Below are 68,907 nucleotides of genomic sequence, written 5' to 3' on the forward strand. Positions count from 1 at the left end.
CCAACTAGTTACTGAGAAATGGCTGTAAATGAGGGTTTTCAAAAATTCAAGGGCAATAACTCCAAGTACAATTGACCAATCCAAAAAAAAAATGAACAGGCATCATCCCAGTATAGTAATTCATATTTATTTTAAGGTTCATGAAATTCTGCCAGCTAGTGACTGAGAAATGGCTGTGAATGTGCATTTTTCAAAAAATCAAGGGCAATAACTCCAAGGACAATTGACCATTCAATTTTTTTTGGACGGGCATCATTCCAGTATAGTTGTTCATATTTATTTTCAGTGTCATGATATTCTACCGGCTAGTTACTGAGAAAACGCAGGTGACGGACGGACGGACGGACGGACAACGCCATTTCAATATCCCCTCCCTATTTCATAGGCGGGGGATAATAAATACAACATTGTTTATTTCAGGGGGAATGATTTTCGTAAAGATTTCAGAAGGATTGGGTCAGATCTCCTGGCAAGGTTTACAGACATTCCTGTCATGGTATTCACAGCTACAGCTTCCCCTGATGCACAGACAAAAATCTGCAAGAGTCTTCAACTAAAGAATCCAAAAATAGTGTCTATGAACCCTGACAGAACAAACATAAAGTACATAAATATAGAAAGACCTCCGTCCTCAAACACTCAGGATCATTTAGACCAGATCCTTGAACCTATGGTAAACCAGCTTCTAGAAGAAAAACATAAGTATACACTAACTATAAGTTTCATGAAATTATACCGGCTAGTTACTGAGAAAACGCAGGTGACGGACGGACGGACGGAAGGAAGGACGGACGGAAGGAAAGACGGACGGACGGACGGACAACGCCATTTCAATATCCCCCTTCCTATTTCATAGGCGGGGGATAAAAAATCAAAAGTTAATTGTACATATTGTCTTTCTGAACTTGATGGTACTACAACACATAAAACTTACAACACATTGCTTGCTGTTAATTGGAATTTTGTTGAAAAAGAACAATGTGACTCGGGATTATTGTTGAGTGGAAGTACGATGAAATGAAAGTGAATAGAATGGCAACTGACAGAGAAAAATTAAAAGATTCTTCACAGACAACAAACTTAAGAGCAGTTCCCGCAAAGGAAAAAGAAGTGCAAAAAAGTGGAGATTTTCCTGGGAAAGCTTTGGATAGCAATATTTTCCAGGAGTTGTCCGAGGCAGTTGTAAAGCATAAAGCACCATCTATGATGTGAACACCTTTATCAAAAAATTGAAAACATACAAAAAATACTGAGATGTTGAACACTTTAAATATAACTATTTTGTTTAACGGGTGCACACTACATACATGTACACCTTGGTTTAAACAGTTCTGTTTTTTTGTGTTGAAACTTTCCTGTTCATCTTTCCTGTTAATTTGCTTACAATCTATCAATAGTTTTACTTTGGTATTCCACTGAATTTTTAACTACAGAACATACATACATGTGTATTGCATAACATTCATAAGTTCCAATTATTGAGTCTTGTTATGATTGTAATAGTACACTTAAATTATGCTTTTAACGAATCTATATCAAAAGTAACTTACATTTAGTAGTTCATCATTTCAGCTTTACATATTTGTCGACATGTCCTTTAGTATTAGTTTCGCGTTTGTTTATGTTATTATAATGCCCCTTACATGTTCTTTAAAAAAAGATACATGCAAAAGATATATTTATTGTTAAAAACTTATGAATTATTTTATATTCATTAAGGTTTAGCCATGTAATACAAATCGGGAAACATTGGGTAACATCGACATATATCGCCACTCGCCGTAACAGATCGTGACGAACATCGGCCATATTCGGCCTGTACTGGATGTTACTATTTTTAGAAACTCGGTGATGTTTTTCTCTTGAATATACGTTTAAAATAAGTACACACTAAAAGTGCACGCTGATACATCTAACGATTTAAGTCATTACTGTAAAACATGGATTATAAGTGCATTATACGCGTAAGAGAAGATTTTCTGTCGAAAAAACGAACTGTCAACAATCAGCATGGAACTGGGATATTCTGATTTATGATGAGATATTCATATCAAAGGGCTATGAATGTAAGTATCCTTGAGCAGTTTTATACATTGATGTGTTCAAAAACGTTTGTTTTTTAATTTATCGTTGGAATTCTTAAATCATTTTTAGTAGCTAAATGTTAAGAAAGCATGTTCATGTTTTTACATGTACTTATATATGTACATGTTACATATTTTACATGTACATTGTACATTATTTATGTATATGATATGAGTATGTAATCTTTAATTTGATTGTTTTATCTTATAAAAATATTAGACTTAAAATTATGTTTATAAATGATGACTGTTTTGGTACGTGCACAATCTTAACATACCATACTACATGTAGATACCCATTTATTGTTTGCAAAATGCATATGTTTCAAAATTAACCTGTAAGAAAAAGTTGTTCGTGGTTTGAGGCTTGAAGCCATCACTGCTTGGACACTAGCGAAACTCATTTGCTTGGTGTAGGTCACGTTAAAACCCCAGACTGTCGTGAATCATTATCAACCATACGCACAACAACTACACATTTATGCCTACCACCCCTTACTCTTGGCTAAATCCGATATAAGTGCAGAATGTATAATTACTAGTAACTTGTGCATTTGTATTTTACAGTGGTAGTTTCTGCTGGATAATAAGTCTAATTACTTTCAGGCAGGAAAATGACTGAATATTACTTAGTCAACAACACTGGGTTATGAAGAATTACAGCCTGCATTAAATACTATGTTGGATCCTTGAGAGCGGATTTGACAGCCATGTCTATCCACAAGGCAGTCGCATCTGATAGAGATGATGTGAGTATTTCATACAAAACATATTTGACTTGGTATTTGTTTTCATAAACACACAGTATTCAATAATCAAGTGGTGGTGGTGATGGTGATGGTGGTGATCAAGTGCTGGTGGTGGTTGTGATGATGATGATGATGATGATGATGATGATGATGAATTTTCTTTATATATGCATGTATCTATCAGCTTGTTGTTGTTTTTTTAAATAATATTGAGAAATATTAAACTGCTTATATTTTATTTTGTATATGTATGGCAGTATAATTATCTATACTAATTAGTTAGAAAGGCTTTAAAGTACAACTTTTTTCCTTTACAATACTAAACATTCTAGATGGGTGAAGTACCTGAAGGGGCATGAAAACCAAATCAGCATTGACTCAGCATTGAGTACTTATCATCTGTGCACACACTTCAAGTACAAATGCATGGAAACAGACCAAACTTCAAATGTTGAAGAGTGAAGAATTCTTGTGAAAAAATCTAAATGTTAGAATACCAATGACAAAATAAAACAGATGGACATTAAATTACCCACAGAGAGTGTTTAAATGTTATAATATTAAAATAACAGTTGATCTCCTGCATAACTCATGGAGTGGTTCCCACAGAGATGACGTAGCTCATCAATTATGTAGAATCAGAACGAGGCTTATCAGTTATTGTAGACAACAGTCGGTAGAGCATAATTTTTCGATTTTTTCACAATTTTAAGAAGACAAAAATTTAAAAACTTATTACGAAACGATTCGGGACAGTGTGTAATAGATGTCGATATAGAGAAAATATTTTTCACTCGGGTAAGAGGCGATATTTTTCAGGTTTTTTGTCAGTTCCTTTGTTCTGCGCAAGACCCATGTCTCCTTCTCTTGGATGCGATTTCGGAAGTCTAAATGACCTATTCCGGTGATATAATTCATGACGAATTATTGTCTGAATGACAAAAATATACGTCCGAAGGACATAACTGTCTGAATGACATGCGATATTTTATCGGCTTAATATTGTTTTACTTGATAAAAATGCCGGGTTGAATGCCATATCGGATCTATTTTTAGAAAATGTACTATACGACGCATGATTGCATTTTAAAGTCGTAATTTCTTGCATTATGGGATTGTAATCTCATTATTGTCTGAAGGGCAACAATGTGATGAATTTCTCTCAATTTTGCTTGAAGAGCACCGTAACGGACTTTGTACGTTACTGAGAATTTCATTATATTACTTCGATCATTTCATTTCTATTACAGGTTTCCTTACAAATAAGGATGGATACAGGGTCACGTGACAATGTTTCAAATGATGACGTGAACGATCATGTGACCGCGCAGACTCCTGCGCAGAATGATGCGCAAACGTCCACCGGTTTTTCCCACCTTGAGGCAAAACAAATCCAGAAATTTAGCAGGTTTTTCCAGAAAGGGGAAGATATTCTGGATATTTTCTCGGCGTCGATAAGGGCATTCGAGAGTCAGACACAGCAATTCGAAGAATTGCAACAATCAGTTGAAAGTTTAAAACGAAATTCAACTGAAAGCACAAGTTCACCAGAACCAAAACGCTCTCGACAGCAAAATATTTCGGACGAGAAATATTCCGACAGTGAATATGAAGTGGACGCGTTGGGAAAACCGTCGTAGTCGAAGATTCGGTACCTGCTAAAACAAAAGCATCATTCAAATAGTATGAATTTTTTTTTAGTTTTAAGGTTTTGTTTCAAAAATATTATACGGTTACAAATTGTTTAAAACGTTTATTGTTTCGTGTTGTTTAATTGTGTCATTATATATCTTTAGTAAAAAATGGCAATTAAAGCCAAAAGCGGCAGATTTTTCCGACAAATGGAAATACTGCGTGTCCAGTGCCTGGCTGAAACGAGAAGAGAGTATACACTACGCTACCAAAATGAATTCACAAGACAATGAAATAGAATAAATTAGCTGTTTTATTTTGATGCTTTTGTTAAAGATGCACTCTTATTCCCGAAAAAGAAGTACCAAAAATAATGCAATTGTTAGAAATTATCGAAAAGGGTGAAAAAATATCAAAAACAATGGTTCTTATGAGGGTTACTGTGTTTAATTTAAAAAAAGCTATGAAATTACCGGTTTTCTACCTTAGAAATAATGTACTTTCGAATCGCCCGCCACTTTCCGTTCATGTTTCGGAAAATGCTAATTTGCATAATTTATGCCAACCGGAAGGCACAAAGCAAAACGACAACTCTCACGAAAGTAAAATGCAAAAAGACAGAAAATGGACAGATCGTCAGGATTGTCAGTAATTATTTGTTTTTGCATGTTTGTATTTTATTTTTGTAGTTTATATAAAGAATAATTAGTTTGAGTTTTCTTTTTTAACTATAAACGTTGACTTTCGTGAATATTCGGGAGCGTCTAAGTGGGTGGTATTCGGATGTGTCCGACATCACCAGTTTTTACTTCCCTATCTTGCGGTTTGTCAATAAACCTGCATGTTTACCGTAGTATTTGCTAAACTTTAAATCATTTCTTCTCGCAAATTATTACTATTTTTTTTATTTGTTCTGATTTTATTTTGTAAAGGCTTCAAAACAGAATGTGTTAGATTTGGGACCAATAACAAGGGTATTTAATACTCCCAATACCATGTAATGTTTAACTTGCAATTAAACATTGTAAGCAGAATCATTATTAAGTTTGTTGTTGAATATTTTAGAGAAAAAATATCCGATACCCTTATTTAACTGGACCAGCACCCATTTGAAAAAAAGAATGATAATTTGATAATGTATCAGGCAATGTATTTAGCTATGGGTGACTTCTTTACTCAAACACATTACAAAAATGATTGATTATCTCACATATTTTGCAGTCCCCAGTTCCTTCAAGTGAATAATCTACACAAAGCCCTTCACGAAAGTGGCATATTGAAGAGCCCAGCATGGGACCATCTAAGAAAAGGAAAAGTATGACCCATAAATATCAGTTAAATTCCTCAAATGGTATATTTACAAAAACTGTGCATGGTTTCAGTATAATTTATAAGAAAATTTTAACAATGACTGCCAGAGATGGTTGCGATAACTATGGAAGTGAACATGAGACCGGGAACTGCATACTACTTTCAAAGAGAAAAAGAAACCCTTATTAAAAGGAAACTGCTGGCCAAATTGAATAAGTGATGATAATAAGACTGATATGCAGCCTTCTTTTTATTTCTATTTCAGAGCCCCAAGCCCCAGTGTCAAAAGGTAAAGTTGCCAGCGAACGGAATGGGAAAGGAAAGGGGAAAGCCCCTGCTGCCTCGGCCAGGCGAAGAAAGAACACTGATGATGAAGAGTTTGAGGAAGAGCAGGTTCTTTTGGAAAAACAACAGGAAAATGTGAGAGTATGTCATAAATATTCTTGACTATTGGTGTTAAAACTGTTTGAGATAACAACAGTAAGTTAAAACTGGTCAATATATTTCAAAATGAGAAAATTCAAAATCAATATAAAGGAAAAGTGAAAAAGGGTGTCCCCTTTAATTGTATACATGACCTTATTACAGGCTGAGGTTGGTCGACTGACCAAGCCGCAAATGGCAGCTATTCTCTGCCAAGCCATCGATTTGGACCCCCGCCTCATGTTGCATGTGATGCAGCCAGCCCCACGCCAGCCAGGAGGCTACCACCCTCAACCAGGTGATGCTGTTCCAAATTGGTGCATTTGCCGGAGGTGTCGAGAAATGCCCACACAATTTGAAAGGCGGTGCTGTGGAAAGGCCAAACTTGTGCCTTTCTCTTTACCCAGTAAGTGTTTCCTGTCATTGGTTGCAATAGTATTTTTCTCACGATCAAGTCTACTTCATAATAAAATAACAAATCCAGTAAAAGAATATGGTCTTTTAATGCCTTATTAGTCATTTTATTGTTTTTGTATTTCATGTTTAGTATGTGTATAAATAAAAAAGAAATCTCTTTTCTATAGGACTTTGACCTTCTTATCCTAAATGAGAGAGTGGTTGCCCTGGCCCGCATCTTCCGGAGGGACCTGCTTGTGTTTGAAGACGACGTTGACCTTATGAGGGCAAACCAACACCAGGCTTACCGCCAATTCATACTTTGGAGTTATGGAAGGCTTGGGGCTGGGGACAGGAGGGTGATTCCTTCGTGCTGTGTCTGGCGAATCAGGGACAAGTTTCCTGATCCGTTTGGCCAGTACAAGGGATATATTCGCAGTCGCCTCGGCTAGAGTTATGGAAACAGCTTCCTTATTTATGTGAAAAGCCATTTATAATTCCATAAATCTAAAATTGAACCTGTACTCTTTCTACAACATATTATGGTTACAATATTAATTTCTAAACTTTTGAATAATTTTCTGTTGAAAATAAATCTTATCTTTGCCTGAGACCATGCTGGAAATCATAAAGTTGTTTTGTATTAAAAGGACCATCAAATATCAGCAAAGTCTTGATAATTATTTTAAAACATCACAAGTCAGGTTAAAGGTTTATTGCTCAAACATTTTATTTTTTTTTGAAACTTTCCTGGTCATCTAGTGTAAGATGTATTATGCAATTTTGTCTTTTAACTGAAGTTAAGTGAACCATGCCTTTCCTTACAATCCAAAACTGTTCGAAGTACTTTGATTGGAATATTTCTGCATTTTAATTTGCTTACAATCAATCAATAGTTTTACGTTGGTATTCCACTGAATTTTCAATGTTTATTGCATAATTAACATTCATAAGTTCCAATTATTGAGTCTTGTTATGATTGTTATAATACACTTAAATTATGCTTTTAATCTATATCAAAAGTAACTTGCATTTAGTAGTCCTATCATCATTTCATGTGGCTCCTAGCTTTACATATTTGTAGACATGTCCTTTAGTATTAGTTTCATGTTTGTTCATGTTATTATAATGCCCCTTACATGTTCTTTATAAGATGATACATGCAAAAGATATATTTATTGTTAAAAACTTCTGAATTATTTTATATTCATTATAATTATACTGTTTTGATAATGTTCACCTCATACAAATGCAATCTGGGAGTTGAGCCAGTGAATGCATGGGTCCAGAATCCTTGTTAACACCTTCTCTCTCCATAACAGACCAAAGAGGTTAAATACCTCAAATTGGTTCATTTGACTAAGATTGCATATGATAAGACCGGTTGCAGAGAGAAATAAATTGTGAAGGGTTATTATTTTTGTTGTCCTTTTTCCATAAGACGAAAAACACATACAACATTATTCAACATATATTGAATTGAGAATTAATACACACTGTTTATGGTAACTGGTCTTACTAGTACTGATATTCAACCAAGCATATTGATCTAGTTGAGTGACCATGGCATCTAGGTACAATTTTGATAGGTATGAACATTTCAAGGATAGTATTAAAGTGGGCAGTACACATAAGAAAGAGGTGAGGTTTGAAACAGACTTTTTAAATTTGCCAAACAAGAGCGAAGGTGTCCATTTTGATAATGGTCGACATTATGGTGATAATTTGTCGGGAGAAAATTTGCCTAATAGGTATTTTGAAAATCAGTATGAGTTGCCTCCAAGGACTTTAGAGAATAACACTATAATACAGTTAGAAAGAAACATTTATTATCTTTCTCATAGTATGATAGGTACTGGCAGACTTCTAGTCTAAAGAAATTGAGCGTGATCAATTTGATGGGAAAGGTACAGAATGGCCAGATTACATTGTACGTTTTGAAATGGTTGCTAACTGGAATAAATGGGAAAATCATTAAAAAGCTTGCATGCTTAACTTGAGGGGTGAAGCACAGAAACTGTTGAGTACCATCAGGGGTGATGGATTAAGTGATTACTAGTATATTAAAACTTGAGCAGAGATTTTGTCCAAATGAAAGGAGTTTGGCATATAGGTGCCGAGTTCAGGACTAGAAAAAGAAATAAGAACGAATCAGTTTCAGATTTTGGGTTTTAGGTAAGAAGATTGGTACAAAGGACTTTTCCAATATATGGCCATAGATTATTTAGTGGTTCAATCCATTAATGGATAAGAACATTTTGAATTACAGAACTCTTGCATATATATTTGTGTAAACATATGTAAAGTATGTACATTATTACTCTATTAGAATATGTTTTTGTATATACATTGGGGTAAAAAGGTATACTAAAATAAAAGCATCATTAATATAGTATGCATATTTTGTTTAGATTAAGGTTTTGTTTTAAAAATATATCATGGTTATTGAATTTGTTAAAACGTCTACTATTTCATGTTGTTTAAATATGTCATTATATATCTTTAGTAAAAATAGGTGATAAACCAAAAGCTGCAGGTTTTTCCAACAATTGGAAAAAATGCGTGTCCAGTGCCTGGCTGCATTGAGAAGAAAGTATACGCTATTCTACCAAAATGAATACACGAGACATTGGTATAGAATACATTGGCCATTTATTACATACTAATGTACTGGTTCACCTACTAGCGTCCTGTGTACCTCATGAGAAACCTCATAGCAGGAATGGACCACAACATTCGGAAAGGGAAATTCAGCATAATTAACAAAGATAGCTCTAGCTGTCAGGTAAGAACATGAAATTTGATAAAAATTGTTAAGAATAAATAAAAATTATGCATAACTGAAACATGGGACCTCTACCAAAAACTTCAAAGAGTAGGCGTATTAAATCGATTGTATATATTTGTATAACCTTTTTCAGATTTTGTTTTTAAGACTTCATGAAATGTTTTGATGTGATCAAATCTGATTTTGAAAAAATCAACATTTTTGTTTCTTTGCAGATAAAACCATGTACGGAACACAAAAATGTAGAAGATGGGCAGTATACCGAGTGAAAGAAAGAAGACCTCTCCATACTAAGAGTAACTGAAGAAGCAGATATTAATGTGTCACACGAGTGACAATGTCAGTATAACAGTATGGTTTAAATTTAACTTATTGAGGAGCAAGACCCTCGACGAATATCCAGACCTTGGACTGTTGTCTCCTAAACCAAGCAGGAATTTAAACATCTAGCAAGAATCTAGGTTTAAGAAGTGACATTTCTAGAGGCTTTCTATGTACTCCGATATTCATAAAACTTAATGACAATGGTTACATTGATGGAATTGTTTTCAGAAGTTCTCTCTTCAGATATATGTAATATTTGTACCATTCAAAAGTTGAAACGGGGATTGTACTACTTATTCAAATTATTTCTCTGAAAAATTGGATTATACATACATGTAAAATTAAAAATAAACATGAAACGCATAAAATGGTTAACCACAACCTAAAACTGTTTCCAAGAAAAAACACCAACAGCCACAGTGAATCGTGCCATTTTCCCAGCTACTTAAAATACAAGTAAAAGGCTTTTACATTGTTTAATTTTTTTGTTTTAAACTGCAATATATATATATATATATATATATAGCAATCAGTATCATTGTTGAATGTCGACGAGAGGTAAATGGATGCCAGGCTTTCATGCAGAGAGATTTCAGACACATTGTTGAGATGCGAGGGCACACCAGGGGTGACCATGACATTACGCAGCGAAATTTTGGGGGAGATCCAGAGGCTTAAAGTAGTTTGGAACACAGAGGGCATGTGTATCAATGTGATTGAAATGCATTCCCTCATCTATGTGGAAGGGGGAATTGACATGCGGGCATATACTGACATCTCACAGAATGAGTCAACAGTGAACAGTGTGAGGTATGTATATTGAGAAATGTTCAAAAGAGTACCTTGTCGTATATATCATTAATATTAATATTAATTCAAATTTGCATTCTATTACTTTCAAAGAGAAAAAGAAACACTCATTTAAAAAAAATCTGCTGATCAGAATAAGTGATGATAAAAAACTGCGGCAAATTTCTCTTTATTTTCATTTCAGAGCCCTAGCCCCAGTGTCAAAAGGCAAAGGTGCCAGTCGAGGGAATGGGAAAGGGAAGGGGAACGCCCCTGCTGCCTCTGCCAAGCAAAGTAAGAACATCCATGATGTGGAGTTGGAGGAGGAGCAAGTTCTTTTGAAAAGATAACAAGAAAACATGAGGGTATGGCATGAGGAAGTGTGGCGCCTGAAGAGGAAACTTGTACCAGCTGCCAAGTCAGCCCCTATGTCTCTGAATCCTCATTGCTACCACTACCAATATCACCTGTGTTAAAACACCCAATGTCCAAGATGTAACCAACCCCAATGTCCCTACATTGCTACAACTACCGATGTCATCAATGTCACCACCGTCAACAACAGCTGCGAACCACCGTCAATTGCAGAACCACCGTCAATTGCAGCAACGACAACTCCACCAACTGCAGCAACGACCTCACCCACAGCAACGACAACTCCATCAACTGCAACAACAACATCACCCACAGCAACGACAACTCCTCCAACTGCAGCAACAACAACTTCTCCAACAACAGAAACAACTTCATCCGCAGCAACGAACACTAAATCAACTGCAGCAACAACTTCACCCGCAGCAAAGACAACTCCGCCAACAATAGCATCAACAACTGCAGAAACATTGATAGGTACAAATAAAATTTTAATTGCTTTTCTTAGTTTGTCTTTAACATTTAATATATCTATATTAGTGTGTTGTTTGTTTAAAATATTTAAAAGAAAAAGATTCATGATTAATCAAAACAATTGGCGTGTTACAGGGAATATCATTTAAAGGAAACCAAAAAAAACGTATCCCCCATCAGTCCTAGAACTTCAACCAATGCAGGAACCAATGCACGAACCAACTTATCTAAATCCTAAACCTTCTAATGCACGTCGCTATAAACATTATAGTTTTGATAGAGCAAATAGTACTTATGAAGATATATATAAACCAACCACTACCTCCATATTGAATTTATAACACTAAAAATAAAGTTGTCTTACCAGATTCATATTATAGTAGTCTTAAGTGCACTCACCCAGTATGTATAATGACCCTTTATGAAATGAAGGGATTTTCATACTGTGTATTTAACAGGAAGAAACCGTTTGTAGTAGAGTGGATGATAGAACTGACTGTACTTAGGGTAAAAGACAACTTTATGTTTACATTTGCATTAATTACATTCCCATATGTGAAATTATATTCCCATATATGAAATTATATGTTTTTTTCCTTTCTTCCATTTTCAGTAACATCCCTTGCTGCCACTATTGGATTTCTTATTTTAATATTTGTTATAGTACTTATTCTGCATGTCAAAAAGGTGATTAAACTAAGAAGAGTACAATATTTACAATTTGTCTTTAACATTTGCAACTGATTCCTCAAGAGTTCCGTTTGTCATTAACAAAGCAGATTCATTTCCAAGGATGACTAGTACCCCTATCAGTACAAACTGGTTCTCCTACTCCCACCAGTGTACCATATGAGAAACCTCATAGCAGCAATTGAAAACAACAATCATTCGGAAAGGGAAATTCAACACAACAAAGATGGCTCTGTCAGGTAAGAACATTAGAGAACATACATGAGCACCATGCTCTAAGCACCAAAATGTCAGGCATTTGATAAAAATTGTTAAGAATATGCATAAATGAAATTGTTTTTAAGACTTCATGAGGTGTTATGATGTGATCAAATCTGATTTTATAAAAATCAACATTTTTTGTTTGTTTGCATGCAGACTAAAAAAAAACATGTACGGAACACAAAAATGTAGAAGATGGGCAGTATACCGAGTGAAAGAGAAGAAGACCTATGTATACATAGAGTTGCTGAAGAAGCAGATATATATAAATGTGCCACTCGACTGACAATGTCAGTATGACAGTATGTTATGGAGGAGCACGACCCTCGACGAATATCTAGGCCTGAGACCGTTATCTCCTGTTTTAAACACCAAACTAGCAATTAATCTAGTAAAATTATGTCCTAATATTCCTTATGCAATTGTCCTTATATTCCTTTGCTATAAAAACATAAGGTTCACTCACAGGTCAGTTCACCTTCTAGAACACTTTTCCTCAGGAAAGGACTTTTGTCAATCAATTTGTGTATTATTTACATTGTTGTCGCCTTAATATATATGTACTCATTTAAAAAGAAAAAAAATCCAAATGAACACTAAACTATCAGTTCTACATACTTCTTATCGACTGAACCAAAAATAGCAATTTTGGAAACAGTGATCATTCAGAAATGTGACCATAAGACCTTACATTGGTTGTCCGGTTAGTGCACTCGCTTCTCACCTAGGCGACCCGGGTTCGATTCCCGGCCTGGGTGCATGTGAGTTTGGTTTGTGGTCACCAAGCCGGACAAGTAGGTTTCCTCCAGGTTCTCCGGTTTCCCCCACATCACAAGACCACACTCTCGCGTAAAATCGTGCCAACGAGAGTGATTAATATAATGTTGTAATAATTTGTTTCACAATCGTTGTAAAATAAATATGTTTAAACTAATTTAAAACCTTAAAGCAAGATCATGACCTTTCGTCTGATTGAATTAACAATTTAACTACATGTATTCAAATTCCAGGATTCCATCAAAATAAAGTAGATCTACTTATTTCTCACATGAAATTGAAACATTGGAAGTTATTTTACTATAAATCGTGTATGAAATCAGTGTTTTTTTTGGCGCAATTTACTGCCTTCTAAAGCCTGTTTCCCTTCGCGAAAAAATGTCCATTTTTTCCCAAAGAATTAGAATTTTTTCCCAATTTGATAAATGCACATTATGTTAGTGAATAAAAAAGCAATGAATTTCTTGATAAATAAACAAAACCTTGACAAAATTAACTCTTTCACAGAATAAAGTATGCATAAAAAGGTGAAAACATGTGTATTTGCCATTATATTTGCTATTTTGATCTGATTTTGTATTTTTTTCCAATCTGGATTTTTTTCCCAATTTGCAAGGCACAGGCGGTAAAAATATTTCCAAAAAAAATCACTGGAAATAGAAAGGCTTTAAGACTTAAAATCACATAAAAAAAGGTGTTTTGCTCTAAATTCTAATCAAGTCATGCAAGATTTAAAACACATGTGTAACACATATAGTAAACCTATTTCTAACTAGATGTTTTGAATAAGTACATTGTAAGCAGTGTTTTTAACCTTTTCTAATGGGTCCACGGGCCATATAACAGAAGCATCTAAGGTTAAATTGCACCTTTTCCTTAAATTCAACAATTTCCTGAAATGATTTACTTCACAGTTAGAAAGTGTTATGCTTAGTGTATATTCTGCAATTAATATTTGGACATTTAAGCTTTTAAAAATGATAAATTTATTTTGCAGAATACTTTTTTGAAGAAATATCAGAATTCCAAATTTTACACTTAAAAGTTAAAATATGTTAAAAACATCTTTACTTAAGATGCTTCTGTAATACGGATCCTGGGCCATAAGAATTGCTAAAAAGCAAAAAGCAAAAGAATGCCAAAAATTATGAATTAATCATAGCACATTTCAAACAAAGAAACAAACCAAAGACTGCTTTGAGAACCTGAGTCTGAAGATCTATTATGAGAATAAAACTGCATTAAAACATATCGGTAACTCAATAATGACTTGTTAATTTAATTTTTTTAATTGCGCATTTTGGGTCCAAATTTTTGTGAAATAGTATTACATTAAAATACCTGAGCAAACCTGCATTAATAGTTGATTATTAAAAATAATTATAAATATCAATACAGATTGAAAGAGAACATTCAAAAAAGCAAAAAATATATAAATATATCACAGATATATACCAAATTAAATAGTGGACCTTATTATGGCTATTACAAATATGGCAACTGATCTAGCTAGATGTATAAATTTAATCAGAATCACTCTCTGAGAGATTCACACAGCCAAAATTGGGACCTTTAACTCTGGCCTTGCGGTCATTTTTTGTAACAATTTCCTTGGGTAGTTTTGTACACTTATTCTTACTTGAACCCTTCCCTGTTGGACCTCTACGTTTACTCCTGCCTGTATCTTTCCAAGGGACGCCCTTCACGATGGGCTGCAGAGGGTTTTCTGTGTAGATTGAGACTTCTTTCCGTGATGATCGTTTTCTCTGAGATTGTCGCCTCTGTGGTTCAGAGTTTGTGGATGTGTTTGATTCAACAGTTTTAACATCATCTGGTTCCTTCTTAATATCATTTTTAATATCAGATGTTGATTTTTCAGGAACACACAGAGCAGTATTATTGTCTAGAGATTTTGTTCCATTTTTATACTCAACTACAGCATCATGGTCAATAATTTTTGTGTCACATTGTTTTTCTTGTGTGCAGAAAACTTCTGATTGTTCTCCCTGATGAACAGTATCATGTATTTTGTAATCAGCCTCTTCTTTAACAAATCCTCCCTCCATTGAATAATCAACTTTAGTGTTGCCTTCTTCAGGCATTTCCTCTGTGGTATGCATAGCACTTCTTATTTCTTCAGGCATATCCTCTGCGGTATGCATATCACTTCTTATATCTTTACCATTTTCTTCTACTGCAGATTCTTCCTTATCTAATATTTCAATGTCACTCTCTTTGAATGATCCTTTTTCCAAACCAAGCAGTTCAGCTACTTGACATCTCTTTTCAAACACCCGAATTTGTAGATTAGAACTTCCATGATCTTTCATAACTACATCACCAGTATCATCTCCCATCTTCAGTTTAAGAATCTCATCAACAGAGACACCACTATTTACAACACCCAGTTCAGGATCAGAGAAGTCTGAATCAAACTCAGAATCAGAATCACTGTCAGAATCTGATGTCTCTGAAAAGGATGGAGTCTTAACATTCTTTACTTCATCTTGAGCTTTATCAAAACCTTTCTGTTGTCTAGCATTCAGTTCTAATTTCCCAGCACCTTCAAGTTGACCCTTTTGTTTTTCCCCACTTCTGGAACTTCTTGTTTCCCTTTGATTATTTGTAGGCTGTTTATCAGTGTCTATTATATGAGATACACTACCCTTAGTTTTAGTATTTTGTCTTAGTGATCCATGTTTTATACTTATTACTTTGGTCATAGGGTCGTCATTCACTATGTTTCCATTATCCTTCTCAGCATCAACATTATTCTCTATTTTCTTCTTCCTAGTTCTTCTTGCTGGTGGTTTTTTCTCCTTAGCACTTGATTTGTCTGCTTTGTCTACATCATTAACATCATCTTCATCTACAATTAAGTCCATCTCGGCATCAATTTTATTCTCTGTTTTCTTGTTTCTAGTTCCTCTTGTTGATGGCTTTTTCTCCTTAGCACTTGATTTGTCTGTTTTGTCTGCACCATTAGCATCATCATCCACAATTGAGTCCTTGACTGGTGCTGGATTTTTTATCTTCTCCACTACACTCAGCACTCTCTTACTCTTTGTCTTGGCCGGCTGTATGTAAACCTCAGGTTGGAAGAACGAACTTATACTTCTTTGACCCTGAAAACAATTGAAAATCCGCCTAATTAAAAGTTTATTGTACAAAAACCTCCGACCCATACACAAATATTAAGCTTAAAGATAGGAACCAATTTTTACTGAGGATAAATGAATGGTAGTCGTGATGAAATGAATTAAATCTGGCATTGTATTAATCTAAACACCTTCATAAAACTGTAGCAATAACCAGTAAAATGGTTTTGGCATCATGGACCACAATGTCTAGTATAATAATTTACTATATAATTCAGGGTCAAAGTGTATTTGACCCCCATATTTTTTATCCCAAAAGGTATGTTATGCCCTAAAAACATCAGTTTTGCACAGTTTACCAATAAAAACAATTATCCAAACCAAAAAAGTCTTGTTGGCGCCCCCTGGAGGGAGCAACCGTTATTTCAGATTTATTTTCAGGTTGGACACGAGAGGTAGAGCAATTAATTGAATTTGTAAAAAAATTGTTTAATTAATCGTACATTGTTTTTGTCAAAATTTAATGATGACATTTTTTGAAACACAACAAGAACATTGTAATGATTGTGGTCAAGTGTGTAGAATTTGGCCAAATTTGTCCTGGGATTTTTGTTTTATTATAATGATTCATCATACATTTTCTGCAGCATAGTTATCTTGATGAAATTTTTTAAAATATGTTTGACTGCCTTTAAGTACTGTCCACGGATTACTTAAAATTTGCTTAAGCTAACTTCATTAACAAACTTAAAAAAAAATGAAAATTAAAGATAATAATTGTTTACCTGTTTTTCGGCCAGTCGTTTCAAAACTGGCAGCAGATTTTCGTCCGTCTTGCTTCTATCCCAGCCTAGCTTACTTGCTGTGTATGTGAACTGTGGTTAAGGTCCAGAAAAAAACATCATGTAGAAACCTGGTAATATTTAATATTATTCTTATCCTAAGATATGCCTCAGAGATTCCATTTGGTCTATTGGCCAGTTATATTTAGAGTCCAGTCAAAACACTCAGATTTTACTTTAAAACTTAAGTTAGCTTGAAGTTGGTTATAGAATAGGGCCCTTGAATCATTACTGTTCGTTGGCAAGTTATAAAACAGAGTACCTTTATTATATACAGAACCAATGTCATCGTCGTATATGGATAATTAACATTGCAAAAGATTTCATCTCTTTTGAGTGCGGTTATGCAAATATATATTGAAACAGCTTGTCAACACGCTGACCTCGAGACACTCATTATTGGACTTCAAAACTTCATCAGATTCAACACAAAAGTCAGAATAACTGTCTAGCTTGCTTTTTTTCAACCAAACACGCGGCAGAATGCAATAATTATAAAAGCAGGTTGCGTTTTCAGTATTTAAAAAATAATGACTGATATCCTTGACAATACGAAGTTTGGAATTATTGATAAATACTCATGCAAGTTAAATATACTCAAGCAATCTTTTAAACCATTTATTTTTTTAGCTTTTATAACTTCAACAACAATGAACTACATAATAAATTATGTCAACTTTTGAGTGCGGTTATGCAAATATATAATGAAACAGTTTGTCAACCTTCTTACTCACTCAGACCAACACATAAATTATTCCACTTCAAAACTTCATCTGATTCCATACAAAAGGCAGAATAACTTTCTGGCTTGCTGCTTTTTCCAAAAATCGGCAGAATGTAAATATTATTAAAGCAGATAATCTTTTGGTATTTAGGGAAAATGACATATTCTGTGCATTGTGAATTTTCACAAAATTTGGAAGCCCTGATATATACTTATGTAAGTTAAATTTTTCCTTAAATATTATTCAAAGCTGCACTCCCACAGATATACCATTTGTACAACTTTTGTATTTTTTGTCTTGGAAAGAGCAAATTTTTGCGAAAATATCTGCAAACCAGTGATATAAGAATGCTGACAAAAGATCAGATCGCAGATCTTCATATTTCCGTTCGAAAAATAATGGTTAATGGCTTAAACCGCTACTAACGGTTTAAAAATGCATAAAACATCAATTTATGCACTTAAATATTAAGATCTGAGATCTGTTTTTTTTTGTTAGCAGTCTTGTATAACTGGTTTCCATGGATTTTCGATTGGCTTGTTTCATGACAAAAAATAAAAAAGTTGTCCAAACGTTCAATCTGTGAGAGTGCAGCTTTAAAATAATTTATTTGTGGACTTTTTTAACTTCATCAAAAATGAACTACGTCTTAAAACTTTGTGTGTGCTCATGCAAATATATGTTGAAACAGCTTGTCAACATGCTGACTACGAGACACACATTATTCGACCCCAATTTAACTTTATCTGATTCCAAACAGAAGGCAGAATAATTGTCTAGCATTCTGGTTGTTTTTTTCCATCGAACAATTGGCAGAATGCAAAAATAATTAAAGCATGTTGCGTTTTCAGTATTTAGGGAAAATGAATGACATCCTTGGCATTGCAAATTTTTACAAAACTCCTTAAAACCATGTATTTGCAGGCTAATAAAAACAAAACTTTTTTCAACTTTTGAGTTTGGTTTTGCAAATATACATTGAAACAGCTTGTTTAATATTGTGCTGATTGGAAAACACATACTATTCGACTCCAAAACTTCATCACATTCCATACAAAAGGCAGAATAACCCTCACAAAGTTTGGAATCCTTGATAAATACTTATTCAAGTTAAATATACTCAAATATTTTTCAACTTTTGAGTGTTTATTAAATGACTCCTTAACTTCATCTGATTCAATACAAAAAGGCAGAATTATGACTGTCTAGCTTGCTGTTTTTCCAGTTTAACAATGAGAAGAATGTAAATTTATTTAAAGCAGGTTATCTTTTAGTATTTAGGGAAAATGACTGATACCCTGTGCAATGCGAATTTTCACAAAATTTGGAATCCTTGATAAATTATACTTAAATAAGTTAAATATTCTCAAATATTATTTTAAACCATTTATTTGCAGGCTTTTATAACTTCATCAAAAATGAACTACATGTACATCTTTAAACTTTTGAATGAGGTTATGCAAATATGTATTGAAACAGCTAGACATTCTTCTGACAGAAAAACACATATTATTCGACTTCAAAACTTCATCTGATTCCATACAAAAGGCAGAATAAATATCTGGCTTGCTGCTTTTTCAAACAATCAGCAGAATGTAAAAAAATATTTAAGCAGATAATCTTTTGGTATTTAGGGAAAATGACATATCCTGTGCATTGCAAATTTTCACAAAATTTGGAATCCTTGATAAAAACTTATGTAAGTTTAAAATACTCAAATATTATCTTAAACCATTTAATTGCGGACTTCTATAACTTCAACAACAAGAGCTGTCTTAAGACAGCGCACTCGACTTCGCCGCTTTGACTTAGAAGTGAATACAATAACAATGTAATATTAAGTTTGGTCTATTTATGTCAAACCTAACTAACATTGATGCTGCCCTCCCACCACCTGAAAAATAACGCAAGTCATTCAAATAACTTGATTTCCCATTATGAAAATGTGTTAAAGAATATACAAATATGCCTTTCAAAAGAAATTAAAATAAAATAAAATAAAAAAAATCAAGGGCCATATAGTATAGCCCTCCTTGTTTTCCCTTGGTAAAAAACTGATTAAAAATGTGCCTGTCAAAAGAATTTAAAAAAAAAAAAAAAAATTCAAGGGACATAATTTGTAAGTTATTTGGAGTTATGTGTCTTGTTGTAAGATGGTCGTAAATAATTTTGAATTTTATTAAGTGCGTTGAATGAAAGGTATAGAAGTTTTTTATTAAAATCCCAACTTGCCCTTTTACTTGCCTAAAACTTTAACCCAAGTCAATCAGGGGCTATAACTTGTATTAAGGATATGGGGTTATGTAACCTCATTGGGTGATGGTCCTGAACAATTGTGTCAAGTATTAAGTCAATTGAATGAAGGGTATAGAAGATATTAATAAATATCCCAACCTGCCCTAAAACTTTAACCTAAGTTCCATTGTCAATCAGGGGCCATAATTTGTATAAAAGATAATATGGAGTTATCTAACCTCATTATGTGATGGCTCTGAACAACTGTGTGAAGTATTAAGTCAATTGAATGAATGGTATTGGAGTTTAAAGTGAAAATCCCAACTTGCCTTAAACTTTAACCTGCCCTAAAACTTTAACCCAAGTCAATCAGGGGCAATAACTTGTATTAAAGGATAATATGGAGTTATGTAACCTCATTGTGTGATGGTTCTGAACAACTGTGTGAAGTATTAAGTCAATTGAACAAAGGGTATAGAAGTTATTTATAAATATCCCAACCTGCCCTAAAACTTTTAACCTAAGTTTCATAGTCAATCAGGGGCCATAATCTGTGTAAAAAATAATATGGAGTTATCTAACCTTATCATGTGATGGCCCTAAACAACTGTGTGAAGTATTACCTCAATTGAATGAAAGGTATTGGACTTAAAAGTGAAAATCCCAACTTGCCCTAAAACTTAACAGGACTCCGAAGCCGACGCTGGGGCGAGTAGTATAGCCAACCTATTCTTCGAATAGTCGAGCTAAAAATGAACTACAGCTTTCAACCTTTGTGTGTGGTTATGCAAATTATATTGAAACAGCTTGTCACTTATTATACATATTATTTGACTCCATAACTTTTTATGATTTAATACACAATTCAGAATAGCTGTCTAGCATGCGCTTTTTCCATACAATGGGCAGACTGCCGTCATAAAGTTGCACTCTCACAGATTTACCGTTTTGACGTTTTTATTTTTTGTCTTGGAATGAGCCAATTTTTGCGTAAATATCTGCACCCCAGTGATTAAAGACTGCTGATAAAAGATCAGATCACATATTTTCTTATTTCCGTCGAAAACGAATGTTTTATGGCTTAAACAGTTACTAACAGTTTAAAAAAAAACCATAAAACATCAATTTTTTAACTAAAACATAAAAATCCAAGATCTGTTTTTGACAGCAGTCTAATATGACTGGATATATGCATTTTCGCATAAATTAACTTGTTCCAAGACAAAATTAAAAAAAATGTCAATGTCAATCTGTGAGAGTACAGCTTTAAAGCATGTTGTCTTTTCAGTATTTTGAGAATGACTCAATATGTCCTTGGCATTGGGAATTTTCACATTGATTTTTTACAAAGTTAACAAATTTTTGATAAATACTTATGTTAGTTAAGTATATACTAAAACAACTGTTTCTGCTTTAAAGTATGAATCAATATCATTAACATCCGTAGGATTCTTGCTATTTTGATTGATCAATTGTAAAGACTAGTAGAATATGTGATGAATGCATAAATGTGATACGCTACGTTCTTTCAACAACTGCATTTACCACTGTTTTCTTTATTTTGCTTATACAACTAAAAATATTCAAATGCATTTTTCTGTGATTTGGATTGGGTAATTAATATGCAAACATATTGTGTATCTGGAGCACTTGGTATTTTTTTATGATTAGAGATAAAGGATATTCTCTCAGTTGATCAGGATTCGGTAGCGACCATGAAAACCTCTCTGTAGACTCATCCACTGTCGGCTTCAAATATGCCTCCACAACCACTGGACTGGGGAAATCTGAAATCATACGGCATATCATGGACTGACATTGTGATGCTATAATATCTTTCCACCATTTAAACAATTAGGGCTACAATTGTTAAACAATAAGGGCTTTCCCTTTAAAGCTGCACTCTCACATACCATTTTTACAACTTTTTTTTTTTTGTCTTGGAAAGAGCAAATTTTTGCATAAATATCTGCAAACCAATGATAAAAGATTGCTGACAAAGGATCATATCCTAGATTTGCATATTTCCATTCGAAAATTGAAAACGTTACTAATGGTTTAAGAAAATGCATAAATTTTTTAACTTAAATATATAAATCTGCGAGCAATTTTTTGTCAGCCATCTTATATAACTGGTTTACATGGATTTTTGCAACAATTGGCTCGTTCCAAGACAAAAAATAAAACAAAAGGGCCCTGAAGGCCCTGTATCGCTCACCTGATCCAATTCAAGTGTGACATAGCTTCATAAACACAAACATTCTGACATAGTTTCATGGTGATCAAAGAGAGAATGTAACCTCTACAGTGTTTTTCTATAAATTGACCTAGTGGCCTGGTTTTTGACCTCTGATTACCCAGTTTCAAACTCTACCTTAAGATCATCAAGAATAACATTCTGATCAAGTTCCATGAACATATGGTCATAAATGTGGCCTCCAGAGTGTTAACATGCTTTTCCTATTATTTGACCTGGTGACCTAGTTTTTGACCACAGATTCAAACTTGACTTAGAGATTATTAATATAAACATTCTGACCAACTTTCATGAAGATACAGTTATAAATGTGACCTCTAAAGTGTTAACAAGCTTTTCCTTAAATTTGACCTTATGACCTAGTTTTTGACCAGACATGACACAGATTTAAACTTGACTTAGAGATTATTAATATAAACATTCTGACCAACTTTCATGAAGAAACATTTATAAATGTGACCTCTAGATTGTTAACAAGCTTTTCCATAAATTTGACCTGGTGACCTAGTTTTTAACCGCACATGACCCAGATTCGAACTTGACCTAGAGATTATTAATATTAACATTCTGACCAAGTTTCCTGAAGATACTGTCATAAATGTCACCTCTATAGTGTTAACAAGCTTTTCCTTTAATTTGACCTGGTGACCTAGTTTTTAACCCCAGATGACACAATATCAAACTGGTCCAAGATTTTTATGAGGGTAACATTCTGACCAAATTTCATTAAGATTGTGCCCAAATTGTGACCTCTAGAGTGTTAACAATCAAATTGTTGATGACGGACGACGACGACGGACACGGCGATAACAATAGCTCACCTTGAGCACTTTGTGCTCAGGTGAGCTAAAAATTAAAGTTGTCCAAATGTACCAGACAATGCGAATGTCCGTCGGACAGTCGGACATGTCCGGTATATTTTCATTTTGACTGACGAAACTTTTGTTTTGGTCGGTCACAATGTCCGGTGAAAAAATACAGTCAGCACCATTTAATTTTCGGAAAATTTACTTTCAGTTTCTAAATAAATGTTCAGAGGTATTTTTAACTATTATATCATGATTATTCAGCGTGTTAATCCGTGTATCACTATTTTTAAATCCCGTTTCGACATGCTTCCGTAAAAGCCGATAAAACGCGTAAGGTTCCGATTTAAGCTCGTAATCTAATACTTTCATTTTACGGAAATGTTCGGAAATTACAAAATTCTGTATGTATTTATTTTCGGCGAAGTGGTTCCCGGCAATCGTGTTAATTTAAATACCGAGCTGACTTTCTTTCCGCTCTGTTTAACATTGTCAATAACAAGAACTCTACTTTCGTTTTTGCATAAATGTTGTGTCTGAGTTTGACTTGTAGTACAATTCGTTACATTTTATAACCGTACTGTATCTTTAATTTAAAGATGAATTAAAAGAGTAAGATCTAGCTGTTCCATGGGTAGACGAATGAGTTTTTTTGGGGAGGCAAGGGAAGAAAAAAATTATGACATAAGATCCGAATATTGATTTTTTTACATATGTTTAGCTTTTTTTGTAATTTATTATAGTACTGTTGGACAAATCTAACCAAAAAGATCTAAACCTGTTATAATGGGGAATTACAAAACTTATTTTAAAAAGAGGCTTTAAATCAAGGTTTAGACTGATGTAACTGAATACTGTTTGTAACATTGCGACAGGTAAAAATTTGGTGCGACAGGTAAACTTTCAGTGTTTACCTGTCCTAATGTCCTGTGAAGAAGAAAAAGTTTTCGCGTTGTCTGATGTACAATCTGTGAGAGGGCAGTTTTAACATACATCCATCCTCAGGATGCTCTATTGAAGCAGTGTTCTGCCAAGGATTGAAAAAGATGGGGCCGAATGGCCCAGCAGTCATGAAAATTAGGAGCCATTTTCAAAAGTGAAGGGCCATGACCTTTGCCAGGGAAAAAAGAAAACTTGTAAATGAGTGTTTTATTTACCCATTATATACATGGTGTAACATCCACATGACATCAGTATTCTCAAATATTGGATAGAACCACAAATAATTGATTTTGTTTAAATAATCTCCCCCCTCTATAATTTTATGAGCAGGTCATCCACAACCTCTGGTGATAGCCTATTCATCTGTGAGGTTTTTACTAAGTTTTGAGAACCCATCTACAGGTATTTCGTTGCGCCATCCTGATTGTTTCTGCGCCAATGGCGCAAGGGCGCGTCCTTGGCAGAACACTGATTGAAGGATATTCCTTTTTACCTTTAGCTGCAAATGAGTTAAACAAGGCTAATGTAAGAAACTATATATGCTCCACATTGAAGAATAAATTTTTTCAACAATATATTTACAGTAGAAGCCCATTGGCTTTATATCCCAGGTACTGGCCAAAATACTTCAAACCTTGCGAATATACAGCCAAGTGGGAATGCTTACAAAGAGTAAGACAATATCGGTTCTAACATCCAGTTCCAGCCAACAAGCATGGCAATATCGAGCTAACGAGTTTCAACTGTTTAACGAAAGGAGTGGATGGTTGACTGAAACACCAACACTTAAAAAAAAATGTAGAGGATTTCTGTCTAGTGATTTTAAAATAATAGATTTCAATCCAGAAATAATAGAGCAGATACAAAAATATAGAGAGGACGTGCAAATAGACAAGAATTCGTCACAGACTGCAATATCCCCAGCCAAAATGATTACAGAAGAATTTTACATGTTTGATACAAAAGCACGGGAGGTGATAAGTATATGATCCTGAGGTCAATTCACAACAATTTAGCTGATCTGAAGTCAAGTCCCCAACCATTTAGCTGATCTGAGGTCAAGTCCTAACCAATTAGCTGATCTGAGGTCAAGTCCCAACCATTAAGCTGATCTGAGGTCAATTCCCCAACTATTTAGCTGATCTGAGGTCAAGTCCCCAACCAATTTAGCTGATCTGAGATAAATTCCCTAACTATTTAGCTGATCTGAGGTCAAGTTCCAACCATTTAGCTGATCGGAGGTCAAGGCCCGACATTTTTGCTGATCTGAGGTAAATTCCCTAACCATTAAGCTGATCTGCGGTCAAGTCCCAACCATTTGGTTTATCTGAGGTCAAGTCCCAACAATTTAGGTGATCTGAGGTCAAGTCCCAACCATTTAGTACATCTGAGGTCAAGTCCCAACCATTTTGCTGATCTGAGGTCAAGTCCCAAAAATTTAGCTGATCTGAGGTCAAGTCCCAACCATTTTGCTGATCTGAGGACAAGTCCCAAAAATTTAGCTGATCTGAGGTCATGTTCCAACAACTAAGTCAATCTAGGGTAAAGTCCCAACAACTTAACAGATTTGAGGTCAAGTCCATAAATTTAGCAGTGACTTAGAACTTTTACTAGAAGGAACAACTTAAGGATCTTACAATTCATAGTAACTCACCTGACCTCAGATGTAGTGACCTCAGTTTAGTCTTGTGTAAAATATCTGCACCATGTAACTTTGTTACTCACCTGATGTTCTATGTAATTGCCTTTGTTTAGCAGTGAGTAAAGCCTAATACTTGCATATGGGGGTTTCCAGGCCAATCCTCCTGCACACAGTAACTTACCTAACCTTAGGTTATGATGCTGAAGTTATGTTTGAAATTGTACTTAGGCAGAGGCCGACCTCAGAGTGCTATAATTAACTCACCTGATCTTAGATCTAGTTGCCTCAGTTTTGCCTTGAGTTTTGATTCATACTTTGGAATAGTGAGAGATTGCTGAGCCCTCTCCCACCAAGAACGGAACTTGGCCAAACCCTCGAACCCACAACCGGGAAACTCGCCCAAGATCTCCAAACCTAAAATAAACAAGGATGAATATGGAAATGACGTTGAAAGTAGAAAAGAACATGCTCTTCATTCCTCATATCACAGAATTCCTTGACACAGAATCAACAATTCTAAAAAAAACATACGATTAAAAATGTTTTCAATTAAATATCATATCATGTGAAATTTAGTATTTTTGGCCTTAACATAGATAAAAAAATATAAAAGCAATGAAGAAGATAACATCATTTGCCATGGTGAAAACCAAATTATATATGGCCTTGAGATGGCTAAAGTAATATAAAAGCCTTAAGTTTTCATTTTATTCGGCAAAGAAACTTCACATTTTAATTTTGCTTAAAAAGAAACTGCAACAAGCCCTGCCATGCAAAAAAAATGGATTCTAATCAAACCCGGTAAATATTCTATCAGCGAAAAGCTTACAAGCAGGCGCTTATCTTCGATAAAACATCTTTTATGAGCTGCCTCACCGACCACCTACCCAGTACGGGCCCGACCCCCTTGATCCCCTCCGTATAATCACTGCCACACAGCAGGGCCAGGTTGATGAGTGAGTGGCGAACCAAACCCAGTTGGGAGGTGATGTTCACATCTCTAGGGAAAGAAATATGAAAGAAATGTAACAACCTTGAGTGAGAAAGAAAAACGGAGTTAAAAAAGTGCATCAAAAATGGATGCCAATACTTATCTTTTTTTCTGTCAACTGCAGTGATTATTTTGGCAAATTATTAAGCCAGAGTCATGAAACTTACTAAACATGTGCGTATCGTTCTTTTTGATAACAGTACTAAGTTTCATATAAGAACCTTGAATAGGTTTCAATCTATGGCAATCTTGTTTGGTTAAATAGACAACTTTGATAAAATAGACAATTTTGTTTGGTTAAATAGACAATTTTGTTTGATAAAATAGACAATTTTGTTTGTTAAATAGACAATTTGGTTTGGTTAAATAAACAATTTGTTTTGTTCAATAGACAATTTTGTTTGGTTAAACAGATAATTTTGTTTTGTTAAATAGACAATTTCGTTTGGTTAAACAGACAATTTTGTTAAATAGACGATTTTGTTTGGTTAAACAGACAATCTGAAAAGAACACAGTTGCAGAACTAACAACCTTTCAATTTGCAAAGATGGCACGGCAGTAGAGTTGTGTTCCAGTGAACTCATGTTTCACTGACTATTGGCGGAAATCCCATCATTTATCAGTAAATGTAGTTTGATGTGTGTGTGTGTGGTCTGTCCATGGTGTTTCTTATTCGTGTTTGTGGTGTTTATACCTTTGTGTCACAAGTTCAATGTAAATTGGGCCCTTGGCTTGAGCCTCTAAATGGGGTTTATTCATACATGCCATATTTCTGAGAGGCTTCCCAGGGGATTTTGGTCTGAATTCCAGGGGATTTTGATATTATACCAGGGGATTTTTACGCGACGAAAATTTGCGCAATATCTGCATTTATAATATAAGAATAAATACAGAAATACATTCAAATTATAATAATTTTTGGACTAAGTCATCATGGTCGTTCATGGAATTTCACACTCATAATATTATTGATGCTTTCCACTGTCAACCTTAAGCAAGTTTTTAAAAAAAAATAAAAAAAATTAATTTCAGGGGATATGGATCCCCCGGCGGGGGACCAGGGGATGGGTAGAAATTCCAGGGGATTTTCCCCCCCGCCGGAGGATATGGCATGTATGGTTTATTTTTTAATTTTCCACTACTGGGGTTGGGCCCTGTAGTTTTCATTGTATAATGGATCAAGCAAGACAGTTTTAAAAATGAACTCACTTGAAGCACTCAACAAATTTCTTCTGGTTGAAAAAGTTCTTAAACACACATTTCCCGCCAAAAAGCCAGATGTCGCTGTCATCAGTAATGGTTCCATGAGTGAGACCTGCCACCTCCAGGAAGGCACACTGGGCCTCAGCCTCCCCCGGGCTCACAATGTAGGGAATACCAAAAAGCTGTAGCAGCTCCTTTTAATGGAAACAAGACTATTGTAAAACATAGGCCCCAATTTTTCAAAACTTTTTCAATTGTTTTCATCGATACAATCTACACACGTGTTTTTTCAATCCAGTTAAGTTTTGTTTAAGCGGGTTAAAATCTGCATTTAATAAGGGTCTATAATATCGGAAGCGTTCTGAAAACCTCACAAAATTTCAGGTCAGAAAACACTAATTTCTAATTTAAGCCCTCACTGAAATTAAAATTATTTCACAACATTTTTGAACAAATGGGATAAATTCTCTAATTGAAAATCTGGTCAAGGATTTACCCAATATATATCTAAAGGAAGCACAACATTAATCGGTAGTGTTCCAGGCCTCACCCCCTATTGGATAAACACCGCTCCGCTGCAGGAATTCCTCAACAATCTATGAAATTCATAGCACAAGAGAAGCACTTTCTACAAACCTGGGCTTCAGAATTCATCTGGTCAGTGATGGAGGCAGCAAGTCTCTCCTGGCGACCCTGGTCCTGCCTAAGTTGTGTCGCCTCCTTCACAAGGTCCTCACGCAGAGCTCGAACTTTGTTCTGAAATAAACGATATAGTCCTTTATAATTTTAGCATTCATAATCTGACTTGTCCAGTCTTAATGCAGATCTTTTTGTGACCTCATTGTTACATTTAAGCAAATTATCATCAAATGTGTTATATATTATATATATTAACACTCCTTTCATTTCTCAATTTCAGGCATATTTAAAAATATTTCAAGAAAACCTTCTAGTCATCTAGTGTAACAAGAGTTTCAAAATGTGTAAGCAAAACATAATCATCATGGCTGCCAAATATTTAAGTTATTACAGCCCCACCCACCTCTCTGAGGCACTCATACTGTCTGACAAGGTCAGGCACATCTTGACTGGTTACACTGTCCTGCAGACTGGCTCCACTCACACTAGACTGGTTACTGAAATACAACACGGAAACTGTCAACAATCTGCATCCCCACCAACCTCTCTTTATTAGCGAATTGACTGCTTACACCATCCTGTAGATTGGCTTCATTTACACCAGACTGGTTATTGAAGAAATAGACAAATGAAAACAGCAGTTTCAAACTGGTTTTGTAAATAAAATAGGGCATCATAGAAATCCATAAATTATATTATAATGCCCCTTTTAGGTATTTTAAACAAGTAATGCATGTAATAAAAGGGATATTAGTATAGAGTTTTCGACTCTTGTGGAATTTTGCAAATATTACTTGAGACTGGTGTAATCCAAATCTGCAACAATCCACTCAAGTCCATTACATCCTCCTAGACCAAAACACTGTACTGAGAACAGTTATATTTCATCATTTAATAAATGAGCATGAGAGTGCATACTTAAATAGAAACAAAATTTAATATTTTCTCATGTAAATGTACTAGTGAATTATCATACCATACAAGAATGTATTCCTACCTGTTCTCTCCAAAGATGTCTCCAGTTTGTGTTTCCATTGTTTCGGGTACCTGTTCTTCAACGTCCTCGACCGACGATTCTGACTCGCTTCTCTCCCTAGCAACCTGTTCTTCAACCTCCTCGACCAATGATCCAAACTCACTTCTCTCCCTGACAGACTTTTCTTCATCTGCTTTCAACTCACCTCTAGAATCAAGCATCTCTTCATCAGAGTTGTCGCTTGAGGAGTTAACAATTGTAGGCTCACTTTCAACAGCTTTAGGAATGTCAATGTTGGGTATAGTGGTAGTATCCATATTGGTGTTTTCAATGTTTTTTACTTCACTTGCTGTGTTTTGTAGCTTCTGGAGTGGTTTCTCATCATTGTCTGGTTTCTTTGCAAGATTTTTGTTCATGGACTTGGCTTCTGTAGTGTCTTTCTCATCATATGCAACCTGAATGTCATACAAAGACAGTTGTCTAAATTCCATGACATTTACTTAGGCCAGAACAAATGGTTAGGTAAGTTTTACATCCTTTTCAAAAAAAGAAAGGGTAGGTAGGCTTTTTTTTTAAAGTCTTTTTGTTAGAAAGTTATTGTCATCATTGGAGAACGGTGTTCAAGTAATCTTTCCATAAACCTTTAAGTGTTTTAAACTAGACAATTAAAACACACACTTTTTGTGTGTTTTTTGTAACCCAAACAAATTGTTTTTTAGGCCATATCAAGGTGTGTATACCATGTCATTTTATCTAATAATGTTTACAGTTTTTCGATGGGTAGTTGAGACATTTTTCTACAAGAGTTTTTCCTCATATCATTTTTGAAACGGAGAATGGATTTTTTGACAGTGAAAATGTGTCATTTTGACTTAAATCCAATTTTGCATAAAATGAACAAGAAACATGCTTTCAAAAAAAAAAAAACAGAAAAGATTAAAACTATAGTAATTTTCTTTAACTAGAGCTATCACTGAAGGTGATTAATACCTCCGAACGCCACCAATCATTATAATTTATCATTGTATGAGGTTTTATGAAATTCCATCTAGTAGTTTTCAAGTTACTGTCCAGACAAAAGTTTGACAAAAAAACACAGAAAAAAGCAATAACTCTGTAATTTGCTAAAATAGTGTAATGATTCTTGTACACTGAACTCCTTCTCATTGTGCTGGATCATTGTATAAACTTTTATTACATTTTATCCGGTAGTTTTCAAGTTATGCTCCGGACAAGAAAAAAGTAACAAAGGGCAATAACTCTGTAATTGGCTGAAACAGAATTGTGGTTCCTGTACACTGCACTTCCTCTCATTATGATCTATCACTGTATGAAGTTTTATTAAATTCCATCCAATAGTTTTCAAGTTATGCTCCGGACAAGAAAAAGTAACAAAGGGCAGTTACTCTGTAATAAGCTGAAATAGAATTGCGGTTCCTGTACAAAGCACTCCCTCATATTATAATCTATCACTGTATGAAGTTTTATTAAATTCCATCCAATAGTTTTCAAGTTATGCTCCGGACAAGAAAAAAGTAACAAAGGGCAGTAACTCTGTAATTAGCTGAAATAGAGTTATGGTTCTTGTGCCCTGCACTTCCTCTCATTGTGCTTTACCATTGTATTAAGTTTTAATAAATTCCATCTAGTAGTTTGCATGTTAATGTCTGGAAAAATATTTAACAGCAAAAAAAACAAATAAAGGGCAATAAGCTAAAGTAGAGTTATGGTTCTTGAACACTGCACTTCCTCTCATTGTGCTTTACCATTGTATGAAGTTCCAATGAATCCCATCCAGTACTTTTCAAGTTATACTCCGGACAAAAAAAGTAACAAAGGGCAATAACTCAGTAATAAGCAAGAACAGAGTTATGGTTATTGTACACTGCACTTCCTCTCATTATGCTCTACCATTGTATGAAGTTTAATCCAATTCCATCCAGTAGTTTTTAAGTTATGCTCTGGACAAGGTAAATTGCAACGGACCGACCGACAAACCGACGGACCGACGGACCACAGGGTGACTCCAATATACCCCCTTCAAACTTTGTTTGTCGGGGGTATAAAAATGCATCAATTCTTTCATACAGTAATGGTTTTGGGGTCCCCCCCCCCCCGCAAATTTTACCAATTGGAATGATGCCAAATTTCAGCTCTGAATGGTTCAGCAATAAGGCAGTTTATCGTTACAAGTTTTTGTTTTAATTTGACATTTTAACCATGTGGTATGCACATCGTGTAATGCAAGAGCATCGGGAGCTGACATTTTAATAAGTCAGTTGAATGGCACAGCTCAGAGATCTAATAGGATATGCATATTATGAAAATTATCTTTTTAACTAAGGTTTACAAAAAAGATTCAGAGATAAAGATTTTTCATGTTTAAAATGTTGATGCTGGTGGACAAAGTATGCCCGACACTGATCATTTTTTAAAGATCATAATATATAAAGTTTTGCATTTCATAGATTAAAATGGTACCCCTCGATAAAACGATGAATTTGAACCACCACCTTATACATGTATAATACAACGTACCTTAGACAGGCCATCAGGGAGTTTATTCTCCGCGGTTTCTTCTTGAAACTGAAACAAGCTGGCTGGGAACAGTTCGTCCTCAGCAGCATGCCTCAGGTCCACCTTAACCTCAATAAAATCATCTGAAATGACATCAAAATATGGTAGTTAATATGTACCTCAGAGGTCACTCACCCCTAATTGATATGACACCAAATCAGATTAGGAGCCCTCAAACTAATTCCTTGTATCCAAAACTAAGTTTGTTTTTGTCAAGGGTTATCATGTGACTAGTAAATCTCTCCAGTGGTTTGTTTGATTAAAGGTTATTTAACTTTGTTCTGTACAATATGGAGATATATTTGGACGAGTACACAGCTGGGAGAAACCATGTCGGACGAGTAGTTTATTTTATGTCAATCATCAGCCAGTTTGGTGAGTTTATCAGCTGAAAATATCATACACTCAGTATTCATTCAGCATTTTTTTGGCTCAAGTGGTTACAACAACTGATTTTTTAAAGTTAAACCACACAAAAGATTAAATGTTTTATTCTAAGACCACCTTCACCAATTATAAAATAAATATATAATAAGTGTGACATGTTCAGAACTGTGAGATTAATCTTAAATGAAACTGCGGCACTTAAGAACAAACCTACCTTCAGAGTCAGACTCAGATTCGGACACCCGTATCCTTGTCCCAGGTTTCCCAGCACCAGCAGTATCCATATCCACCACCTCCTCATCTGATGACGAGACCACGATCTTCACCCTCTTCCCCGCCTTGTCACTGCCATCTGATCGGTCAGATGTGTTTGCTATTTTACGCTTCAGTATTGATGATCTTGTTGCATAAGATCGGGACATTTGTATACCCGATTTCGGGCTCTTGTCCAGATTAATACTATTGCCTTTACTTTCAGAAGTGTTGTTCGCTTTTAGATCTTGTTTGGAAATGTTAAAACTCCTTCCTTTTGGAACTGGTTTATCTTGCGTTTCAATATCATCACCTCCCTTTTCACTTCTAAGAATGATAACTGCTTTCTCTTTGTGCTTACTAATATCATTCAGACTATTGCCACATTTTGTTGCATTAGTTTTAGCCCTGCTCTCAATTCTCTCATCAGACAATTCATCTATCACAGCAATATCTCCCTGTGTGTTCTTGTCTCTCAGTGATTGTTCAATTGCCTGCTGGAGATCACGATCATCATCTACAGAGGCATCATATTTCATAAACTCATTACCTTGTAAATCAGTCATTTCACTGTCTGAATCTGACCCTGACTCTATTTCAATTACTGGTTTGAACCTCGGCCTGTCATCACTTAAACCTGCTTTACTCTTACTATTATTTGAATCTGTTCTTCGCCTAACACCTTGTTCTGTATCAGACTTTAAACCTTGGGTTGATTTAGCCCTTAAACTCAAACTTGGTTTTGACTTTTCCCAACCATCAGCGAGTTCTGTTATCTCATCCTCTGACTCATCATCGGATTCTACTAGTTTATCCACAAAACCTTTTGCTACCTTACTGGATTGTCCTTCATCTTTACTGGCTTTAATCCCCACACTACCCTCCTCCTTTACTTCTTTCTTCCTCAGCAGATTTCTCTTGGCTAGGAAGTAGTGGGCGGAGTCATCCGAGGCGAGCTTAGCAGAGTACACATCATGGTCATCATGGAAGGTTGCTCCGTACTGATGGGCAAGGGTTCGTGTCTGGCGCTGGTTCAGGTCCCGCTGTATGTCATCTAGACGAGTGTTCAGACGGTTGTGTTTTACCAGCTTTGATAGCTGGTACGAGGAGAAATCTTTCGAGTCCTAAAAAATATTCTTTTGAATTATAACCCCTTGGACACGCCCTTAACTGGATTTCTCAGTTTATACACATGACCATAATGCAGTAATTATCAGAACTAGAGTGATACATATAAAACTGGAGCCCACAAATCCCCTCATTATAAGATTTTACTGCAAAACCTTAAATCTTAAACATAGGGCCTTATTACATGTGAGTTATGTCTCATGTTTAATGTATTATTAACAGTTTTTGAGTTATGTTTAAGATTTAAAGTTTTTGCAGTAAAATCTTATTATGAGGGGATTTGTGGGCTCCAGTTTTAACTAATGATAGTCTTATTAACTTATATATATTAATTCCAATATATAAGCATCATAAAAAAAATTGTGCAAAATTCCAACCTTACAACCCCCAAAAAAGAAATGGTCCAGTACCACACACACACATTATCCTACTTTTGGCATAATTACAAAATTCATTCAATAAGTTATCAAATAAACATTTATTTAAACTTATATGTATTTGATCAAATTAAAAATGTTTAAGTACATGAGCAGTGACATGCAGAAATGGGTCTTCTTGTTCATTTTTTTTGTAATTTGTCAGATTTTGGCATCAATTCAAATATATTTTACATTTTAAAAACAAATGGTAAATAAACTTTAAAGAATCTTTGACCTTCTAATAAACATGTCAACACATGCCAGCATTTTTTTTTACAGTCACAGCTAACTTCAACAACTTCCTTCCCAATAGCATATTCTCACTTAGCCGATTGTTCAGAGCTTCGGAGTAAACAAAGTTGTTAACATCATCATTGTTAACTTTCAAATCTTAACTACTCTGATAGTTTTCATTTAAATAAGATTTTAAACTACTATTTCAACTGAACTTGTTTGAATAAAATATATGAACCCATTTTAACAATGACGAAGTTAACAATGTTGCTAACTTTCACAAAGTTCTGATTAATCAGCCCTGTCAATATCACATACTTCTGCTTGTTGTGGTGTATATGTAAATTAAGTCACAATTAAAATTTAGAAGTGTATATATATATATCATCAAGCAAACAATATTACTTCCGGCAGTTCAACGATCTTGGAAAGGTTGTAGTTTTTTCTGGAGAGGCGTATGTCCTTGATGATTTCGTGTTGAAGCTCCAGTGGTAGCGCCTTGAAGTCTGGTGAATCCACGTCGATTGATTGTAGGTCTTGATACTCATCCTGATGGAAAATATATGAGTAGACTGAATACAGTTCTATAAAACAGGGACATGAATGTCAGCTCCAGTAGCCATGAAGTCCATGTCAATTGACAATTGATCCATGAAACATTTTTTTTCCAGTATTTTGCCAAAATGATCTTATTTCCTTGGAGTTTTTGGGGTGTTTTACAAATTTAAATAATTATGTACATGGAGTATACCTAAATGTTCTTTATGACCATTTATTTGTGGAATTTAAAAACTTCAACGACAATAATATATTTTCTATACAACAAAAAAGGCCCTCACACATAAAGGGAAGCAATCAGTGAACCATATCTTTCACAAGGGGCAAAAACTACTTCAAAAGATATAAAGAAACTAAAGATGCTTTAATCAAGATTATATTCAAGGACTGTAAACACATGTACCTCCACCATCTCCCTGAGCTCCTGTCTGTCAGCAAATGTGTCATCATCAGCACTCTTCTGGGACAGGAATCTGTCAACAGTTCAAGAATAAAATACATTCAAAAATCTTATTTTATAAATTTAACAAACTAGATCTACACATAAGCTATCTACACACTAATAATCATTACTATTCATCAATCCTAACTGAAGTAGTTCGCTGGAAACAAATTTTATATTTTTATAACCTTGACCCCAATCCCCTTAAAAGCAATCCCGTGCTAGCTTTTTACATAAGCTACCGACACATTAAGTTTCATCACTATCCATCAATGCTAACTAAAGTAATTGGGCGGAAACCAACGTTTGATGCCAACCAATCAATCCACCCACTCGCCCAACAACATCCTCATTCCAGTTTTATTTCTAAACCTGTTTTTTGTTGAAAACCTGGTAAAAATCAAACACAAATCTTGAATATAACTCAGCCTCTTTTACTGATCTGTTTGAAATGTTCAAAAATCTATAAAAAAAGTCACAACTCACACTTTTGAAGACTCAGGCAGGGGAGGCAACTCAAACATAGCGTCCTTCTTTGCCCTGGCATTCTTCACTTGAGGAGGAAGGATTGGTATGTCTCCTCCGCCACAAGCTTCCTGGAGAGCCTGACTACGGATCAGATTGGTCAGAATCTTCTGCTGCATCTGGATGCTCGCCTGCTCTGCCTCCTCGCGCTTCCCACGGCGTGCAGCCTGTGAAAATGATGACAGACATAATTACACAAGAAATAGTAAGTGGATACCTGAAATTTATATGAAGTGTTCCACCACCAAGGTATATTGTATTGAACTTAATGTCCAAAAATTTCAAACATGTTAAATAACATTTATTCTTTTTATGTTAAAACTCTGCAAACTTCCTCAAAACACCCACGTACATGTGTTAACTTCATTCTTTCAATTTTCATCAAAAATTAATATTTAAATAATTCGGGTGACAAGTCACATGATTAACCAAATGACGGCCGTCAATATTCCAAATATGGAATTGTGTATTACACAATTTATATTCAGTATACTAACTAGTATTTGACATCCACTAATATAATCAACTCTATTTACTTTCAGTTCAGAAAATATAAAATTTCTACAGAAATCTTGCTCAAATTTATTAAAAAATCTCTAGTGTATCAAACATTTATTTCATTATACCAAATTACCAATTTAAGCTTCGTTTTACAAAATAAAAAAAGTTAAGTGTGATTATAATACAGAATTTCTTAAAAAGTTTCAGAGCACTTGAAAATAAAACTTAACACAAAATATATGAAAACAAAATATGCGCATAAGGGACTTATGATTGTGCGAGAAATTGGTGTCAGAACATCAAACTCACCAGTGTCTGCTTCTTCAACATGGGAACCCCGCCATCAAACACAAACACAGGCTTGATCCGGTAGTACAGGAGCTTACAGATACGGGTGAAGAGACCGTGGAGGTGGGCGTGTGGGAGAGGGTTTCCTGCGCCATCACGCATACCCTTCGACAGCTGGTGAAGCCATACACTCACATCTGCAGTTATGTACATAACAGTTGAACACTGCTATTCCGAACACCGTTTATCAGAAATTATCCCTATTTGGAATTTATTTTTCGGTCCCAATTTTACTCCTTCTTTGTTTAACTAAATTTTAGGTCTTTAATCCGAAATCGCTCTTCCGAAATAATTGCTATTCCGAAGTAAAAATTACAGTCCCGATTTGGTATTTCACACCTATATATCAATTCTTAATTTGAACCTGAGTGATCGTGTCATAGTTTTTCACACCTTACTGCGAATGCAGTCAGGCATCGGCTTGAGATGATTCATTTTGGTGATGTAGAATATAATTGCTGGTTAACACAATCTGAATATATCATTCAAAAATGACATCAGATTCATACATGTGCTGTCATTTTGTTTTAAATGTTTTATGTTGTTTTAATAAAAGTATAGTAACGAATTATTTGTCAATTATTAAACAATAAATCAACAAATATTTTTATATACGAAAGATAACTCAAACTGAGTGTATTGTATTCGTAACGTGTAACCGACATTGCAATTATCAAGACTGAGTATTTCACATCATCTATAATTCGCGAAGGTTGTTATTTGCAAAAAATTGTTAATCCTAAACACCGCTTTTCTGAAGTAACTTGTTGGGTCCCTACAACTTGGGATTAATGGTGTTCAACACCGTCTGTATTATGAACATTCAACATTAATAAGAGCCAAACAAAAATAATTTTGTGGTTCCTATAACATGCTGAAAAAAACAACAGGCTATGTATTTACCGAAAACATTTGAATTTAGAATATTATTTGATAGTGTTTATTATATTGCTTACAATCATGTTTGTCAAAATACCGGTACCTCCCGATGGCAATGATCCTGTATATGCCTGCACAATGATGGAGCATTAATAAAGTAACCCTGTAATAAAATGAAAAAAAACATACCAATGGCAAGTATTTTTCCTTCAAGTGACTCGAGCGGCACAGGTTTTCCAGTGGAGCCCAGCAGCTGCCACAGACCATGCACCCCCATGGCTCACTCTCCAAAGCCTGAAACACAGACCAACCTTCTGAGCATCCCATTTCTTTATACTATTTTAGTGCTCCATTCCTCTTCAGCACCCCAGGGTATTCATAGCCTATATGACATCCTCTGCACCCAGCATATTCATAACCTATATCATATAGGTTATGAATACACTTGAGGTCCCAAGTATGCAAATATGGCAGCCTCCATGTATGTAAATGAAGAAATTATAAATGAATTTGGGTTATGAATACACTGGGGTGCAGAGGATGTGCTCAATTATATTACCAAGCCTGACACTGGTAGTTTGTTTCTCATTATAATACTTTATACATAAAATTAAATATCTATGAACCTGTGGAGATTAAAACATTGAGTGGAGGTGAAATCGGAGATAATATAACAACTGGATCAGGCGCGTCGCTGCCTATACACTGCTGAATCCACTTGATTCTAACAAAAAAAATCATAAAGAACCAGCCAAAGTTGCAATAAGCGTACATGATTGAATTTGCCAGTACTAAATAAAGCACCTCAGAACACCCAGAATGCACATAGTTTTCCGAGGGTGCATGCCCCCATATCCCACTAGCACAAATATGAATCCAAATGAATAGAGGGCTAGCTACACTCCTGCAGACTGTTCATGTCAGTAACACTCAGAAGAGGAGTTGACATTAAACAGAGATAGATAATGTGAATTTTTCAAGCGTAGACTGTAGAGATTTTTCTAAATAATCACATAAATCACCTTTTAACTGGCTTATAATGAAGGTAAAATGTGCAAATATGTACGGTTGTCATAGTCTGCATTCGCTCGAAAAGATCTTAAATTTTGATGTTTTTTGGTCTATAGATAGAAATGTACAAGGCGTAGTAATGGTAGGATGTAACCGTCGCTCCTGGTCACATAATTTCGTGATATTTGATATTATAAAAACAATGAACAACACAAAAATGTGGTAGTAAACAGGGGAAATGAGAAAACAACGGTTTATAAACAAACCTTAAACACTTCTGGCGTCTTTAAACCAGTTGTCAATCGTTTGTAAATCGAATGCGGATCAAATTTGAAAACAATTGCGCAAAGCAAAAGCCCGTGCAACGATTTTGCAATTTTCACAAGTAGATTATTACGCAACTTAGATAGAGCTTGTCAAAATGTAAACAAAATGTTAAAATTGTTGCAAAAGTAATTATTTCTCAATTGAAGTGAATTGACAGCCAGTTCCCAGCGATGTCAAGCGAAGAAGGCGTTCGTGCGACGAACGATGACGCGGCCCAGTGTAAGAGATACGCCGTAGATAAGGGGTACTGGCAGGATCCCTACATCAAGCTGTTCACCTCCAGAGGGCAGCAGAATCACGCTCCAGAGATCAGCATTGGCTACTATGCACGTGTGAAGGGGCTTAGGATGATTCTTGAGAAGTTTTTAACTGTGAGTCTGACGGTCCATAGAATGATCAGAATTGTTCACCTCTCTGTTTCTGCTGCTCATTGATGCAGTACAGTACTTACTGTAGCTTAAACTTCATCAGAAATATTAACTAATTAAAATTAGTTAATATTTTTTATGAAGTTTGCATTAAGAGATTTTATCTCAATTTTATTTCACATCATAAAGATGCTGTTCTCTTCCTTATAAATAACAACATCAGTTTGGCATTTAATATTATTCATAAATAAGTTTGAGATGCTTAAAGCTAATGCCAGTAATGTTGCCAATAAATCAAACCCAGGACATTATGACCTGTCACAATGAATATGCATATACATATTGCTTTCTAAACTACTATGCCACCAAAAATGTCCTGGAATCACTAGCAAAAAAACTCACAAGCTCTCAATTTTTGTCAAATAGGTAACAGACGGGAAGTGTCAAATAGTAAGCATCGGGGCCGGCTTTGATACTCTCTTTTGGAATCTGAAGGACGCTGGTATAAATGTCACCTCCTTCATTGAGGTTGATTTCTCCGCAGTAACCTCCAGAAAAATCCACAGTATTCGCAGATCCCAGGTCTTGCTCCAGAAAATCACTAACGAAGGTAAAACCTGTCCATTTTGTAAAAAACACCTCAAAATAAAAAGTCATTGTAAAAAGTTTCTTTATTAGCTTGTCGGTTTTTGTTGAGAAATTGTCATAGTCTTGGTGCCATTGATGTAACCATGCAATAAATTTAATCATGGCCATTAATAAAAAAACTGCTGAAGTTCATACTAATGTTGCCAGAGGTCGGTGAACATGAATACCAGCGCCAATAACTTTGGATTTAGTACTTTTTTTAGTTATGGCCCTTGTTTCGACTGAAAATGAACATGAAAATGACAATAGCTTTGTTGTGCTATTGTTTTCTCTGAGTTGCTGGGTCAGTTTGTTGTTTAAAATGTACATACTGGACCTCTTAAATAAAATTTCCATACACACTGGGAAAATAAATTCTAAGTTTTGTATAAATTTGAACAAGTCCTAGATCATTGTTTTTGTGTACATGTATTGTAGTTTAGTAATACGGTTTTTCACACATTTTAGACGAAGAAATCAGATTCAGCACTACAGATCTTCATGGAAAGGATTACCACTTGGTGGCTGCTAACCTGAAGAATCTCAAAGACTTTAATAAGAAGCTGGGCGAGTGTGGCATTGATAAAACTTTACCTACAATATTTATTGCGGAATGTGTCCTGGTGTACATTGAGAAAGACTGTACAGATGCATTGTTGAAATGGACAGTGGACAACTTTAGTACAGTGTTTTTTGTTAATTATGAACAGGTAAACTCACAACTTTTATGTTTTTAGTACAATGTTGTTGTTTTTTTGTTTATTTATAACAACTTTAAGGTCGTGGGTTCATTCCCTGGCCGCGTCATACCAAAAGACGTTAAAATTTGGTACAAGTAGCTCCCTTGCCTGGCGCTCGGCATTTAAAGGGTGGTGCTTGGAAAAAAGGTGTACTCAGTACTGGTTTAACCCAGGAAAGTTGTACCCTTTGTATCGGTGCTTTACACCGAGCATGTAAAAGAACCAAGGGGTCTCTTCGAAAAAGAGTAAGGGTATTGCACCCGGACTTCCTTGTATCCCACCACTGTCTATTCAGCGTGCTGTCCCTTCAGCAAAAAACAAAGGACCTGTTAGAAATAAGTGCTTGCACTTTCACGGGTAATCCTTAACCACAAGGTCTAAAGAAATGCATACATACAACTTCAATTTGCAATCAAAATCAACTAAGATCTTTTTTGAAATGGCCCCCATCGTAGAAGAAAAATTGCTTTCACGCCTGAACTTATCTGAAGTCTTCTTTGCTTCTAAGGTCTGTTCTTGAGACCAGGTCATGTTATTTACTTTATCATTTACATTTCCCGGATGCATGATTTTAGACTAAATTGTATGGCATTAAATGCTCACAGGTCATATATAAGTTTGACTAATTGCCATTTGTTCTAGGTGAACATGGGAGACAAATTTGGTGAGGTGATGATGGAGAACCTACGTTCCCGGGAGTGTATGCTCCATACAGAGTACTGCGCCAGTATAGATACACAGATTCAAAGGTGAGGGCCGGGTATAGTGATTTTAATAGCATTTTGTCAGTCACAGTGGGATGATTTTTACCCAACATTATTGGGTTATTTGATACGGTTGCAAAGAGGTCACACAAGTGTATGCTTCCCACCGAAGTACTGCGCCAGTATAGATACACAGATACAAAGATGAGGGCAGACACATGTGATAGCTAGCCAATGAAATAATTTAAATATGCAACCTAGTCTGAAGTTTCATTTTGGATACCATTTTAAAGTTATATACAATTGGTTGCAGATGAGCACTGAAATCTGATGTACTGTATTTCTTTCTCCTTTTGATACAATTATGAACCACATTTATCAATAAATGTTTCTTACAATGACTTTTTAATTAACTTAACTTACTCTGTAACCTGGAGTAGTTACAATACTTATTTTAAAGTAATTGTATATTACGTAACACAAAGCATATTAGTTTTTAATTAGCTTGTAAACTGTATTTCTTGTTAATTTTGATACAATTATGAACCAAATTTATCAATACATGTATCTTACAATCCTTTTTTCAAATCTGTAAGCAGAAGTAGTAATGGTACTCATTTCAAAAGTTATTGTAAGATACCTAACAAAAAGCTTATTAATTTTGAATTAGCTTGTAAATTTCAATTCAGTTGGCGACATGAACATAATATGAAATTGCATGTCTACCTTTGCAGCATTTCATGGTGTGTTTCTTGATAAGATGTTGAATGTTACTGAATGTTGACATGTCAACTCCGTCTTGCAGGATGTCTAGTCAGGGGTTTGAGGGTGCTGATGCCATGGAGATGAGGCATGTTCTATACCGACTTCCACAGAATGACGTCATGAGGTAACTGGGCAGTACACGCGAGGAGTGCATAACATATAATAGAACATTAATATTTATCAAATCAGTCTTAATTTTAGACTTCAAGAAAGTTTTACTTGAAAATGTCATAACTATTTTTTTATATACAGTTGAAACTCGCTATGTTGAACTCTGTTATCACGATGTTCTGGTTATGTCAAACTATTTTTGAACATTTTGGGTTAAGTAATACACTTTTTGTATTTTGGTTATATTGAATGTTAGTTATCTCGAAGTATTTCCCAATGTCCCAACAACTTCAATATAGCGAGTTTTGACTGTAAATCCATAGAAAATGGGATTATTGATAAAGATTGACTTTATTTAAGACCACACAGGTACTCTGTATTCTATAGATCGTAAATCATACATGAAACATACATTTCTGTACACAACTTTTCTACATGACACTGTCTATGCAAATGCTGGCATTACTGGCTATCATTCCATATCAAATGTTATTTCAAACTATTAAAGTTGTGGCATATATTATATAAACTAGTACTGTAATTAACATCTGCAATAACTTTATGTTGTTAATTTTTTTTTCTAAAGACCATTTAACTTGATTAACTGTACTAAATAGTTAAGCAGCAAAATTTAGTAAGTTTAAAAATACCATAGTTGAGTATCAATTTATCATACTATAGGGTTTAAGCTAAAGATTTGTAGTCGGGTGTTGCACTCTGCCCATTTTGTAGCCCACATGGAGACCAGCATGTGCACCCTTCTATCTACTTAAAATTGAAGCTTTAGATAATCAAATATTTTCCACATCTTGTGTTAAAGCTTATGATATGATTTTAAATTGATACATGAAATATCTGGCAATCTGAAGCTGAAACTGTTTTAGTTAAACACATTTTTTAACATATTTAAGTTTTTGACAGTCTGAAACAATGTCCCCTTTTCACACATACCATTGTTTCCCTGGCAGGATCCAACGGATCGAGTTCCTTGACGAACAAGAACTTCTAGAACAGCTGATGAGTCACTACTGTTACTGCTGGGCGTACAAAGACCCCAATAAAATAGGGCTCGGCGACATTGGGCTCTAATCCTTGAGTTGTTTAAACATTGGAATATACTGTTGATTGTGTTAATTTAATGAGAGCCTGTTTTCAGAATTTTTTTTATAGTTTTGTCAATTTTGTATGAAGCATTATTTATTTATTGTGAAACGTCTGGACAAATTCATATTTTGCTAGGTTTAAATTGCACTACCAAATAATTTTATGATTATTTTGAAATATTTGTAAGATAGCTCTTGCCAACATCTAACTTCAATCCTTTGATTGTTAACCTGTTAGTTATCATTGAAATAACCAGTACATGTAGTTAGAGATTATCATTATTTGACTGTCACTCATGATTTTAAGTGTGTGTGAAATCAGAGTCCATTAGACTTTACCTTCCAACATCACATTCTATTTATTTTATCTTCCTGACTGTTATTAACTGATGATTGAGCAACTTCGTAATATGTAGTACTGCTTCTCCTTGACATGTACACAGACACCATAAATTGAGTCATGAACACCAAAACAATGTTTCGCTGTCATTTTTAATTTTCCTTATGTTTATTGTACTTTCTGCGTTTTTTCTATGCGATGTTTGAATTTTTAATATTGATATTGACGTTGTCACAATTGAAATATATTTCCTAACCTTCATGTCTTCTCAATTACTGCTGACCCAAATAATATTGGCATAAAGAGAAAGGGAGAAGGAAGTACTCAAAATACATAGGTGAAATTAAATTAAACAATTTGAAAATACTGATAGTTAAACCCCGTTGGCTCAACTCCCTGGCGCCAGGGAAAATACCTCGAGCCTCGGAAAATTTGAGCCAAGCAGGAATGTTAACCTTCAGTATAAAGGAATCAGTCCTTTACATCCAGTTCAAGCTCATGAGGAATTCAACCCAAGCAAGTAGTAGCCAACAGGGTTTGACTGTGGGTATTTCGATTCTGAAATGCACTTTCAAATTCATTTTTACTACTGAAAACTTTCACCTATGAAGCTATTTTTCTTCTTTGTCTTTTCAATCCATGATGCATATGTATTACTTTAATTGATATAATTTTTTACATTCCCTGTGAAATTGAATAGGTTGAAACAGATGTTTTCATTTTGCTACTATCCCAGTGTGTGGTTATTTTTTGTAACTAGTAATGGCATGTTTAAAAGGACAGTGCCAGATTTGTTTTAAATCTTTGTTGTAATGCAGTAATTTTACTTACTTTTATTATCATCAAACAGTAACTGGCGAATACTCATTTGAACAAAATTTTGTATATCCAAGCCTAAAATAATTCATTTTTCAAAAATTGTAACTAACATGTTCTCGAAAATGTGGTATTTTCTTTCACATTCTTATTTATAATTATTAGCTATAGAACGTAATTTTAAAGTTTTGGTTCTGTTTCATCATTTCAATAAGCATTTTTGTGTAAATTTCACACCAATATATTATTTTTTTTATTTTCAATACTGTATATATCCTATTAGATGCCCCTGTTAGTGTCTTTGAAAATTCTGCGTGCTTAAAATGAACCATTTTCCCCGATTCAGCAACTTTTTAAATTCTGCAAACAAAAACATGAACTGCATGTGAGCCATAAACATTCTTTGCTGTGTAAATCTATAAAAGGGTCCACTCAATCCATGGCTTATATATATTATTGCACATTTGAGCAACATTTTTGCTACTGTCTGTGTATAATAGGGTTTGGATTTTTTTGTAACTGCATGAATTTAACATGTGCCCCAAAATGACAGTTGTAAGAATGCTTTTATCAGAATTTTTCATGAATTTGGAGTTTTTAGGTTAAGGTATTATTTGGTTATGTCACAAAATGAGAAAATAGACCCACGAAAATACCCCAACGCAACCACTAGGGCATGCAGGTTTAATAGGACATGCACGGTATCTAACACTTTAAAACATGAACAACTCCCTTTAAAAATTTGTGCTACATTGTAATGCAGAATATGAAGCAAATCTTCACATTCATAGTCCCCGCCAATTGAAATGAAATGTTTTAAACACCCATTCCCAATCATCAGAGGGCATAGCATTATCATATTATATAGTGTATGAAAAACCAATACCAAAAGCCAGTAATTATACAATCTTTGTTTTGGGACGTTATAAGTAAATTAAAAGCGCTTTTCACTACCAGCGAGATAACAATTGACCTTACAAAAAAGTAACTCGGCGCCTGGTCAGGTTCCAAGCTGTTTGCCACTCAGTCAATATATGCCCAAAGTTTTAAGTAAATTGAAAGAAATTTAGAATAAACCAGACAACATAAAGTATTGTGGTATCTAAAGCATTTTGTTTACCCGCACAAGTATGAGATTAATAAAGTAGTTATTTAATTTAGCCTCAACTTTTTATTACACGAATAACCAACATAGTGTGATATGCATGTTAACTTTGCATGATATACATGTTAACTTTGCATGGTAAACATGTATACTGGGTGGTATCCATGTTAAAAATGAAACATGTAAATTTTGCCATAAAAATCATGTATGATAACTTTGTGTGGTAAACATGCTGTGTTTGTTTTGTTTTTGTTACTTGCTGTGCTAACATTTCAAGTTTATCATGTTAACCAGCTGCATTTGCATAACAATGTAGTCTCGTTTTTAACGAAAATAAAGCTTTGCAAATTCATTCATGTATATCTTTTATGAGTGACCCTTCACCTTTACTCGTATGACGGGGGCTATCAATTGGGGCATATTAGTTTAAACTTTATTTAATTTTACAACGATTGTGAAACAAGCTATTACAACTTATATTAATCACTCACGTTGGCATGATGTTGCGCGAGAGTGTGGTCTTGTGTTGTGGGGGAAACCGGAGTACCCGGAGAAAACCCACTTGTCCGGCTTGGTGACCACTAACCAAACTCATATGCCCCCAGGCCGGGAATCGAACCCGGGTCGCCTTGGTGAGAAGCGAGTGCGCTAACCACTGCGCTAACCGGACAACCTAACGGGGCATATTAAAGAACCAGTGTAGCTCTAACCACAATCTGTCTGTCTGTGGTGTATGCCCCACAACCTCACAAGACGGATACTCTTGCGTATTTTTATTATGAGAGACCCTTCACCTTAACTCGTGTGATGGTGCTATAAACTGGCACACATTAAAGAACCAGTGTAGCTCTAACCACAATCTGTCTGTCTGTGGTGTATGCCCCACAACCTCACAAGACGGATACTCTTGCGTATTTTTATTATGAGTGACCCTTCACCTTAACTCGTGTGACGGGGCTATCAATTGGGGCATATTAAAGAACCAGTGTAGCTCTAACCACAATCTGTCTGTGGTGTATGCCCCACAAACTCACAAGACTGATACTCTTGCGTATTTTTTTATTATGAGTGACCCTTCACCTTTACTGGTGTGATGGTGCTATAAACTGGCACACATTATTGAACCAGAACATATCTAACCAAGGTTGAATTCTGTAAGTGCAATATGCTCCACAACCTCACACAACTTGTACTCTTACTGGGCCCATGGAAATGCTAGGGTTAAAAAGTAAATGTACAAAAATGTACATCAGTTCCCCCATGTTGTCCCTTTGAAGACATAAGTGATCAAATATATTTTCTAAGAGTTATCACAGTTGCCTATTTATAGTATAGTTTTTGTCTGCATCTTATACCCCCTATCTTCTTATACCCAGTCATTTATGGTATATAAAACACAAAACACAATGATGGTTCATGTTTTTTTTAGTAACAATTTCATTAAAACACAGAACAACATTTACCAGTACGGTTAAAAGATCTTAATAGCAATAAAATTCATGTATATTAAGATAAATCAAGTCATAAAATATTGCAATAAAATATTAAATGCCGTATAGTCTCGGTCGTTGTATTACAAGTATACAAGACTTACAGAATACTTAAGTAAAAAATATTTTAAACACCTTTTAAAATTTATTATATTTTTGTTTAAAAATTAATTTAAAACTTGATGGAAGGAATTTCATAAAAATCTATGGCACTAGATATTTGCAAAGAAAATAATACCTGAATCAACAACAAAAAAATCTAGTTTTTTTTATTGATAAAAAAGATTTAAAAATCAAAATATGGCAATTACAAACATTAATACATAATTTTCACAGAATATAATTCCGATTATTACCTGCAAAATATATGTAATCATTCTCGATATGATCTCATTCAAGCAAATTTTTATACTGCTACAAATCATACCTCATTTATATATAATAAACAAATATATTATCATATTTACTATAAATATTTCACATTAAAAAACCCACATTATTCTGCCAAGATTTGAGCAGGCCCGCATGTATGCAATCTTCAGTTTTTTGAAGTTGACAAAGAGGCACTGCTCAAGATACCTTTTTTCTTTCAATAATTGTTGAAAATATTCTCCATTTCTCAAGTGTGAAAACATGAACATGTAGAACATAAAATTATAGAAACAATACTACAACATACAGAATAATATTAATATTATCACATCTATGCATACCAATCATTTCAACATACAGACAAAATAATAAGAATTGAGTGCAACATGTATTCTGAATCTAAATAAAGATGACTGAAGAATTTCATGGGTTTCTTAAGTAGGTTTTGCATATTTTGACACCGATATATATCTTTATTTATATAACTAGGTTTTAGAGTCAACCCTATTCCTGGTTTGGCGGAGCTGGTATTCCTCAGTCGTGCCCTTAAACCGAAGACTACTCAAGTGCAGCTTGGCCTCCAGTTCAAACTGTCTCTGTAGCTCCTCCGCCATACGTCGATCTTTCTCCTCCTGATCTTCTCGACTTAGTTGCCGAGCAGCGAAATAGTCTGTAACAGTTCGTGCTTGTTTTTTAGTTACCGGTTTTGAGATAGTTTTCCGTGTTTGTCGTAATGGTTGACGAGAGGTTTTTAGCTGTCTTTTTTGTCCCTTACTGGCTGTTTTATTGTTCACAGTTTTATTGCAGTTTTGGTTTGTGTTTTGTTCTAATTTAGTGGCGGTAAAGTTGAGCTTTCTTCGTTTTGCATTATGGAAGACATCCTCCTCGATTTCCAAACAGGAATCACTTTCCTCACAGTCACTATTGCTATTGTCACTTTCATTTGCAACATTACTATCACCCGATGGTTTTTTCTTACGTAAGTTATCATACAGGAAGTTGGGATCTTGCGCAGATTTGTACGTCCTGCCTGATCTTGTCGTCTTCTTATGGCTTGATTTTGCCAATCCATTCAGTTTAACATTACACTCTGGTGAATAAGTCGAATCTGTTGTCTGCTGCAGACTTTCCATAGGCTTGGCCCACTTCATTAGAGTTGCCTGAGGACTTTCCATGTACCTATTTTTTGTTTTGGCACCTCTCCGCTTTCTAGACAGCCTTCCATTATTGACCTTTGCAGGATCTTTTTGCTCGTTGTCCACTTTTTGTACCTTAAACTCACTTTCAACAACTCCTTCACAAAAAACGTCTGTATCAAATTCAGGCTCAAGGGGGATAATGAGTTTCTTCTTAACGTTGCCTGGCCCAGCCTGATCTCCCGCATGTTTGTGACCAAGATTAGAGTTGGATATATCCCGAAAGTCAACACTCCGGTTCCCACCGGGCCCCGGCGCTACATGGGTTGGCGTTGCAGACTGCTGGGACTCTGGGTTCAAGTTCTCGTCAGGCTGGGAGCCAGACTCTAATGTGCATGTAGACTTGCTGAATTTGTTGACCTAAAATATCACAAAAACATTTTTGATACAAGTCTAAAGTTTCTCACTCGTCTTATACAGAAGAGGTTTTTGTACAATTTGTTGTATAGTGAAATTGGGTTCTGTTTCTAATGTAAGAATTTGAATTTGAATAATAAACTTCAAATAAGTTATGAAGTGTTTGTAAGTATACCAAACAGTGCAAAGGGATTTACATAAGCTGCTGAACAGCTCGTTACCCTATCCACAACATTATTTATTTCTGGACTGGTGACACTCAAAACACTAAAACACATTTACAAGAGTCATGAAAGCTTATGAGAATGTTAAACAGGTGATGGAGTTTAGCACCTGGGGTTTTGTTTCCCGCTGCAATAAGTGAAACCACAGTTATGGCCCTTGAATTAGCAAAAATTAACATTTCTGGACTTGTTGCTCAAAACACCAAAACTATATTACAAAGTTATGAAAGCATGAAAATATTAAAGGGGTAATGAAGTTGTGGAACTTGGGTTTTGTGTGCCGCTGCAAATAGAATAGTGAGAGTTATGGCCCTTGAGTAAGCAAGAATAAGCATTTTGGACTTGTTGAACTTGTGTTTCTCTCATTACCTCAAAAATGTTAAACATACACTCATGAAATCTTTCAGGAAGATATTTGATGTTAATCAGTTGTGGAAATTATATTTTGATGCATATTTATGGAGAATTGACAAAATTATGGTCCTTGCTTTTGTAACAAAAGCAGCATATAGGGGAATCCGTGTCCTATGGATACATTTTTAGTTCATTTTGTAATGAAGTTTCTAGAAGAAATACATATTCAATATTTAAATGTCTTAAATTACTTTCCATCAACTATACAGCAAAAGAAATAAGCAGAGGCCCATTTTTTAGCACGACTCATGTGGCATAAGAGACAGGGCCAATTCACCGCAAATGCCTTTATACAAACTATTTCCACCCTTTGGGACCCACCTTGTCAATCCTCTCCTCGGCCAGCTGACTGAGCCGTCTCTGCATGATTGGGCTGCCAGCGTCGATCTCCGCCAGGGACCCCTCCTCTCCCAGCGGAGAGCCAAGCCCGGACTTGCTGAGGTTCCGTGGGGTTGTTCGGATAACCATCGGCTCCACAACCTATTGGGGAGACAAAGAACACAAAATAGTTTTAAAACAATATAAACTCATTATATCCCTAATATTCACAACAATAAGTCTCTAACTTTGTTTCCCATGGATCCTAAAGGAACGCCAAGACTTGAAATTAAGTGACCCTTTCCAGTGGTTGAAATTAACACAAGCCCGCAAGCCCTTCACTGGTAAAATGCCTTCCGGGCTCGCTCAAAATCTGAATTTTATATAAAAGGGCTTGTTCAAAAATTAGATGCCAAGCATAAGTATAGGAATTCGGGCTTGTTCATCCAAAGGTCGAATTTCGATGACTGCCTTCCTGAAGTAAGGTGACTCTCAAAAAAGTTGCCACTTTGGCCTGGTTTCATTTATAATGTGTTTAAGCAGTCTTTGCCTGTTTTACCCAGAATTTCACATACAGTAGTGACCATCAAACATTGGAGATTTTAACACATTATTTATATAACATGATCTTAAAACCTGGAATAACCCATGAAAGCAACCGTGACCACTTAATTAAAATTTATTTTAATTAAAATTAAATTTTATATTATCTCATGGATAAGTGACACTCACAGTCACTATTTTTACTAAATATTGTAAATTAGAAGCTGCAATACAAAGGAGTTGAGCAATACTTCAAAATTTGCTTTCTTAATCTGAGCCTATAATCCACCAAGAACATTGAAACCATTATTATCTATATTTAACAATGATAAGAATAATTCTATCAACATCTAACTTAAATCACTTGAAATACACAACCATGCATAACTTTCAACTAATGAAATATAATCATATTGCTTGTCAACTGATGCACATGTAAACTAAACTTCACTACACCTCACCTGGCCAGACGGTAATCTCCGTGGCGGGGTCAGAGGACAGCTTCTGATTGGTCGAAAGTGGTTCAGCTCGTGGCTGATGCTGTCCGAACTCGGTGCTCGCAATACACCGCTCTCATCAGTAGATTCCTGTAACAAGCATAAACGTTAAAACAGCTGTCCAAACTCGGTGCTCGCAATACACCACTCTCATCAGTAGATTCCTGTAACAAGCATAAAACGCTGTGTTTGCATACAATTAATGATAACGGTTAATTTGCTTACGTTTTTGCAAAGTTACATATGTATGACATATGCGTACAATTGGCTTGAGTTGTTCCACTACGTGCCAATTAACTCAGTGCAATGCCAATAAACTACCAGTAAGTCTAAGTTCTGACTGAATTTTGCCCCAAATTTCCATTTAAAATTAATTGTGTGCCTGAATTTTCCCTTAAATTTCCATTTGAATTACATTTACAGTAAATTGTGTGATCAAATTTTCCCTAATAATATAATTTGAATAAATTGTGTCACTAAAATATCCCTTAAATTACCATTTGAATAAATTGTGTGGCTAAATTATCCCCAATATTTTCACTTGAATTAGATTGTGTGACTGAATTTTTCACAAATTTTCATCTAAATTAGTTTGTGTTGCTCAATTTTTCCCCTATATATCTTCAATATTTGTATCATTTACATGTAAATAGCCACATTGGGACACTAAACACTATTACTGTGTTGTGGACATACATGTATTAAGTTTTAAAAGACTAAATTCAAGGCCATACTAAAAGACCATTCCTCGAATGATAATCCCAAATGCATCAAAACTAAGCTAACATCAGCACTAACCGTGTCAGTGTTTGTCATGCCAGCCACTGGGAGAACAGGTTTTGGACAGACAGGAGGTGTGGAGCAGTTACTGTCAAGGTCGTCAACGGAGATGGAGATCCCCTTACACATGGCGTCCAGGATCTCGCTGCGCTGTAGGATTCGCCCAGTCTGACTCGGGGTCGTCAATAACGAACCTGGGATGCAGTGCACATGATTGGAAAGTTTTAGTATAAAATCTTACATACAGTCATTGAAGTAAGAGGTGAACAAGCCAAAATTTTGACACTAGTGCTTGGCATCAACATTCTCAATAAGCCCTGCTATATAAAATACAGAATTTTAGTGAAAAGCATTTTTAAATACCAGAGCAGTGCTTGCAGACTTGTCATTTTTTGGACCGCTGCATGTATAGAAATGACTGATAATTTAAGGTCATGAATTGGTACCATATAAACTTAACATTTGAAAAATAAACATCAGGGCTTCCATTAAAAAAAATAAAACTGGGAGTATGATATTCCTTTGCATCAATATTGGAAGTTTTTCAGTGATATGTGGAAAATTAATTTATTCGAGTAAGTACAAATACTTCCATAACTTTGTAGAAAACTTCTAAGTTGACGGCTCGGAAGTTCAAAATATCAAAATTTGGGGTCAATATTTCTTTCATGGTCACATCAAATTTTCAAACAGTCTTAAAAGTTAAACAAATTATTTTAATATAAATTTGTGATTTTGTCAAGTGATTTTAGCTGATTATTTGATTTTAAACATACTTGTTGAGGTACATTTCAGTCAAAAATTATAAAATTGATCAGTGAGGAAGTTTATACGTATCCAGTTTCAAATTCTTAATGGAAGCGCTTCAAATTGTCATCAATAATTATCCTCTTTGTTTAACAAAAGAATATATTGTAGTGGCTGCAATATATTCTTTAGTTAAACAAAGAAGATAATAATTGACGGCAGTCTTAATCGATAATTAGCATCATGTCAATAGCAGCTAAGAATGGAAAAAGATCTTCTATAACAACAATCCATAAAGGCATTTTTCTCTCATTATTTTCAAAATATATATATATTTTGAATGATTTACCGATAAACCATGTGAGTAACGTCCCTTTAAAGTTAATAAGTAAGCAAACTCTTTTTTTTCTCCATTTATTTTGTCTTTTAAATCATTTTGAGCCAAATTCAGCCTGAAATTGAATTTTTTTTTTTTTGGCAAAAGCCTATACAGTAGATAGGATGTATGCATTTTTAAATTCAAATTCTGGTGCCAAAAAGTGTGCACTATACACTATTAAAAAACCAGTACATGTATTTCTACTCACAGCATGAAGTATGGTCTCTTGATGGGGTGTTTTTCTTAAATGTCTCCTCCAGATTCTCAATGTCCTGTGTGGTAATGAGGTTTTCGTCCCGCCGTATCTTCTTTGAGATGGGTGTTTGGTTGGCCTGGAACATCTTCCCGCCTTCGGGGGATACGGTTTTGAGGAGTCCAGGACTGGGCAGGGTGGAGTGTCGATCCCTGGTAGCTGTGTGTCGGTCCCCTGCACCGTCAGGGCTGGCTCGGGAATCTGAGGACACAGACAGGATGCTCCCAGATGTGGCCCGCGTCACAATTTCAACCTCATCATCCTCTGTCTGAAAGTGATAAAGCCATCATAACCATTGGATGTGCATTTAACATAATACAACAATGGTCACAGGATTTTTTTCCAGCAAAAAAAACAACAACAATGCAATGTAACACAGGACTTAAACGGTGGACTACACACATATTTAAGGTAATGTTATAACCATATTTGAATACTTGTCTTGAAAATATTGGCTACCAGACAAATCGGCCCCTTACCAAATCGGCCCCTAGCTCAAACGGTTACCTTTTCGGCCCCTTACCAAATCGTCCCCATCCCGTAGACGTTTCGGCCCCTGATTACCGAGACGTTTCGGCCCTTATTTTTATTTTTATTTTTTTATTTCTAAATATAAGTAAAAAAACATGTAATTTCATTTTTTTATTTTAATAGACTAAGCTATATACATGTATACAAAGGTACTGTATAGATAAAAATAGATTTAATGAAAATATCTGTTCACTTGAAAACATGTAAAGATTTATTCACGAGATGTTTTTATAAAACGAAATATAGTTGAAGAAGAAATGTTTAAACTTCATTTTTTTCAAATAATCTTATTATTATACATAACTATGTTGCTAATATTATGTATAATGACATGTCCATTGTCTAACATCAGTCTTGACCAAACACCTATCGCCCGCCGTAGAGGGCACCAACATTTTTCAGGAACTCCTCGCAGGTGACCTTATGCGAATCGTATGAGTCCCACTCATCCATGATCCTGGCGTTGATGTCTCTGTAACGCTCTCGACATAAGTTATACATTTTATGAAATTCAGTTATTTATATTCAAATCAGGTAAGGATGAAAAAACTATTTGTATTTTTTATCTTATATTTAATACGTATGCAAATCCATACTGGCTTAAACGGTGTTTTTAGACAGATGGTCTTATGGCGAATTGTCACATTCCACAGAGGTATCAGGCGTTGGAATTATGACAATTTGTGTTTACAAACTTATAAATACGTCTACAAGGTTTGTTCCGACTTTCCCAATATAATATCTGTAGAACTATCAAGTTGTCACTTGTTTGCAAGTCATATCTATAAAACAAACATTATTTCCTAATTATGTATAGATAAAACACTAATTGTTAAAAATAATAATTAATAATTAATCTGGAGCAATAGTATGCCACACAGATAACAAATTAATGATTGAAACGTAAAGGCATTTTAAAAAAAAAACTTGCTTAAGCATAAAACGCATATATGTACGTATGGCATGTGGCAATAACATAAGTTCTATTGTATCATAAGTTTGATAAAAAAAATATTGTGAGAATGTTATCGATATTAAGGTATAATATAAAAAGGTAATGATTTCGGTGTTATATATACCGCAAGGTTCATGCTGCGTGGTACATACAACACAAAACGAACAAGAATATGTACATCGCGTATGTTCTAAGGATCAACAGAATTATGTTTAAACACTACCGTTTATGATACAATAAACATAACAAAGAAACATAGCAAACATTTTATACTAGGGAATCACAAGTCAGACACGCGTTTAATCAGGAATGATAGCAAAATAAAAACCACGAATGCCAGTCCAGTGTCAATGCTTTGATATACCTTTGGCGCCACGTGCATTTTAATCTTAATTATATGAGTTATGGGAGTACTCGGCGGTAAACATAGCCATACATTTTCTTTGAAGTCTTTAATGATCAATTAATAATTAACATTTATAACATATAAACGTTCTTAGATTTTCTAACATTTTATATTAAAATCAGGGTTAATAGTTATTTAGATTTTAATTATATTTTTATATCAGTCCTATCAATGTTTTTCATTCATATTTGTCTATTTGTAAATTTAAAGATTTTATTTACAACTTATTTACAGATCTCATCTACATTTATAAGACGACCTACAATGTTTTACTTTATACTCAAGATAAAAAATAAAATAAAATTAAGGGGCCGAAATGTCTCTGTTGAAAATCACTAAGGGGCCGAAACGTCTCGAGTCATTTTAATTAAGGGGACGAAATAGCAGGGCCGAAACGTCTTAGGGGCCGATTTGGTAGTAGGCCGATTTGGTAAGGGGCCGATTTGTCTTGATCCCAAAATATTTCTCTTGCATTATTTAACAAACGTTTTCTATAGCAGTTAATACAAGGGAATACTTGAATCTTTGTGTCATGTGGTACTTCAAAGAAATATAAAAATAAAATTATACAAATATTTTCAAAATTGAAAAAGAAAATCGAAATATTGCAAGCACAATTTCCTAAACTATAGAAACTACAACAATCTAACGAACACTTTAAACTCAAATGTATAAACCTGCAGGGGCAGTATTCATTAAACATCTTAAGTCCTAATTACCTAAAATTTTCAAAGTTTAATTAAAAGAAAAAGAAGTATTTCTGATTTTATAAAGCGTTTGCATCATATGCTAAGTGAGATACTTACATGTAACTTAAGTATATGACTTACCCGGTAAGTTATGAAATAAATTAAGATGTTTTACGAGTACCAACCCTAGCAGTCATCAACATCATCCTTGTAGATGAACAAATCTGAACATTTATACTAGTGTATGGCATCGATTTTCAACAAGCCCTGCATTATAAAATCCAGAATTTCCCCAACCCCAGTGAGTAGGGCTTGCTGGCTCGTGCTAATTTTGACCATTGTAACCACAAATGAACATATTATGCCTGAAAATTTAAGACAACATCATGTCATCAGAACTTAACTCTTGATTACCCGACATGATCGTAATTTAATCTTGCTTGGCGCTTGCTTTGGATCCATCTGCATGTTTTTACACATAAAGAATTTGATATTAATTTTTAACAGAATATACAACATTCATGTACTTTTTAGGATGTTTTTTTTAGGATTAATTTCAGCATCTGTGCCAACCAAATTGTTAAAGAATATGTCTTGTTTTTTGTTCAAATATACATAATATATAGCTTTTTATTCATTCACATAATCTGTAATTATCGAGTGTGAATAATAATAATATTATAATTTATATAATATGATAAATAATTTTGTTACTAAAGACCAAATCAGAGGTTAAGTATTGCTATTAGTATTGAAAGTAGTTACAAGACATACACAACATATGAATTAAACATTGGCCCCTGCAAGTGATCCATTATATAATGCTTATTCAATGTGCATCAAAAGTGCCCTTTCTGACATAGCACACTGCCCTTTGCGCATCCTAGCCGGAGCACTGCATTAGTTTAACTAAATTCTTTCACTACTGAACATGTCTGTTATAAAGAGTTTTACCAGTTTTAAGCAACTCCAGCTGACCAGGTAAACCTACGACCAAAGCATGGCGTGCAGACTTATAAATGTTGATTTTGATCACTGGAAAAGGCCTAGTAACATTCCAAACCTGATTTTGCAGTTAAACTAGCTGTTCAACCTGGAATAATCCCTCCTCCAGCTGAGATATACGGTTCAACACATTATATTTTCACCCATGGGACGACAAGCAAAGACCTTAAATTCAAGATTTCACACCTGACTAAGATGTTTAGCACAAGAGTATGGCATGCTGTGTAGATTTTTTAATCACAGAAAAAAGGTCTAGTAACTTCACTTACCTGACTGAGCTGTTTAGCCACTGGTCAGCCTAAAAACTTATCGCCTGCAGCTGGCAATCACCAGATTTACACAATATGTTTTATCGATCCCATGGGATGGATGACTAACATTTTAGATTGGATACCTGACTGAGACGTTGAGCTAATTCTTCATCCTGCCGTCTTATCTCCTCCAACTCGGCCAGGGTTCTCTTCTCCTCAGCCTGTAGCTGTCTGATCAGCCTCTCACTCGCCTCTGCCTCTGCACGTTCCTCTGCAGATCGCTGGTCACGCAGCTACATTAATTCAAAACATAATATTATCGTATTAATAAGACTATCCAAAATACTTGCAAATATGAGTATAAAGAAACACGAAACATACTTTTGACGAAGAGAAGGGCTTATTTACACAATATATATCATTGTTATAATTCATAATTAACAGTTAAAAAAGCGTCCAACACAATACATTATTTGACCAGTAAATGTTTTGCCAGTCGCCAGTAGCCACAGCAAAGAACTTAAGGGTGGATGTCAAATTTTACTGTGCAAATAACTCCTCACCTTTGAACCAAGCGATCTTAAAAATAAATGATATAAATAAATGTTTTACTCACTTTCTTGAGTTGTTCTTCATACTCTTCCCTAATTTCGCCTGGCTCTGCGAGCTTTATGGAAATGTTAAGTGCTAAAAATAAAAAAATGACACTGAAAATTAAACCTGATACCTTTATTGTAATCAACTACATGTTATACATGTATGCAACATTATTCTGTGTGACTGTCTCATACTTTTTTTCCTTATTTTTCAGGTGATTATTGACATTGCTTTGAAACGGTGTAGTTTATTTGCAATAATTCTGCTATATGTACAGCACACTCAACAAGTTTCCACAGTAAACGAGGCAAGAAGGTCTTCAACCATGCGCTGTGAACTTTGAATGTGTGTTTGATCCCAGTCACTTTCAATCACGATTTTCCAGAAATCTTTAATTGGTAACATAGCTTGTTCAATGACTTTAGGTCTGGTACAAAATGACTATCTAAAGGTTATAAAATGACCAAAAATAGTCGGACAGTACAAAATGACCAGTTCCCTTTTTTAACACCCTGTCCATCTATAACAGCACCCTGTTTTCAGTCTTCCCGAAATTGTAAAAATTCTGCCTGTCCACCAGACAGGCACTTTGGAAGTTTTTGCCTGTCCGAAAAATATTTGCCTGTCCGAACAAATATGTCATAGTATACATACAGAGTAAAAAAATGAATGTCAACTGTTTTAATGCTTTCCTGATTTAGTTCACAAAAAAAACAAAACATAATTATAAACACTACATTGACATGTCGTTTAGTGAAAAAAACACACTTGGTCTCGCAAAATAACATTTAAACACCGCCGCCATTAAGGTGCTTTCTGGTTTTTCGGTCGTCCTGTAATTCCACCAACCACCGCCATTTTGACTGCAGACGAAGTAAATTGAGTGCCGACAATTTTGATTGTACTTTGTTGCAAACCAAGAACCAATCAAAACTGTTGTAATAAAATGCCTTTACTGATGAATCATATTTACTAGTTTATCCCCGGGAATCAACATCTGACATCATAGCATATTATCGGAAATCCGAAATCATTTAATGGCCGACTTTTGGCGATGTTATGTGATGTCAATATCAGTATGGGATCGACCAACTACCGCAAAGGCAAATAATCAGCGAGTTTTTATAGACATTTCGCTTTCAAATACCTTTCCGCTATTTAGTTGTCTCAAAATATGTCGGTCATCAGTACCGTTTTTTGGAAGATCTGCCGGACCCGTACAAAATTTGCCGGACATGTCCGGCGGACCGGCACATTTCGGGAAGACTGTGAAATGAACGTTTTGAATTTTTTTTTATTGTCTTCGAAAGAGCCAAATTTAGCAAAAATTCATGGAAACCAGTGATATAAGACTGCTTACAACAAATCAGATTGCAGGTTTTCAAATTTATGTTAAAAAAATTTATGTTTACTGGTTGAGAAGCAGTTTCCGACAGTTTTTATATGTTTTTATTGAATTATTTATACGTGTTTAAATACCTACTAAAATTGTTCACATTTTAGATAACTACAGCTCAAGCTGCTATTGTCGATATATTTTTCACATGTGCGACGTCACATATAGTGTATCTAATAGGGGGGCAAAGAGGGTACTAACATTGTTCTGATTAGCTTGTGATGAGAAGCAGTTTCCGACAAATCGAATGCGGGGCATATTTTAAGGTGCCTATTGTGTGTTTTTATTATCCATTTATTTAATAAACTAAATATAAGACTGTAATAAGAGAAATATTATTTAATTTTTCAGCATTTACGAAAAATTTAAACCTTAAAATTACCGACAGTCAATTCATACTCGAAATCAGGCAGACACTGAATATCAATGATATTTTGTTTCATTTCTGATGGAAACTTGTGTTTGTATACATTTAAGTGAATGTGGGTGCGAAACAAGCATGACACCAGAGTTCACAAATATGTACACAATGATCATCGTTTGTATAAGTCAATTTAGGAAAACCTTGTAGCTATTCATAGATATGCAAATTAGGTTCACACGCATGCGCAATACGCTGCGCGTGCCGATCCCCCACGTGCAAGTTTGTGTACAAAATGAAAAATAAACATTAAATAATAATAAAAGTTAGTTACGTGTCTCGGTAAGAATTTCAACTTTTGATTGCCTAGTTACCATATAGTTGAATTGCAGTACCTTCTTTATGAAGGTCTAAAGAAAGTACGCGAAAAACGATTTGTCGGAAACTGCTTTTCGTCGGAAACTGCTTCTCAACCAGTCAAGTACTTTTCTTATAGCGTTAGTAACGCTTTTAGCCATTAAACATTAATTTTCGAACGGAAATATGAAAAACTGCAATCTGATATTTTGTCATCAGTCTTTTATCAATGGTTTTCAGATATTTATGCACAAATTGGCAAATTCTGAGACAAAAAGTAAAAAAGTTGTTAAAACGGTTAATCTGTGAGAGTGCAGCTTTAAAATCTGACTTATGCCCTACAAATGAGTTGTGCATTATATACTGCAAATGACTAGTTTGACCTTAAACAGTATTCAGCTTAACCAAATTTCTGCAGCGTTGAAAAGCTGCTTACTTTCATTTTAGCAACATTAAAACTTGATCAAAATCAAATACTACCGTTCATCTCTTCATCATCCTCTTCAAACCCCTCCAGCCTTGCTCGCACCTGGTCCGGGAAAGACTTTTTGATCGCCGACCATCTCTCCTCATTCACCAGCTCCTTCTTTCGAGACGCGCGCCTGGCCCAGGTCGAGATCCGAATTCGGCACATCGGGCAAACAAAGTTAGCCTCTTGAACGTTCTGTTGGAAACATCCCAAGCACAGTTCGTGCTTACATGGCATTGTTACCGGCTGAATAAATATGTACAAGCATATTGGACATATGTTATCCTCGAGATTCATGATTAAAAGTAAATATTATATGGAGGGAAATATGTTTGTTTTTATTCCATTTTACCGGAAGTTGAACTGGTACCGGAAGTTTGAATTCGGTTGGGTATAAAAGACTCGCCGGACCGTACCGATTCCGGACCAACGAAAATTTCCGTACCGGTCCGGAAATCGTTCGGACGACTTCAGAATTTCGATTGGGATTGTCGTACAAAATCATAAAAATAAAAATAAAAGTGCTGAAAGCACTGATGGAGTAGGGCTTCATTTAGGGAAATATTGACAACCATTTTCTAAGCATTGACAAAATCGGCTCACATCACAAGGGGTCACTGTTTGATGGGCTAGCTTAAACTTTAGACTAAAACTGCTTGCAAGCTGCACAGGAAATTTGAAAAATCTAGTTAAGTGTGCTAAAGCGTTAAATCAGATAAAGTCATAGTTCTTTTGAATTTCTCAAAGTCGTTAAATCAGACTTGTACAAATTAATTTACGTGGTTGGCACACATACCTCTTTAATTTGATCAAATCCTTTTATATCATAGGTCTGTTATTTGCAGTTTCAGACAAGATTTTCAATGATGTAATTATATACTATATAGAAAACCTGTCACCTCTTTTTCAGGGGAGCTTTAAACCACAGGGCCGTACTTTGAACAATCTTTGTAAAATACATCTACATTGTACACTTATGTCAGACTGCATGTACAATGCTATTAGGAAGTAGTTTTTATTTAAAAAGTGAATAATTATTTTCTCCCTCTTAATTTGTACTTGGTATTCAATTCATACAATGTTACCATGATAACTTAATTAGTGCTGTTGATGAATACTAAGCACTGCCTTCTGTCTAATGCTATTCATATTACTGCTGCAGACTTTTGTACATAGCAAAGCAAGTTGAGTAGACTAAGATGAGATGAATATCGTTTTTAAAGTATGAAATATTGAAATGTCTTTTAAATACTTTGACCATCAAATTTCATAACATGGTGTCAGCATTTAATCACACTGCTAGTGAGAATGGAATACCAAACATAATTTTATTCTTTATTATATATACCCATCATCAATGCAAAACATATCACAAAATACCCATATTCCGCTCCAGTGCAATACGGCCATATATACCACTCTTGTGACGTCACGTCATAACAAGTATGTTGCGCAATATTAAATTGACGTCATTAAAGCAATGAGTGCATCCTTAAAATGAAATTTATTATGCAAAGATGTGGCTTCTAGGTGATCTAATCAGTAATGCATATAATAAAATGGTTATTAGTACTGCGTTTTGATCCGGATATGGCCGAATGTCATATTTGATTTTGGTAGTTTTTTTGTAGATTTTGATTTTACTCGGTTTGTGCCTTGTGAAATCCAAATCTGCAAAAATCTACTTGAGTTGAATACAACCCCTGGATAAAAATGCAGTACTTATAACCCTATTATGTACAAAACATGTTACCCCGTTGACAGATCATCTTTAACCCACAGGGCCATTGTAACTTTGAACAATCATTGTGAAAGACAACTACATACAATATGCTTAAGGAGGTAGTTTGGAAAAATTAAGAATTATTTTCTCCGTCTTAATTTGTTTGCATTAGATAACTCAATAAATGCAGCAGTTGGCCATTCTTGTATTGTCCTCTGTCACTGTCCTGAACGCTCCCTATCTCAATAGATGCAACAGGTTGTAGGTTCATGATTCTCCTGGTCCAATATGTCATACAGAAAGAAAATGTTGAATGTAGAATCAAAAAGCTTTCTTTTCAGGCACTCCAAATTGAATAGTACTGTAACATTTGAAGTGCCAAGAATTTGTTGGATTCGTACGCAACATGTATCAGGTGTTGCAGTACATATGGCAAATACTTTTCACCCGTCCTTGTCAATCTAAAAAAGCTTTCATTTCGCAAAAGTAGTTCATATAACTATATTAAGGTTGCTAAATCAGAGTTTGAATAATTCTGTAAACTAGATGTGCCTTTAATTGCAGCAATTTGAACTCCAACTCATAGTGTCAATTAAGCTGGTTAAGCAATACTGCAGTTCCTTGGTGTGGGGATTGCTTTATTTACTTGAATAAACAAACAGTTCTTGCGTTGGAAAGTACAATGTATTAACATGCATTTTTCTTGCCCTGACTCCATCCAAGCATTAAATCTTAGATCAACATGTACTTGGGGCTATATGTTATATCAATGAGAACTATAAATTATGTTCAATTTAGTGCCACTTATGATATTTCATTCAACATACAAAAACACTAACATGTTCTTTAAAACCAATATCCTATGTTATGATAAAACCATTGCCAAGTTGGTAATTTGAAAAGACAAGAAATTATATCTGGTCAGGGTTTGACATAGTCTTTCTAGACAGCTGGACTTATTTTGCAGTTACTTTGAAAATCTTCAAAAGCTAAACTGGACAAGACTGGAGCAAAAAAACCTCACAATACCAAAAGTGGTTTTAAAGACTTACGAGATCATTCTCACCTCACCTATACCATTGGTTCTTATCTTCAAACTTAAGTCAACATAATAATTAATGTTTTATATAAATATTGCAATGAATAAAACATATTGCAATAAGTGCCAATAACATAGCAATCAAGTATGATCACTATAGGCCTAACCATGAGATTTCAACATTTTCCTGATAAACAATAAATAATTTTACTTAACAATTTTCTCATTATTTACACAAGCTGAATAACTGGTCTCTTTTGGAATACTTCACATATTTCATGGCTTTCATCATTCAAACTAAAATTTTGCTTGTTATTTCAATATTCAATGATTTTGTAAACATTCATAAATGATGGTTAAAATGAACATTCATGCTAATAATGCCTACCAAAAGCACCTGACTGACCAATCAGTATCCAATTTTGGCAGGGCTTATTGGTGGTTCATTGAAAACAACCATGACCTCCCACAATCTGCACTGATCAACAGTAGTTAATGAATTGTTTCAGTTGTTCTTATTTTCATAAACTTAGAAAACAACTGTAGAGAATAAAATTTATTCCTCATCACTGAGAGAAAGTTTAGAAAAATGAACGAAGCCGAGTTACATCTAATAGGATATCAATTCCTACAAATGTATTCATCATTTTATATAACCGTAATTAGTAAATGTTAAATTTTTGAAAGTCTAAAAAGTTTCATTTTTTTTGTATATCAAGGAACATTTGTGTGTATAATTTTGATGATATTTTGTGATTCATTTAATTTCATTCTTGTTCCATTTAGTGTTCAATCCCAAGCTTTGACTTGTTCACATTTAAGTGCAAGAAAAGTCATTAAAATTGTCTGAATCGCATGCAAATTTATAAATTATGTAAGGTATTCTCACATTAGTCACACTTTTTGAACTTTGTGCTGTCTTCTTTTTGTTTGCCTCAAATTAATACAGCATTGGCTTCACTTGTTGTTTATGAAAGGGACTGTACACCAGATTGGCACCAAAAAAGTTTTTTTCCTGTAACGAATCTAAGGACACTTTTTTAATAAAATATTTTACTCTTTGATATCGTTATTGTAAATAAAATACCAAAATGAAAAAAAAAATGCAGTGAAGTGTCGTATCTACTATGCTATGAAGACTTACTTTTACTGGGTGGAATTTTCCAGATGTATACCTAACACGCTAATATCATGTAATAACATCAACGACAGATCATGCATAAGGAATGAATTCTACTCGGTAGACATACCTAGCAATCTTTTTTAATGGAAAACACGAAATAACTGCTATTAATAAATCATTTGTAAACTATGGGGATCATCAGTTAGTAAGTTTCAATGCATTAATTGTACACATCGATACCAAGTTTATGTCAATTTTCTACAATTTTCTTTAAATATTTGCTTTTTCATCATTAACTGAGTACAGCCCCTTTAAACTGTACCTTATAATGTCTGTGACTTATCAAATATTTAAAAGTTATGGCCTACAACCAAGATTTGTAATAATTATCCAGGTTTCAAACTGGAAAGGTAATCTTGAAAGCTCACTTAGTATAATTTTAACAAATAACATTCACCCTGCAAGTTACTCATATTTGGATGATACATAAAGATTTGCACAGTCATTTATGTATACTTGCATTTATTGATACAGGATACCTTTTTAAAATCTTTGATTTAGATTACAAAGTATAACTTATATAAATAAATATATATTCTTAACTTTATCTGAAAACACAAGCTAATGCATCAGTCAATTGTAACCATGCCCCCCCCCCCCCCCGGTCCTGGAATAGCGGGGACTTTTACTTTCAGTCAAGCCAACCCCAGCTAAATTCCCCGCCCTATGGAGATAATCTGATGGTAATGTCCCCACCAAATGCCCCCGCACCCAAGGGACATTAGGTTAAGCCCCATCCACACTGTATTTTCCGGGAAGACCCGGCACTGCGGGGCCACCTGAAAGGTAAAAACATGGCCCATTTCGCCGGCTATCCCCGGTATACCCCCGGATGTAAGAGCCGTATTTACAATTGACTGCATAATGATCCATAGTGATCCAATCTCATGCCAAGATGATTTCTGGTCTGACATCGCGAGGTTAGTTATTCTTAAGCATAAAAAAGCCTGGACAGCATTTGAGGAAGAGTGTTGTGAGGTTAAATCTTCATTACTTCACTATTCCACAACATTGGGTGATAATGGAACTTTATTGAATATTTTGATTTTAATTTTGTTCCCTAAACGCTACAAGTCAACTGATTGATTAATTAATACAAATTCAATTCTATCTCCACAATATTCGGCACTGCATTGTAAAATAAAACTCAAAAGTTACACTTGTAAATTATTTAACTAAATACCTTTCCCTCAAATATTTCACAAATTTATATTGATATATCAACAACAATGCTTCACCATACTGTATCTCTGACTGATTATTGATTTTCATTCTTGGCTAGAAAACAAAAAGTGAGCACAAAGCGTCTTCAGAAAAAGAACTTGTAAAGTATGCACCAGTCAATTGTAACCACGCCCCCCCCCCCCCAGGGAATAGCAGTTACTTTGACTTTCGGTCCAGCCAATCCCCGGTAAAATCCCTGCCCTGCGGGAACGAACTGGTGGTAAAATCCCGTGAATAACGTCCCCGCACCCAGGGGATCTAAGGTAAGAGCAATGCCCTGATATATTTTGAGGAAAGACAAAACCACCGCAATCACCCGGCATTGCGAGGACACTAGTTCTGGCTTCCATGACTTAAATGTTGATATTTATTTTTTTGATGTTTACAACACGTCCAAGAAGGTAATATATAATGTGTTCGCTGAAGTTCTTTTATATAATAGCTACGAGGACACCAGAAAGGTAAAAACACAGCCCTTTTCCCCGGTATATCTCCAAGGGGGCCGTGGTAACAATTGACTGGTGCATTATAAGAGAGGAAATCAAAATTGAGCATGCAAGATTGTTTTATCAATGGCGATGGCTTATCACCATATCATTGAACAAAATGTATAAAATAATTATGTACTTACACTAAGAGTGGCTCCAAGATTTTTCTATGCACATAGGTAAACAATCATCTTATTCACAGATGCTGTGCACATATTCATACATTTGGCTTCATTTAGAATGAAACTTCATAAATAAGTATGCGCATATTTAATATTTTTTTTATCTCCATTTTGCAAAATTGAAATCACATGATTTTTCAAACGAACTTGTATTGCTTGAAAATTTACGTGTCAAATTAAAAATGCTACCCACGGTAAGATGAAAATAAATCCGTTTGATGGTGGTAATCATTCAATGTCGGCTTTATTTCCTCAATAAAACACTATAAAATTCACATCATCAGCATCCGGAAGTAGTGATAACATACATGTCTGAATCATTCGGACGCTCTGATCAGAGTACATTTTGAGGTCAATAAGTAGACTGGTACACTGATTTACTTTTCCTCAAAAATTTATACAGGTACGCGGCATATGGTTTTTTAGTTAACATTAATAGTATTTGAACAATAAATACCAAAAATCTATTGTATTTAAAAAAGTGCTAAGTGCCATGCAATTATGAGTTAAAAAAACTTTGTATCGAAAAGAAAATATCACGGAAACATGCAAATTATGTCGAAAAAGAAGAACAGGGACCGACTTCGGAATACCAACATTCTATACAAAGGATAACAATATTTTTTTAAACCAACTTTCCTGGTTGTTTTCTACTTAGACCGCACGCTTTATTCGCTTTACGTATGAATTCACACGACATTTCGAATGCGCGATGGGCACCGCGGTTAGCTGATACTGGTTTCATTTCGGATAAAAGAGAAAGAGGGTACCAGTCTATCAATACAGAGCATTGAACGGAAAAATTTCGATGCGTAATTTTCCAATATGTTCATATTCTTATTGCATATAATCTGACCGTATGCAAGAACATTCATGTAGTTCACCCGATTAACTCACTCCCTACGTATGAATTTCTTGTGCTTCATTAAAAGAACATACAGTTAGCTTGAATTGTTAGGAGAACTATTTTTATTGGATGTTTTCATTGTAATCAGTTCTGGTACTACTTTGATTATTCAAATTCGCTAACCGCAATCCAATCAAAATACAGCGTATGAATACATTACGTCAATGAACCCCCAGATGCCGCTTGAGAATGCAGGTATCGCGTTTATGGCTATGAACTAGGCCACAAGTGCCCTAGTCCAAAAACTGACGGTATTCGGCATTGAATACTAGATATATGAACGGATTGACGACACTATTGATGAATGGGATTTTGCGGACAACTTCGTACCCAATAGTCGGTATAAGCATTGACTTGTTCGAGCGATTTACAACTTGAATGACAAGAAATGAAACAAAGCATATTAGAAAGAATCCGGTCACTGTCATCATCATAAACATTACACGCTTCTCTTGTGCGCTTGTGGTGTTTCCTTTTCTGTTTATTGTTTCCCTTTCTGATTCTGTCTTCTTCTTTTTACCTGGTATCGTTTGGCGAGATTGCTTATCTGCTGGGTGTACATCTTCAGCTGACCCAGTTTGCTCTCCGTCGGCACTATTTGTGCTGTATGTATTCATTGTTGTTATATTCTCAGACTCACTTCCATTAATTGCTGTTTCATTTGAAGTTTCAATACGTATCATATGATTGTCATTTCTCCGTTTTTTCAGAAGCGTCGTCTTTAGATTTGCTTGTTTCCTTATTACAAAGAGAATCATGGAATAACATACAATAGTGACAATGAATTCCACTAATATGAATAACAAGTCACCCAAAACGAAAAGTGTTGCCACTGTAGCTAGCTTTACGTTGAATTTGCAGTAGTTGCCAACGACTGTTGAATTGCCAATATCAACGTTTATTTCGAAGTTATCAAAAATGATCAGATTGCGCAAAGTCCAAAGGCCGCAGACAGTTGCGCCGCATATGCTGATTACTTTTGCAAATTTTAAAGTAATTTGCCATTGGTAAGGGGCCCATATCATTCGGTGCCTGTCTACAGAAATAATTGTCAGTATCACTGTTGAGAAAGCGACCGACCACAGGGAAAAGAAAAAAACGTTAGCTTGCAAACTATAGAAGGTATATTGGTCACGTTATAAATCGAATCTACCATGGTCGGAAATATCATGACACAACACGAATATCTGCAACAGCTAGAATACCGATTAAGAAAAATGTTGATGTCACCTTGCATTTGAAAAAAAGAAAATGAATGCCGATGTGTTTCCAATAAGTCCAAAAAATCCTAAAAAACACATTATGATGATCAAAGGTGGGAATCGATGGAAAATCTTCACTCGTTCAGTTTCTAGACTAGACTCATTTGATGTAAACATCTTTACAGCTTAACAATGACCAATTATTTCATAATTTCTAAATCATATTGTCTTTGACTTCATCTGTACAGTTCATTTATAAGCAAATGACACACTGTTTTCAATCACTATTTCTTTAAAAGCATTTGCAATTACTCACTTCTGTTCTTTAACTGACAATCATTTAAATGTAAGCATCCTTTATTAACTTCCTAACACATTTCCATTTAATTAAATCATACTGATAACATCATCTTTTCCCGATTTAGTTTAATGATTACTTAAATCAAATATTCTATAAAATGATAACTGGGTTAATGTATTATAAAATATTTTCAGGTCCGGATTATAATGTTGAATTATAAGATAAAAGTCTATGAGGTTTTTAAATAATGTATTTAGAAAAAAAGCATACTTAAATTATGCTTAATTACTAACATGAACATACGGTATTACAATGATATCAAACATTTCCCTCTATTTGACATTTTATTGACATCAAACGGCAAACAATCAAATGGA

General features: G+C 34.9%; 3 protein-coding genes and 1 pseudogene across 3 annotated transcripts; 2 read left to right on the forward strand and 2 right to left on the reverse strand.

Moving 5' to 3' along the window:
* Positions 1-6,328: 6,328 nt before the first annotated feature.
* Positions 6,329-7,300, forward strand: LOC128220212 (P2X purinoceptor 7-like; annotated as a pseudogene).
* Positions 7,301-11,949: 4,649 nt separating this feature from the next.
* On the reverse strand, positions 11,950-39,074 carry LOC128220209 (DNA excision repair protein ERCC-5-like). Its single transcript, XM_052928498.1, has 17 exons — positions 38,955-39,074; positions 37,867-37,971; positions 36,760-36,935; positions 35,911-36,116; positions 35,386-35,455; positions 34,830-34,973; positions 32,606-33,767; positions 31,966-32,087; positions 29,449-29,882; positions 28,855-28,948; positions 28,449-28,568; positions 27,819-28,006; positions 26,505-26,617; positions 25,882-26,031; positions 21,652-21,757; positions 16,954-17,035; positions 11,950-16,195 (listed from the first exon to the last, which is right to left on the reverse strand). Exons 2-17 carry the CDS (start codon positions 37,952-37,954, stop codon positions 14,594-14,596), a joined length of 4,857 nt encoding a protein of 1,618 aa, XP_052784458.1. The 5' UTR covers positions 37,955-37,971; positions 38,955-39,074; the 3' UTR covers positions 11,950-14,593.
* A 4-nt stretch (positions 39,075-39,078) lies between these two features.
* LOC128220211 (leucine carboxyl methyltransferase 1-like) lies at positions 39,079-46,046 on the forward strand. The gene is made up of 6 exons (XM_052928500.1): positions 39,079-39,386; positions 39,810-39,993; positions 40,479-40,720; positions 41,393-41,499; positions 42,260-42,343; positions 43,299-46,046. The coding sequence occupies exons 1-6, from the start codon at positions 39,186-39,188 to the stop codon at positions 43,417-43,419; spliced, it is 939 nt and encodes a 312-aa protein (XP_052784460.1). The 5' UTR covers positions 39,079-39,185; the 3' UTR covers positions 43,420-46,046.
* Positions 46,047-47,101: 1,055 nt separating this feature from the next.
* Positions 47,102-60,645, reverse strand: LOC128220493 (E3 ubiquitin-protein ligase RNF169-like). The gene is made up of 8 exons (XM_052928913.1): positions 60,293-60,645; positions 57,718-57,788; positions 57,245-57,394; positions 53,220-53,532; positions 51,904-52,079; positions 51,070-51,195; positions 50,069-50,227; positions 47,102-49,112 (listed from the first exon to the last, which is right to left on the reverse strand). Exons 1-8 carry the CDS (start codon positions 60,576-60,578, stop codon positions 48,042-48,044), a joined length of 2,352 nt encoding a protein of 783 aa, XP_052784873.1. The 5' UTR covers positions 60,579-60,645; the 3' UTR covers positions 47,102-48,041.
* Positions 60,646-68,907: the final 8,262 nt, after the last annotated feature.

The sequence above is a fragment of the Mya arenaria genome, chromosome 15 (genome assembly GCF_026914265.1).
Source record: "Mya arenaria isolate MELC-2E11 chromosome 15, ASM2691426v1".
Taxonomy (NCBI): Eukaryota; Metazoa; Mollusca; class Bivalvia; order Myida; family Myidae; genus Mya; species Mya arenaria.

Bases quoted from the DNA above. Each gene is read 5' to 3' on its own strand.
- LOC128220209 (XM_052928498.1), bottom strand. From the start codon at position 37,954: ATGGGGGTGCATGGTCTGTGGCAGCTGCTGGGCTCCACTGGAAAACCT. The intron at 34,974-35,385 runs GTACATGTGTTT...ATTTTCCATCAG, and splicing joins AGCTCAGGGAGATGGTGGAG to GATGAGTATCAAGACCTACA. The intron at 26,618-27,818 runs GTGAGTTCATTT...TTCTTTCCCTAG, and splicing joins AAATTTGTTGAGTGCTTCAA to AGATGTGAACATCACCTCCC.
- LOC128220211 (XM_052928500.1), top strand. From the start codon at position 39,186: ATGTCAAGCGAAGAAGGCGTTCGTGCGACGAACGATGACGCGGCCCAG. The intron at 40,721-41,392 runs GTAAACTCACAA...CATTTGTTCTAG, and splicing joins TTTTTGTTAATTATGAACAG to GTGAACATGGGAGACAAATT. The intron at 41,500-42,259 runs GTGAGGGCCGGG...TCCGTCTTGCAG, and splicing joins ATAGATACACAGATTCAAAG to GATGTCTAGTCAGGGGTTTG.
- LOC128220493 (XM_052928913.1), bottom strand. From the start codon at position 60,578: ATGAATCTCGAGGATAACATATGTCCAATATGCTTGTACATATTTATT. The intron at 57,395-57,717 runs GTGAGTAAAACA...GAATTAATGTAG, and splicing joins ATGAAGAACAACTCAAGAAA to CTGCGTGACCAGCGATCTGC. The intron at 53,533-57,244 runs GTATCCAATCTA...TATCACTTTCAG, and splicing joins TAGCTCAACGTCTCAGTCAG to ACAGAGGATGATGAGGTTGA.